Source organism: Lonchura striata, chromosome 36 (assembly GCF_050655825.1).
Source record: "Lonchura striata isolate lonStrDom1 chromosome 36, ASM5065582v1, whole genome shotgun sequence".
Taxonomy (NCBI): domain Eukaryota; kingdom Metazoa; phylum Chordata; class Aves; order Passeriformes; family Estrildidae; genus Lonchura; species Lonchura striata.
In genome coordinates this window covers 12,557,557-12,627,146 of record NC_140738.1, presented here as the reverse complement: position 1 = coordinate 12,627,146, position 69,590 = coordinate 12,557,557, and the positions used below count along the sequence as shown (strand labels likewise).

The window sequence follows — 69,590 nt, the reverse complement described above, 5'->3', positions numbered from 1 at the left end:
AAGGATGAAGATGCAGAGGACTAGGAGGACTTCCTCGTCCTCGTCCTCCTCGTCCTCCTCCTCGTCCTCCTCCTCCTCCTCTTCCTCCTCCTCCTCGTCCTCCTCCTCGTCCTCCTCCTCCTCCTCGTCCTCCTCCTCGTCCTCCTCCTCCTCGACCTCCTCGTCCTCCTTGTCCTCTGCATCTTCATCCTTTTCCTGATATTCATCCTTCTTCTCCTCGTTCTCGTCCTCATCCTTCTACTCCTCCTCCTCCTCGTTGTCCTCCTCCTCCTCATCCTCATCATTCTCCTTGTCCTTGTTTTCTCTCTTCCTCTTCCTATTCCTCCTCCTCATCTTCCACCTCTTCTTCGTCGTCGTCGTCGTCGTCCTCCTCGTCCTCCTCCTCCTCCTCCTTCTCATCATCCTCCTCGTCCTCGTCCTCCTCATCCCCCTGGTCCTCTTCATCCTCCTCCTCGTCCTCGTCCTCGTCCTCGTCCTCCTCCTCCTCATCGTCCTTCTCATTGTCCTCCTCCACATCCTCATTCTCATCCTATCTATCCTCCTATTCATCCTCCTCCTCCTCATCTTTGTCGTCCTCCTCCTTTTTGTCCTCCTCCACATCCTCATTCTCATCCTCTTTATCCTCATATTCCTCCTCCTCCTCCTCGTCTTCTTCGTCCTCCTCCTCCTTGTCCTCCTTGTCCTCCTCGTCCTCCTTGTCCTGCTCATCCTCGTCCTTTTCCTCATCCTTGTCCTCCTCCTCCTCCTCCTCCTCCTTATCCTCCGCATCCTTATCCTCCTCATCCTCCTCATTGTCCTCCTCATCCTCATTCTCCTCCTTCTCCTCCTCCTCATCTTCCTCCTCTTCCTCCTTCTCGTCCTTCCCATCCTGTTCATCCTCATCCTCCTCGTCCTTCTCCTCCTGGTCATCCTCATCCTTGTCCTCCTCCACTTTATTCTCCTCCTAGTCCTCCTCCTCCTCCTGTTCAAATTCCTTCTCCACCTCCTCCTCCTCCTCCTCCTCCTCGTCCTCCTTGTCCTCTGCATCTTCATCCTTTCCCTCATCCTCATCCTCCTCCTCCTCGTCCTCGTCCTCCTCGTCCTCGTCCTCCTCCTCGTCCTCCTCCTCCTCGTCCTCCTCCTCCTCCTGCTCTTCCTCGTCCTCCTCCTCCTCGTCCTCCTCCCTGTCCTCCTACTCCTCTTTGTCCTCCTCCTCCTCCTCCTCCTCCTCCTCCTCCTCTGCCTCATCCTCCTCCTCCTCGTCCTCCTCCTCCTCGTCCTCGTCCTCCTTTTCCTCCTCCTCGTCCTCCTCCTCCTCGTCCTCCTCGTCCTCCTCATCCTCTTCCTCATCCTCCTCCTCCTCGTCCTCCTCCTCCTCGTCCTCCTCCTCCTCCTTCTCTTCCCCGTCCTCCTCCTCCTCGTCCTCCTCCTTGTCCTCCACCTCCTCCTCTTTGTCCTCCTCCTCCTCCTCCTCCTCCTCCTCCTCCTCCTCGTCCTTGTCCTTCTCCTCCTCCTCCTCCTCCTCCTCCTCCTCCTCGTCCTCCTCCTCCTCGTCCTCCTCCTCCTCCTCATCTTCGTCCTCCTCCTCCTCTTCCTCATCCTCCTCCTCCTCGTCCTCCTCCTCCTCGTCCTCCTCCTCATCCTCGTCCTCCTCCTCCTCGTCCTCCTCGTCCTCGTCGTCCTCCTCGTCCTCCTCGTCCTCCTCATCCTCCTCCTCGTCCTCCTCTTCCTGGTCCTCATCGTCCTCCTCCTCGTCCACCTCCTCCTCGTCCTCCTCGTCCTCGTCCTCCTCCTTGTCCTCCTCCTCCTCGTCCTCCTCCTCCTCGTCCTCCTCCTCCTCGTCCTCCTCCTCGTCCTCCTTGTCCTCGTCCTCCTCCTCGTCCTCCTCCTCCTCGTCCTCCTCCTCCTCGTCCTCCTCCTCGTTCTCGTCCTCCTTTTCCTCCTCCTTGTCCTCCTCCTCCTCATCCTCCTCCTCCTCGTCGTCCTCTTCCTCGTCCTCCTCCTCGTCCTCGTCCTCCTCATCCTCCTCCTCCTGCTCTTCCTCGTCCTCCTCCTCCTCGTCCTACTTCTTGTCCTCCTCCTCTTTGTCCTCCTCCTCCTCCTCCTCCTCCTCCTCCTCCTTGTCCTCCTCCTCCTCGTCCTCCTCCTACTCGTCCTCCTCCTCCTCCTCCTCCTCCTCCTCCTCCTCCTCATCCTCCGGCTCCTCGTCCTCCTCCTTGTCCTCCTCCTCCTCCTCCTCCTCCTCCTCCTCCTCCTCCTCCTCCTCCTCGTCCTCCTCCTCGTCCTCCTCCTCCTCTTTGTTCTCCTCCTCCTCCTCCTTGTCCTCCTCCTCCTCCTCCTCCTCCTTCTCCTCCTCCTCCTCCTCCTCCTCCTCCTCCTCGTCCTCCTCCTCCTCATCTTCGTCCTCCTCCTCCTCGTCCTCATCCTCCTCCTCGTCCTCCTCCTCGTCCTCCTCGTCCTCGTCCTCCTCCTCGTCCTCCTCCTCCTCGTCCTCCTCCTCCTCGTCCTCGTCCTCCTCGCCCTCATCCTGGTCCTCGTCCTCCTCGTCCTCGTCCTCCTCCTCCTCCTCCTCCTCCTTGTCCTCCTCCTCCTCATCCTCCTCCTCCTCGTCCTCCACCTCCTCGTCCTCCTCCTCCTCCTCCTCGTCCTCCTCGTCCTCCTCATACTCCTCCTCGTCCTCCTCCTCCTCGTCCTCCTCCTCCTCATCCTTGTCCTGCTCCTACTCATTCTCGTCCTATGGCTCCTCATCCTCCTCCTCGTCCTCCTCCTCCTCGTCCTCCTCCTTGTCCTCCTCCTCCTCGTCCTCCTCCTCGTCCTCCGCGTCCTCGTCCTCCTCCTCGTGCACCTCCTCCTCTTCCTCCTCCTCCTCCTCGTCCTCGTCCTCCTTTTCCTCCTCCTCGTCCTCCTCCTCCTCGTCCTCCTCCTCCTCGTCCTCGTCCTCCTCGTCCTCGTCCTCCTCCTCCTCGTCCTCGTCCTCCTCCTCCTCGTCCTCCTCCTCGTCCTTCTCCTCATCGTCCTCCTCCTCCTCATCCTCGTCCTCCTCGTCCTCATCCTCGTCCTTTTCCTCCTCGTCCTCCTCGTCCTCCTCATCCTCCTGCTCGTCCTCTTCTTCCTAGGCCTCCTCCTCCTCATCCTCGTCCTCGTCGTCCTCCTCGTCCTCCTCCTTGTCCTCCTCCCCCTCGTCCTCCTCCTTGTCCTCCTCCTCCTCGTCCTCGTCCTCCTTTTCCTCCTCCTCGTCGTCCTCCTCCTCCTCGTCCTCCTCCTCATCCTGCTCTTCCTCGTCCTCCTCCTCCTCATCCTCCTCCTCGTCCTCCTCCTCCTCGTCAAACTCCACGTCCTCCTCCTCCTCTTCGTCGTCCTCCTCCTCCTCTTCCTCGTCCTCCTCCTCCTCCTCCTCCACCTCCTCCTCCTCGTCCTCCTCCTCCTCCTCGTCCTCGTCCTCCCCGTCTTCGTCCTCCTCCTCCTCTTCCTCGTCCTCCTCCTCCTCCTCCTCCACCTCCTCCTCCTCGTCCTCCTCCTCCTCCTCGTCCTCCTCCTCCTCGTCATCCTCCTCCTCGTCCTCGTCCTCCTCCTCCTCCTCCTCGTCCTCGTCCTCCTTTTCCTCCTCCTCGTCCTCTTCCTCCTTGTCCTCGTGCTCCTACTCCTCGTCCTCCTCCTCCTCGTCCACCTCCTCCTCCTCGTCTTCGTCCTCATCCCCCTCTTCCTCGTCCTCCTCCTCCTCCTCCTCCTCCTCCTGCTCCTCCTCGTCCTCCTCCTCGTCCTCATCCTCCTCCTCCTCGTCCTCCTCCTCCTCGACCTCCTCCTCCTCGTCATCCTCCTCCTCCTCCTCCTCGTCCTCGTCCTCCTCCTCCTCCTCCTCCTCGTACTCGTCCTCCTCCTCCTCGTCCTCGTCCTCCCCCTCCTCGTCCTCGTCCTCATCCTCGTCCTCCTCCACTTCATCCTCATCCTCCTCCTCCTCATCCTCCTTGTCCTCGTCCTCCTCCTCCTCCTCGTCCTTCTCCTCCTCCTCCTCATCCTCGTCATCCTCCTCCTCCTCATCATCCTCCTCCTCCTCCTACTCCTCCTCCTCCACCTCGTCCTTATCCTTCTTCCTCGTCCTGCTCCTCCTCCTCGTCCTCCTCATCCTCCTCCTCGTCCTCCTCCTCCTCGTCCTCCTCGTCATCCTCCTCGTCCTCGTCCTCCTCGTCCTCGTCCTCCTCCTCGTCCTCCTTGTCCTCCTCCTCCTCGTCCTTGTCCTCCTCCTCCTCATCCTCCTCGTCCTCTTCCTCGTCCTCGTCCTCCTCGTCCTCCTCCTCCACGTCCTCCTTCTCTTCCTCCTCCTCCCCCTCATCCTCCTCCTCCTCGTCCTCCTCTTCGTCCTCATCCTCCTCCTACTCCACCTCCTCCTCCTGGTCCTTGTCCTCGTCTTAGTCTTCCTCCTCCTCCTCCTCCTCGTCCTCCCCATCCTCCTACTCCTCATCCTCCTCCTCCTCCTCCTCCTCCTCCTCGTCCTCCTCCTCGTCCTCGTCCTCCTCCTCCTCCACCTCTTCATCAGACTTCTCCTCCTCATCCTCCTCCTCCTCATCTTCATCCTTGCCCACGTCCTTCTCCTCCTCTCCCTCGTCCTCCTCGACCTCCTCCTCCTCGACCTCCTCCTCTTTGAACTCTTCCAACACCTCCTCGTCCTCCTCGTCCTCCACCTCCTCCTCGTCCTCCTCCTCCTAATCCTCGTCCTCCTCGTCCTCATCCTCCGCCTCGTCCTCCTCCTCCTCGTCCTCATCCTCCTTTTCCTCCTCCTCGTCCTCCTCCTCCTCATCCTCGTCCTCCTCATCCTCATCCTCGTCCTACTCCTCCTTGTCCTCCTCATCCTCCTCGTGCTCCTCATCCTCGTCCTCGTCCTCCTCTTCCTGGTCCCCCTCCTCCTCATCCTCCTCCTCCTCCTCGTCCTCCTCCTCCTCGTCCTCGTCCTCCTCGTCCTCGTCCTCCTCCTCGTCCTCCTCCTCCTCGTCCTCCTCCTCCTCCTGCTCTTCCTCGTCCTCCTCCTCCTCGTCCTCCTCCCTGTCCTCCTACTCCTCTTTGTCCTCCTCCTCCTCCTCCTCCTCCTCCTCCTCCTCTGCCTCATCCTCCTCCTCCTCGTCCTCCTCCTCCTCGTCCTCGTCCTCCTTTTCCTCCTCCTCGTCCTCCTCCTCCTCGTCCTCCTCGTCCTCCTCGTCCTCCTCATCCTCTTCCTCATCCTCCTCCTCCTCGTCCTCCTCCTCCTCGTCCTCCTCTTCCTCCTTCTCTTCCTCGTCCTCCTCCTCCTCGTCCTCCTCCTTGTCCTCCTCCTCCTCTTTGTCCTCCTCCTCCTCCTCCTCCTCCTCCTCCTCCTCGTCCTTGTCCTTCTCCTCCTCTTTGTCCTCCTCCTCCTCCTCCTCCTCGTCTTCCTCCTCCTCGTCCTCCTCCTCCTCGTCCTCCTCCTCCTCCTCATCTTCATCCTCCTCCTCCTTTTCCTCATCCTCCTCCTCCTCGTCCTCCTCCTCCTCGTCCTCCTCCTCATCCTCGTCCTCCTCCTCCTCGTCCTCCTCGTCCTCCTCATCCTCCTCCTCGTCCTCCTCTTCCTGGTCCTCATCCTCCTCCTCCTCGTCCACCTCCTCCTCGTCCTCCTCCTCCTCGTCCTCCTCCTCGTCCTCCTCGTCCTCGTCCTCCTCCTTGTCCTCCTCCTCCTCGTCCTCCTCCTCCTCGTCCTCCTCCTCGTCCTCCTTGTCCTCGTCCTCCTCCTCGTCCTCCTCCTCCTCTTCCTCCTCCTCCTCGTCCTCCTCCTCGTCCTCCTCCTCCTCCTCGTCCTCCTCCTCGTCCTCCTCCTCCTCGACCTCCTCGTCTTCCTTGTCCTCTGCATCTTCATCCTTTTCCTGATATTCATCCTTCTTCTCCTCGTTCTCGTCCTCATCCTTCTAATCCTCCTCCTCCTCGTTGTCCTCCTCCTCCTCATCCTCATCATTCTCCTTGTCCTTGTTTTCTCTCTTCCTCTTCCTATTCCTCCTCCTCATCTTCCACCTCTTCTTCGTCGTCGTCGTCGTCGTCCTCCTCGTCCTCCTCCTCCTCCTCCTTCTCATCATCCTCCTCGTCCTCGTCCTCCTCATCCCCCTGGTCCTCTTCATCCTCCTCCTCGTCCTCGTCCTCGTCCTCGTCCTCCTCCTCCTCATCGTCCTTCTCATTGTACTCCTCTACATCCTCATTCTCATCCTATCTATCCTCCTATTCATCCTCCTCATCTTTGTCGTCCTCCTCCTTTTTGTCCTCCTCCACATCCTCATTCTCATCCTCTTTATCCTCATATTCCTCCTCCTCCTCCTCGTCTTCTTCGTCCTCCTCCTCCTTGTCCTCCTTGTCCTCCTCGTCCTCCTTGTCCTGCTCATCCTCGTCCTTTTCCTCATCCTTGTCCTCCTCCTCCTCCTCCTCCTCCTTATCCTCCGCATCCTTATCCTCCTCATCCTCCTCATTGTCCTCCTCATCCTCATTCTCCTCCTTCTCCTCCTCCTCATCTTCCTCCTCTTCCTCCTTCTCGTCCTTCCCATCCTATACATCCTCATCCTCCTCCTCCTTCTCCTCCTGGTCATCCTCATCCTTGTCCTCCTCCACTTTATTCTCCTCCTAGTCCTCCTCCTCCTCCTGTTCAAATTCCGTCTCCACCTCCTCCTCCTCCTCCTCCTCCTAGTCCTCCTTGTCCTCTGCATCTTCATCCTTTCCCTCATCCTCATCCTCCTCCTCCTCGTCCTCGTCCTCCTCGTCCTCCTCCTCCTCCTGCTCTTCCTCGTCCTCCTCCTCCTCGTCCTCCTCCCTGTCCTCCTACTCCTCTTTGTCCTCCTCCTCCTCCTCCTCCTCCTCCTCCTCCTCTGCCTCATCCTCCTCCTCCTCGTCCTCCTCCTCCTCGTCCTCGTCCTCCTTTTCCTCCTCCTCGTCCTCCTCCTCCTCGTCCTCCTCGTCCTCCTCGTCCTCCTCATCCTCTTCCTCATCCTCCTCCTCCTCGTCCTCCTCCTCCTCGTCCTCCTCCTCCTCCTTCTCTTCCCCGTCCTCCTCCTCCTCGTCCTCCTCCTTGTCCTCCACCTCCTCCTCTTTGTCCTCCTCCTCCTCCTCCTCCTCCTCCTCCTCCTCCTTGTCCTTCTCCTCCTCCTCCTCCTCCTCCTCCTCCTCCTCGTCCTCCTCCTCCTCGTCCTCCTCCTCCTCCTCATCTTTGTCCTCCTCCTCCTCTTCCTCATCCTCCTCCTCCTCGTCCTCCTCCTCCTCGTCCTCCTCCTCATCCTCGTCCTCCTCCTCCTCGTCCTCCTCGTCCTCCTCGTCCTCCTCGTCCTCCTCGTCCTCCTCATCCTCCTCCTCGTCCTCCTCTTCCTGGTCCTCATCCTCCTCCTCCTCGTCCACCTCCTCCTCGTCCTCCTCCTCCTCGTCCTCCTCCTCGTCCTCCTCGTCCTCGTCCTCCTCCTCGTCCTCCTCCTCCTCGTCCTCCTCCTCCTCGTCCTCCTCCTCGTCCTCCTTGTCCTCGTCCTCCTCCTCGTCCTCCTCCTCCTCGTCCTCCTCCTTGTCCTCCTCCTCCTCGTCCTCCTCCTCCTCGTCCTCCTCCTCGTTCTCGTACTCCTTTTCCTCCTCCTTGTCCTCCTCCTCCTCATCCTCCTCCTCCTCGTCGTCCTCTTCCTCGTCCTCCTCCTCGTCCTCGTCCTCCTCATCCTCCTCCTCCTGCTCTTCCTCGTCCTCCTCCTCCTCGTCCTACTTCTTGTCCTCCTCCTCTTAGTCCTCCTCCTCCTCCTCCTCCTCCTCCTCCTCCTCCTCGTCCTCCTCCTCCTCGTCCTCCTCCTACTCGTCCTCCTCCTCCTCCTCCTCCTCCTCATCCTCCTGCTCCTCGTCCTCCTCCTTGTCCTCCTCCTCCTCCTCCTCCTCCTCCTCCTCCTCCTCCTCCTCCTCCTCCTCCTCCTCGTCCTCCTCCTCGTCCTCCTCCTCCTCTTTGTCCTCCTCCTCCTCCTCCTCCTCCTCATCCTCCTGCTCCTCGTCCTCCTCCTTGTCCTCCTCCTCCTCCTCCTCCTCCTCCTCCTCCTCCTCCTCCTCCTCGTCCTCCTCCTCGTCCTCCTCCTCCTCTTTGTCCTCCTCCTCCTCCTCCTTGTCCTCCTCCTCCTCCTCCTCCTCCTCCTCCTCCTCCTCCTCCTCCTCCTCCTCCTCCTCCTCCTCGTCCTCCTCCTCCTCATCTTCGTCCTCCTCCTCCTCCTCCTCCTCCTCCTCCTCCTCCTCGTCCTCCTCCTCGTCCTCCTCCTCCTCTTTGTCCTCCTCCTCCTCCTCCTTGTCCTCCTCCTCCTCCTCCTCCTCCTCCTCCTCCTCCTCCTCCTCCTCCTCCTCCTCCTCCTCCTCCTCCTCCTCGTCCTCCTCCTCCTCATCTTCGTCCTCCTCCTCCTCGTCCTCATCCTCCTCCTCGTCCTCCTCCTCGTCCTCCTCGTCCTCGTCCTCCTCCTCGTCCTCCTCCTCCTCGTCCTCCTCCTCCTCGTCCTCGTCCTCCTCGCCCTCATCCTGGTCCTCGTCCTCCTCCTCGTCGTCCTCCTCCTCATCTACCTCCTCCTCCTCCTCCTCCTCCTCATCCTCCTCCTCCTTCTACTTCTGCTCCTCGTCCTCGTCCTCCTCCTCCTCCTCCTCCTCCTTGTCCTCCTCCTCCTCATCCTCCTCCTCCTCGTCCTCCACCTTCTCCTCCTCCTCCTCCTCCTCCTCGTCCTCCTCGTCCTCCTCATACTCCTCCTCGTCCTCCTCCTCCTCGTCCTCCTCCTCCTCATCCTTGTCCTGCTCCTACTCATCCTCGTCCTATGGCTCCTCATCCTCCTCCTCGTCCTCCTCCTCCTCGTCCTCCTCCTTGTCCTCCTCCTCCTCGTCCTCCTCCTCGTCCTCCTCCTCGTCCTCCGCGTCCTCGTCCTCCTCCTCGTGCACCTCCTCCTCTTCCTCCTCCTCCTCCTCGTCCTCGTCCTCCTTTTCCTCCTCCTCGTCCTCCTCCTCCTCGTCCTCCTCTTCCTCGTCCTCGTCCTCCTCGTCCTCGTCCTCCTCCTCCTCGTCCTCGTCCTCCTCCTCCTCGTCCTCCTCCTCGTCCTTCTCCTCATCGTCCTCCTCCTCCTCATCCTCGTCCTCCTCGTCCTCATCCTCGTCCTTTTCCTCCTCGTCCTCCTCGTCCTCCTCATCCTCCTGCTCGTCCTCTTCTTCCTAGGCCTCCTCCTCCTCATCCTCGTCCTCGTCGTCCTCCTCGTCCTCCTCCTTGTCCTCCTCCCCCTCGTCCTCCTCCTTGTCCTCCTCCTCCTCGTCCTCGTCCTCCTTTTCCTCCTCCTCGTCGTCCTCCTCCTCCTCGTCCTCCTCCTCATCCTGCTCTTCCTCGTCCTCCTCCTCCTCTTCCTCGTCCTCGTCCTCCTCCTCCTCCTCCTCCTCCTCGTCCTCCTCCTCCTCGTCCTCCTCCTCTTCTTCTTCGTCCTCCTCGTCCTCGTCCTCGTCCTCCTCCTCCTCCTCGTCCTCCTCCTCCTCGTCCTCCTCCTCCTCCTCCTTGTCCTCCTCGTCCTCGTCCTCGTCCTCCTCCTCCTCGTCCTCCTCCTCCTCCTCCTCCTCCTCGTCCTCCTCCTCCTCGTCCTCCTCTGCCTCATCCTCATCCTCCTCGTCCTCTTCCTCATCCTCGTCCTGCTCGTCCTCCTCATCCTCCTCCTCGTCCTCCTCTTCCTGGTCCTCCTCCTCCTCATCCTCGTCCTCCTCCTCCTCCTCGTCCACCTCCTCCTCATCCTCCTCCTCCTCGTCCTCCTCCTCCTCGTCCTCCTCCTCCTCGTCCTCCTCTTTGTCCTCCTCCTCCTCGTCCTCCTCCTCCTTGTCCTCCTCCTCGTCCTCGTCCTCTTTTTCCTCCTCCTCGTCCTCTTCCTCCTCATCCTCGTGCTCCTCGTCCTCGTCCTCCTCCTCGTCCTAGTCCTCCTCGTCCTCGTCCTCGTCCTCGTCCTCGTCCTCGTCCTCGTCCTCCTCGTCATCCTCCTCCTCCTCCTCCTCGTCCTCGTCTTCCTCCTCCTCATCCTCGTCCTCCTCCTCCTCATCCTCATCCTCCTCGTCCTCTTCCTCATCCTCGTCCTCCACGTCCTCCTCGTCCTCCTCGTCCTCGTCCTCCTCCTCCTCCTCCTACCGCTCCTCCTCCTCCTCCTCCTCCTCTGAGTGTGGTTCTCAGGATTCAATGACTCCAGGCTTCCAGGAACATGGAACTCTGGGATTCCATGGCTCTGTGACCACATGGATGGATTCATGACTGTCTCCAAGGCCATGAGGGAACGTTGGTGCCAGCGGGAGGGGCTGCAGTGCAGGGGCACCAACAGCTGAGAGGTGACTGCAGCTGCTGCTGCTGCTGCTGCTGCTGCTGCTGCTGCAGCTGCTCCTTGTGGGGGTGCTGCTGGCAGGGGCAGGGCCCTGGTTTGGCTGAGCGTTGCCATCTCAGCCTGCGAGCTCCTGGGAGCTCAGGACAGAGCCAGGACTGACCCAGGTTGGCACTGCACTTGAGGACAGACACAGAGAATGGAAAGTGCCCACAGAGTGGTTCCAAACAGGTCTGTGGGAAGGAGGAGGGAGGGAGGATGAATCCCCTGCCCAAGGCTGCCAAGGGAAGGCTTTGGGAGGGAAAGCAAGCCTTGACCTGACACTAAGTCCTTCAAGGGCTCAGTTGCCCACGCTGAGCAGGATTTCATTGCGCAGAACTGACAGGGCCAGATCCAGGGATGGGGAGGACATTGAGAGGGGCTTCAGGTGAGCAAATTCTGCAGTGCTGACAAAGAGAGAGTCTACAGCCAGGTGAGGGAGGCAGGTGGAAAAGGCTTTGTGCCGTCCCTGCTCAAAAGGGATCCTCAGCACAGCCCTGAAGATCTGCACATAGGAGAAAACAATGAACACAAAACAACAAAATAAAAAACTGCTAGTAACCACAAGAAGCCCAAGTTCCCTGAGGTGTGAATTGGAGCAGGAGAGCTTGAGGATCTGTGGGATATCACAGAAGAATTGGCCCAGGGCATTGCCATGGCACAGGGGCAGGGAAAATGTATTGACTGTGTGCAGCAGAGCATTGAGAAAGCCACTGGCCCAGGCAGCTGCTGCCATGTGGGCACAAGCTCTGCTGCCCAGGAGGGTCTCGTAGTGCAGGGGTTTGCAGATGGACACATAGCGGTCGTAGCACATGATGGTCGGCAGGAAATACTCTGCTGAAATGAAGAACATGAAGAAAAAGAGCTGTGCAGCACATCCTGAGTAGGAGATGTTCCTGATGTCCCAGAGGGAATTGTGCATGGCTTTGGGGACAGTGGTGCAGATGGAGCCCAGGTCGCTGAGGGCCAGGTTGAGCAGGAAGAAGAACATGGGCGTGTGCAGGTGGTGGCCGCAGGCTACGGCGCTGATGATGAGGCCGTTGCCCAGGAGGGCAGCCAGGGAGATGCCCAGGAAGAGGCAGAAGTGCAGGAGCTGCAGCTGCCGCGTGTCTGCCAGTGCCAGCAGGAGGAAGTGGCTGATGGAGCTGCTGTTGGACATTTGCTGTGGCTGCACATGGGCACCTGTTCATGGAGAAAGGACAGTGAAGAGTTAGAGGAGATGCCTGTAATTAAAGTTAACGCCATTTCCCATACACCCTCCTCTGTAACACAGATGTGTACACTTCTGTATTTGAGAGTTTTGTGGTTTTCTTTTTATGCTGCCTCCATGTTTCTCCTGGTATTCCTGGATATCAGAACCCTCAGCATATCTCCATCCCATTGATGACTACAGTGAGTTTTCTGAGGAAAGATGATGAGTGGAGACTGAGAGGAGATGAATATTCATTCTGTTTGGAGCTTCTCTTGGCTTTCATTTTTCTCACATGAAGGATGGTCACACTCCCATGTTTCTCTTACAAACCCTCAGGTACAGGTAAGAGCAGATGGATCCACCGCAGCCCAGTTCCACATTTGTAGCCAAGGACTCACTTTGCTCATTTCACCAACCCAGCAGCATTTTCAGTGTCACAACACCTCTACCTTTCCCCATAAATCTCATAAATCAGAGATGCTCTAGGACAGCTTTGCACTCTGCATTGAAGCTCCCAGCTTGGACTGAAATCTCAGGGACACTTCCAAGTGTCCCTCTGATGGCACTGGATGAAGGGAGGTGCAGCTCCTTCCCTGGCTGCACTGCCAGCACTGCCCAGAGCCGGGCACTGGGGACAGCTGTGTCACCCTGAGCCAGCTGTGCCCCTGCCAGAGCCCCCAGTGCCGGGCAGCTGCTCCCAGCCCTGTGCTCTGCAGAGGGAACTGGGCCCGGGACTGCAGAGCTGCCCCACGGCTCTGCTGCAGCTCTGCCTGCACAGGAGGGGCTGCACGCCTTGGAGCCCCGGCCCTGAGGGCAGAGGCTTGGCTGGGGCACAGGAGGGAGGGGGCTTGTGCAGAGGGAGGGGCTGCACTGGAGGGGATCCTCTGGACATCTCTAAACTCTCCCTGCCTCAGCATTTCTGGGTTTTCTTTTCTCTCCTTCCCTGATCTTCTGTCTGCTTCCTGGAGATTTTCCTCCTGCAGGTGTTTCCCTGTGCCTCATCTCTCCCTGCCAGCATTCCCACACCCCAAATATCTGTGCACTCTCCTTGGCCTGACAGAACCCTGCCTGTTTGCAGGGCACTGGCTGGGGGCATGTTCTGTTTGCAGCTTGGAGAAAGGACAGCTCAGACTGAGCCTGATGGCTCCAGCAAAGGTGCTGCTGGTGCTGTCCATGTGCAGAGTGGCTGAAAGCACATTAGGGATCTCCTGTGAACCTACTGATCACTCAAAGTTACAGTTCAGACATCTCATGCACTTGTCAATATTCATAATCAACCTTTAATATTTATCCTTCTTTCCCTGCCACTCTTCAATAGTACACAGCTGACTACAAATTCTTAGGAAATTTCCACATTTTTATCAAAATCCTTGTCTTGGAAATATTCTATGATTAATCAGAAGCCCTCAGTATGTCAGAGCTTCATGAGCATTTCACCTCCCCTGCACCAGAAATACTCAGTACTCACAGGATCTGTGGGCATTGGCATGTTCCAGCTTTAGGAGATCTCTCCAGGAGCTGCAGCTGCATTGTCCTGCAGCCGGAGGTTCCTGTGCCAAGGGCTGGCAGTGATTCTGCCCCAGGCACTTCTCAGCCCCTTCCCAGCCCTGACTGATTGAAGCTCTCTGTGCCTCTGTGCTGTGCCCAGGCTGGCTGCAGGCAGTGCCCCAGCCCTGCTGGGCTGGGAGAAGAGCTGCTCAACAACAGAAATGTGCTTTTGAAGCTCTGCTTGGTTACCAAGATCACCCTCTGTGCCAGGAGCCCGGCCCAGCTCAGCAGTACAGACACAGCACAAGGACTTTAATGACCGTCTCAGGGGCTGCTGTTGTTTTCATTAGTCTCATTCCCAGAGAGTGTGCTCAAAAAACTTCTCAAGAACTCAAAGTGTGATTGAAACACTGAAGTTTCTTGAAGTTTTAATGGGTCCCACTGAGGGACACGACTGAGAAAGTGTCCCCAAATAGAGCATAATGCTGGAGCAGAGATGACAGCAAGGGACAAGCAAGGGGAAGGTGTCTCTGGTGCTGAGCAAACCTCGATGTGTTTCAGGAATGCAAAGGGCCCAGGCCTGAGCCCCAGCCCCTGGCAAGGCAGATCCTGTCCCTCCCTCATTGCTCAGGGCTCTTCCCGGGATGGGCACTGGCATGTGGGGATGTGCAGTGCCAAGGGCAGGACCATGGGGCGGCCCCTGCCAGGCTGCTGAGCAGGGACAAGGAGGCACTGAGGCCCCAGGGCTGCAAGGGTCACTTGTCCCCTCGTGGCCTCAGGCCCAGGGCCAGCAGCCATGGCCAAAGGGCTGCACAGGTTGGCTCTGTCAGGGCCTTGCAGCTGCTGCACATCCCTGAGCCCTCTGCAGCCCAGGCTGTCCCACGGTGTCCCTGCCCTGCGCCTCTGTCCCTGCAGGCTGTCGTCACCCCCGGCTGCCCCACCTCGCTGGCCCTTCCTCTGCTGGCAGCTCTGCCTCCTGCTGCCCCTGCCTGGCCACACAAAGCCTTGGGCTGCTCCAGGTTCCTGCTGGGGATGTGTTGCACCACAGCCCTGCCCTGGGAGGGAAATTCCTTTCTCCTCCTGTGTCCAGTCTGGACTTCCCCAGCTGCATTTGTGGCATAATTTCTCTCCCTGCCTGATTCCCACTATGGAGAAAAGCTCCACCATTTCGGAATCCACCTTTCAAGCCCTGCCAGGCCACTCCTGATCTGTCCTCAGTCTCTTCACAACTGAGCCCAGGCACATCAGCCTCCATACATGGGTTATGTTCCTGAGGCCTGCAAAACCCAGCTAGGGAGATCTCTGGGTCCTGTCCAAGGTGTTTGCAAAGGAAAACATTCTGCTCATATCACCAGAGGCCAAGGCCAGGCAGAACTGTCTGTCCTGGCAGCTTTTGTCTGGGAGCAATCCTAGGATAGATGGAATTTTGGCAGCCAAATTCCAGTTCCTGCCATGGCCCCTGGACAAGAGGGTCAGTTCTTTTCTGCAGGAAGAAAGGAACAGAGCCCCAGTGCTTCTGAGGCAACTGAGATGTGACCATCAGAGGCCAAGGCCAGCCAGAGATGGCAGGTTTTTTTCTGGCAGATACCCTTGCATACAGGAAATTTTTTAGGGGAAGTACCAATTTTGTCCATGGGTGTCTGAAAAAAGGGACAGTTCTTTTCCATAGCAAGGAAAGCACGGAGCCCCAGTGGTTCATGGGCAGATGAGAAGCAGCCCTTGATATTCCAAGATCAGCCAGACCTGTCAAGTGGTCCCTGGGAGGCCAAGCCTGCCAGACCTGTTCCCTGTTCCCCTCATTCCATGGAGCCTGGTCCCTTGTTTCCAGAAGGCCCTGAGGTGTCACAATGCCCCCTTGGTGACACCAGGCCCTGAAGGGTCGGAATGGTCTCCACGGTTCCACAAGGCCCCACAGAGTCATGGTGGTCTCTGGGTTCCATGGAGCCCCACGGTGTCACCGTGGCCCCAAAGTGTCACAATGGACTCCATGGTTCCACCAGGTCCTCACTGTGCCACCATGGTCTCCACAGGAAGGGAACAACCCAGCCCCAGTGCTGCAGGGGAAGATGAGCCACAGTCACCAGAGGCCAAGGGCAGCCAGATCAGATGGTGCTGGCAGATTTTGTCCTTGGATATAGGGAATTTTAGAGGTGGAATGCCAGTTTCAGACCTGGCTGCCTGGAGGTGAAGGACGGTTCTTTTCCATAGGAAGGCAAGGATGGAACACCGGTGTTTCAGGGGCAGATGAAAGGTGACCATCAGAGGCCAAGGGCAGCCAGACCTCTCTGTTCTGGTATTTTTTTTGTCTGAAAGAAACCCTTGGATATAGGGAATTTGGGAGGTGGAACCCCAATTTCGGCCATTTCTGCATTGTTAAGAATGATGATTCTTTTCCATAGGAAGGAAAGCCCAGAGCCCTAGTGTTGCAGGGGCAGAAGCAGAGAGAGAAGGCTCCTGGGAGGCCGGGCCATTCAGACCTGTTTGTCCTGGCAGCTTTTGTCACTGAGAAATCCTTGGACCTAGGGAATTCTGGAGGAGGATTCCAAACTTTGGCCACGGGCATCTGGTCAAGATGGATGGTTTTTCCCATAGGAAAGAGAAGCGTGGAGCCCAGGTGTTTTGGAAGAAGATGAGAGGTGGTCACCATAGGCCAAGAGAGCCAGACTTGTCTCTCCTGGACCTTTCATCTGGGGGAAATCCTTGGATATTCAGAATTTTGAAGGTGGAATCTCAGTTCTGGCCATGGGCACCTGGGCAGGAAGAAGAGTTCTTTTCATCAGAAAGGAAAGCACAAAGCCCCAGTGTTTCAAAGGCAGATAAGAATCAGCTCTTTGGAAACCAAGGCCAGCCAGACTTGTCTCTCCTGGAAGCTTTCACCTCGGAGAAATCCATGGATATAGGGAATCCTGGAGGCGGATTCCCAACTTTGGCCATGGGTGCCTGGATGTGAAAGGTGCTTTTTTCCCATAAGAAAGAAAAGCACAGGGTCCCAGTGTTTCGCAGGCAGATGAGAGGTGGCCCCTGGGTGGCCAAGCCAGCCAGGTCTGTCTGTCCTGGCAGGTTTCATCTGGGAACAATCTTTGCATAGAAGCAAACTAAGAAGAGGAATCCAAATTTTGGCCATGGGCACCTGGAAGAGAAGGACAGTTCTTTCCACAGGAAGGAGAGCACCGAGCCGCAGTGCTCCAGGGGCAGATGAGCAGCAGCCCTGGACATGCCAAGGTCAGCTGGACCTGTCAGGTGGCCCCCAGGTGGCCCAGCCAGCCAGGCCTTGATGCCTTGAGAAGCCACCTAGAGCAGAGGCTGGACAGTGTTACAGGAGTAAAGTGGGGATTTATTAAAAAGGCCTTCAAAGGATTCACCTGGGCAGTACAAGGGCCTGGCTGAGGGTACACCCAGGATGGACGCCCGGTCACATGTTTACACACTTTTGTAAGATTTGGTTCATTTCCATATTGGGGTTAATTGTCCAATTATACCTTCAGGTTATGCAGCCCCGCCCTCCCAGTCTGCTCTCCTCAATTCGATGCTGTTTTCAATTTTTGGGCCCGAAGCTGCAGCGGTGTCTATGGTTCTCGGGCAGGAAAAGGATTGTTTTGTCTGACTACACTGTAAAAGAACTTGCTGACACTCTGCATGAAGTTCAGAGTTACAGACTGATACAGCACAGAATTGGGAAAATATGGAAGCTAAAACTTAAGGCATCAGCCTGTCCCATGTTCCCTTGGTTCCATGGGGACCCACAGTGTTAAAATGGCTCCTCCATGACACTCTGGGCTCCACAGTGTCACCCTGGGCCCTTGGATCCATGGGAGCTTCCCAATGGTCTCCTCTGATTCCACGAGGTCCCAACAGTGTCACAACTGACCCATGGCTCGATGATGTTCCCCAGTGTCACCAGGGTGTCCTTGGACCTGCCTTGTCGCAACTGACCCATGGCTCCATGAGGCTCCATGAGGTTCCCCAGTGTCACCGTGGTCGCTGTCAGAGGCTGGATAAGATCAATGTCCCCAGACACCTTGGGCTGAGCTGTCAATCAGTCACACAGATGGGACAGCGCTGACCCAGCTCTGAACACCTGAGATATCAGAAGTCCCAGCTGGGGGGAGGCCCATGAAGGCCCAGGGGCTTAAAACCAAGGAGCACAAGGTCAGCCCCTGGTATGGACTCTGCCTTCTCCTGGGGTTTGTGTCTCACCCACACTGGAGCCCCGGGAGCTGGGAGCCACATGTGTGTCGTTCTGTGGAGCTTCTGTCTTCCTGTCTCTCTCTCTCTTTCCTCTCCTTCTAATGCTCTTTATATGGAACAGTTTTGGGTACCTGAACAACTGCAGTGTTTAGGGGTTTCCAGGCTAAATGGGCTGAGGGAATGAAGTTACAGCTGTGACAAGTGATTTAAGTTGGATTGGATTTGTATTAAATACTTTTCCAAAGTTCCTTGTTCTTTTGTACTTTGCCAGTAAAATTTTGGGGGTCCCGAATGGGCGCTGAGGGCACTTGCGGGTCCCGGAGGGTCTGGGGGACACTGATGGGACAGATGGGGGCGGTACCGGGGTTCTGTGGAGCGCTGGGCATGACGGGCGTTGTAGTCCCGGCTTTAATGGGGCTCTATGGGGCCGCAGAGCATGACGGGAGTTGTAGGCAAAAGAAAAGATGGCGCAGGCCTTAGGCCCCGCCCCCAACGCCGTGATCCCACGCGCTGATTGGTTGGAATCGTGATAGGCGGGAGGCTCGGCCAATGGGAGGCAGTGCGGGTAGGAACAGCCATTCAACCCTTCCAGTCCCTCCCAGCACAGCCCAGTTCATCCCCAGCACAGCCCAGTACAGCCCCAGTGCCCCTCCAGTCCCTCCCAGTACATCCCAGTCCCTCCCAATACACCTGAGTTCATTCCCAGGCCCTCCCAGTTCCCCCCAGTGCCATCCATATCCCGCTCCAGTGTCCCCCAGTCTTCCCCACAGCATTCCTGCCCATTGCGGGGCAGTGGCGCAGACGGAATGTCCTGCGGCCCAAACCTCCTGCTCCTGCCACACAGTGCCAGCCTTCTCCCCTCCTCCTCTCCCTGCACGGCACAAATTTCAGCTCGGAGGAGGCTTCCCCAGAGAGGGCTCCAGCTCCTGTCTCAGCCCGAGTGTCCCTGCAGAGGAACAGGGCATCTTTCAGGCACTTCCACAAGTTCAGGGTTCCCATTTCATGGGGAATCTGGGATGAAAATGGCCTTTTTCTGAAAGACAAATGCAGAGGAGATGGATTAGAAATTATTTGGGAAAAGTGACCCTTCTTCCAGACAAAGCTCACCAAGTCATTGCCTGCATTTCTCCTTTTCAGGTTCTTACAGTCATCTCCTGAAAGGTCCAGATTGTTCTGGTGCTTTTCATGAACTGATTGAACTCTTGATATATATCAGTGCATGAGATGTGGAAGCTTCTAAAATGAACACAGAAACAAACTCCCTCTGTCAGCCCATTTTCATCTTCTACATCACTTTCAAGCTGTCCATAGGGGTGTTGGAATGATTATCACACAGCTCTCCATTTCTGGCTGCAGGCTCTGGAGATTCTTTCTCTGCATTCAGTCAGGCTTGCATTCCCTGACAATTCCTTGTAGCCCATCATGGTTTCTTAGGGTAGAACAATAATAGTGAAAATCTCACCAATGGCACAACTGCCCAGCCCACAAGGAAAAGAAAGAACAAATTGTAAAGTTCTTCAACTATTTGTCCCGCTTTTCTGCAAGAGTCGAGCTGCACACACGGTGTGGAAAGGCAAGAAAAGCTGCTGCTGGTGGCACATCTTGTGACAGAAGCTGCTCAAAGCTTCCTCGTTCTCCAGCCAAGGTTCTTGGAAACAGCAAACAGGACTGTGGAGAAGATTCTAGGAAAACTGAAACAGCTTTTAAGAAATGAAATGAAAATGGAAAGAAACAATCCAAGATGTTTTTCTCTGTTTATTTTTATGCTACCCTTTTCTATCTTTCACTACTTCTCCTTCCCACTAATTGCAAGTGGATCTCACTTCTATGATCCACAACGTGGCAAGTTTTAGACAGTGTAAAATACCATGAGCTACACAAAGTTTGCCTTCCCCTGTTTTGGTTTGTTTTTTGGTTGTTTTTTTTTTTTGGATATCAGTGCTGGGGACTAAGTGCAGTTCTTGGGTCAGGTACAAATTCAGCATTGAGGGAATGTGCTCCAAGAGTGTTTGACCCTCAGCAGGGACAATGAACAGCCGTGACCGAGGGGATTCCTGTGCCCCTGGGCAGGAGTCCAGGCTCTGGGTCTGGGCTGGACATGGCAAAGTTCCCATGTTTGGACAGGCTCAGGGGCTGCCCTGGGGAGCGCGGGGCTGGGCGCGGGGGCGAGCGGGCAGCGGATACACGGACACGGGACACACGGACACAGGGACACACGGATATGGACACACGGACACGGGGACACACGGACACAGGGACACACGGACACGGGGAAACACGGACATGGACACACGGACACGGGGACACACGGACACGGGGACACACGGATATGGAGCTTCAGCTGCAGCGGCAGCAGCGGCAGCAAAAGCAGCGAAAGCATCTAGCACTTGGGCGAGCTGGTGAGCGAGCAGGGCCAGCGGCAGAAGCCGGGCCGTGCCGGGCGGGGCTGAGCCGGGGCCCGGCAGGGTGGGAGCTCCCAGGACGCCTGGAGGGAGAGCAGGCGTGGGGCCAGCGCAGGGCGCAGAGCATCCCGGGCTGGCTGAGGGGCTCCCGACCCCCGGCACGGCATCAGCCCCACTGACGGCATCGTGCTCCTCCCGCAGCCCCACAGCACCAGCGCAGCCCTGGAGATCGCGCTGCTGGACAAGGTCTCCTCTGGCTGTGCTGGTGTCATTCAGCTCCTGCAGTGGCTTCAGTTCCCCGACAGCTTTGTGCTGGTGCTGGAGCATCCTGAGCGGTGCCAGGACCTGTCGGGTTTCCTGGCGGAGCGGGGGTTCCTGCCGGAGGAGGAGGCGCGGGGGCTGCTCCTCCAGGTGCTGGAGGCTGCAGCATCCCCCTGATGAACTGTGTCTGTGTTCCACAGGAACCCTGTCCTACAGCCCACCAGAGGGGATCCACCAGCAATGCTACCACGGCGAGGCAGCGACGATCTGGTCCCTGGGCCTCCTGCTGCACCACCTGGTCAGGGGGACGCTCCTGTTCAGGAGGGGCCAGGAGATATCTGGGGGCAGATCTTGTTCCCACCATGGCTCTCTCAAGGTGGATCCTCATCTCTGGCCTCAGGGGCAATACCAGTGCTGGGAGACAGCAGCAACTTGTGAGCGTCCTGCTCTGGCAGCTGCTGAGGAGGTGGCACATGTCCTGCTCTCCTGCTCTCCTCCAAACAGAGAATCCATGGGGAAGTTTAGGCCCAGCTCTGGGCACACCCAGCATGGCCTGGGGACAGGAACAGGGGGCAACTTCTCCAGCTGACTGGTGATTGCTGGTTTCTCTCCCCAGAGTGCCTGGATGTCATTAAGAGGTGTTTGTCCATGCAGCCCTTGGATAGGCCATCCTTAGGAGAGATTTTCCGTGATCCTTGGGTGCAGGGTGTTCCTCTGCCCTAGAAGATGGGAGAGATCCATGTGCACAGTTGGATCCAGGGGCCTGGCAGGTAACAGCTCCACACATCGCTTGGCAAGCAATGGCAAAGCCAACCAGACAGGTTTTGTCCTGCCTGTAGCTCTGAGCAGGGGTCAGCAGAAGTGAACACGCAGCTCTTGGGCTGGAGCTGAGCTGGAGACCTGGTGTGGCAAGCACTGGGGCCCACCATCCCCCTGGTTTTGCTTGCCATGGTTCGTGGATGGCTGGGGCCCTGGGCAGAGCCCTGACAGCCTGGTCTGGCCCAGGGAAGGAGAAGGAGCCCCTGGAGAAGCTGTCCCAGGTGGGGCTGCTGCTGCTGGGGACAGTGAGGATGATGTCAAGGATGACAACCTCTTGCTCCACCTGACCACCGGCAGGCTGAAGATGGTGGACTTTGATTCTGACACCTCCTCCAAAGCCAGGTTCCACAGGGAGTTTGCAGATGAGTCCACACACGGGGGAATGCTCCCAGATTTGGGCATTGCACAGCCTGGCTGGGAACCAAAGGTTCCCCCTTTGCTGGGGCGGATGCAGCTGATCCTTCAGTCGGCTGCCAGGCTGCTTTTGGAAGGGCTGGGGACATGGGCTGGGGTGGATATGAAATGGGAGTGAGCTCCTGGCCCTGCCAGCAGCCCCCAGCACCCACTGTGCCCCGGGCTGGGGCTGGGCTGGGACAGCCAGCCTGACACAAACAAACCCCCATGGTGGGAGCAGAGGTGGGACTCCAGACCCTGTGCAGGGGCTGCTTTGCTTTGCAGGCAAAGGAGGGCTTGGGCTGCTCCACTGCCCTTGTTTGCTTTGGGATCACCATGGGGGCCGTGCAAGGGAAGGGAGAAAGCCTGGGATTCCCTCACCCTTGGTGGGTTTTTCCCTGGCATGCAGGGGTTGGGCCTTCCTTAGGGCCCAGACAGAGATAAGATTTTTGACCTTTTTTCTTGTTCCCCTTTTTGTCTGTAATCTATTTTCAATAATTTGATGTTTGTTTTTCTAGAGGAAGCATTCCAGGTGGAGATCCGGTCTGGATCAGGACGTGCTGGGGAGCAGCTGTGGCGTGGATGGGCCGTGCCCTTGGAGAAGGCTGAGGGCATCGTTTGGGAGCAGCTTTTCTTCCAGCCGGGGATGGCGTGAGGTGGGTCCTGTCTGCTGGGGATGGTGGGATCAGAGCTCTGGGGAGATGGCAGCGAGCACAGGAGCGTCCTGCTCTGGGCAGCTGCTGAGGGCTGGAGGTGCCGTGGCTGGCTGCAGGCTGGGCACATGTCCTGCCCTCCTGCTCTGCTCCCAAAGGCAGCAGTGATGGGCAGCTCTGGGCACATCTCTGGCACGGCCAGCATGTCCTGGGCACCGCGGGCGGCTGGGACAAGGGGACAGGAGCCTTCAGCTGACGGGGCTTTCTGGTTTCTCTCCTTGCAGCCGGGCTCTGCGGGTGCTGAGGCTGCTCTGGGCTCTGCCAGGGCCCTGCTGGAGCTCAGCACGGGGCTGCAATTAGCCAAAGGAGAAATGGGGTGCCCTGCAGCACAGACTTGCTTGAGCATTTTAGCAACACAGCTCAAGAAAACATGCAGCCACCCAAAAAATAAACTTGTTCAATAACTTCTGAAATGAAATCAATCTGGGATGACCCCAAATGACTTTTTGCAGCTTGCTCAAGGAGCAGCTCAGCCCTTCTCTGAACTGTTCTCTCTTCTCCCTGCCTTTTACTTCCCAAATGCTCCCTCTTTTCCCGCAGTGAGTTCCCAGCCCATTCCAGTCTCCATCACACTGTTGCCTTCCCTGGTGCCCCTCACCATGAGGAAGGCCAAGCCCCAGGCTTAGGGACTCATCCTGTCACTGTCTGAGGAGCAGCAATGTCTCAAGAGGTCTGGTGGGATTTTAGTGTCATTCAGAGCTGCTCTCCAGCCCCCAGCTCTCCTCACTGCTGAGTTCCCGCTCCCTTTTCCTCATCCTTGCAGCAGGATGAGCTCTGTGAATACCCTTGAGCCTCCCCACTCTTCCCAACCCATGCACCCACCTCAGCTAGGCTGAAGCTGCAGCTTCTCTGTCTCCTCTGGCACACCAGTGCAGTCCCCTGTGCGAGGAGCCCAGCCCCAGAGCACAGCACTCAGCAGTGCAGTCGGGGCTGGAGCAGCTGCCCTGCAGCCCTGCCTTGGCTCTTTGTGGCAGGGAATGCTCCCTGTTTGCAGCTGTCCCTGCAGGATGGCCCCAGGGCAGAGCCCAGCCGGGCTCCCACTGCAGCCCCTGAAGCTTGGGGCAGACAGTGGTTCCAGAGCTGAGGTTCACGGGGAGCTCCCGGAGCTGTGCCTCGCACTCTGTTGTCGTGTGTCACCGTGCAGGCTGGCTTGTACGGGGTGAACCGCTCTCACAGAGATCCCCACAGCTCCAGCCCCTGCCCATCTGCTCTGTGGGCAGCACAAGGGCTTCAGCAGAGCCACCAAAGGCCAAGGGGCTTCTGGCCATTTTCCCTGCAACCCTGCAAGCCTGAGCAGCTTGCTGAGCCCAGGAACCCTTTTCTCCCTCTTCCCCTCAGCCCTGCAGAGCCTGGACAGCAAAAGAAAGATCCTGGGAGTCTGTCTATAGCAACACATCCTATATTAACATGCTAAAGAAAAACAAAAAGAAAGAAAAGAACAATCTTAATGAAACAAAACATTCCTGCTGGCTCAGGTGGCCCCAGCAGACAGAGCCTCTGGAATCAGCTCTGTGCAGAGCTCCAGCAGCGCAGCCAGCCGAGCCTCGACAGACGAGGCCGTCTCCTCCATGCCCTGCAGAGCCGATCACGCAGGCTGTCAAAGATGGAATATGGAGCTCTCTCTGCTTCTTGGAGGATGTACGATGTTTGAACTGCCAGGCTTGCGACGTCGACACTGATGTCATTTTCCAAGCCTTCAAGGGCTGAAAGAGAGAGGAACAGAGCCATGGTCAGTTCCCACATCTGAGGGGACCCGAGGGGACTCTGTGCCAGGGCCATCCCAGCCGGCTCTGGCCATGGCCAGCAGGGAGCAGGGACCAGCTGGATCAGCCCGAAGCTGCTGGCCACGAATCCCCCAGGTGCCCTGAAAGCTCTGTGTGCTCTGCCCACGCCGGCCCTGGTCCGCACAGGGAGCAGAGCCCTCCGCAGCCGGGGCAGGGCTCGCAGCTCCCCCGGCAGCCCCCGCTGGCAGCCCGCTGCCCTTGGTCACCCTCAGAGAGGAGCTGGAGCTCTTCCTTCCTCCCCCTCAGGTGCCGCCCGGCCGTCCCTGGGAACACAGAGCCTGTCAGGCCCAGGGCACAGCTCCCTGCCAGCGGCGCCGCCAGCCCTGTGCCCACACGCCCTCCTGGCCCGGCTCGTGGCTCACCCATGAACCTGACGGCCGCCTCTCGCAGGGGCTCCTGTGGGCTCTGCAGGTAGGGCAGGGCCCGGCGCAGGTGCTCGGCCATGCTGCTGCTGTCCTCTGCCAGCTGGAGAGAGCGGCAGGAGGGAAGGGTTGGCCCCGCAGCCCCCCGGGCCGGGGCTCCATGGGCACCCGGCTGGGGCCGCAGGAGCCTGGAGCAGAGCCCGCGCGGCCTCGGGCTGCAGCAGCGGGCAGGGGCACAGCTGCCAGCCCGCACACCGAGCACCGCGCTCAGGGGCTGCTCCAGGCTGGGGCTGCGGCTTCCCGGCCCTCCTTACCAGGCACTCGGGGAACTGCCACAGCTTCTGGTTCTTCACCAGCTGTTCAAGGTCCCTCCTCCTGAGGAACTCGGCCGCACAGAGCAGCGTTTCCTGAGAAGCCTGGAGAGCAGCAGAGACGCGGAGATGGCCCCAGAGCCAAGGGCACAGGACCCTGTCCCTGTGCCAAGGCCAGCAGGAGCTGCAGCCTGCGAGGTGCCAGGGCAGGGCCAGCCCAGCCCCTGCCAGGGGCCAGCGGCAGTTGCCGAGTCCTCACCTCTGCCACTCGCTGGTTCTCATCGTGGCAGTGGAAGAAGAGTGGCACCAGGCTCTGGCGCACGTGTGCCTTCAGGGCCTTTTTTTCCTCTTCTGGAAAAACATCCAGCATCTCCTTGAAGATAAACATGGAGCACAACTGCACCTCGCTGTCCTCCTGTATGAAAGGAAGGAAGAAAGGCCTCAGTGTCAGCTGCTTCAGGCCCACCTGGGCACAGCCTCTGAGTGCACAGGGCACAAAGTGTGCGGGCAGCACCCGCTGGCCGTGGCTGGAGGCTCAGAGCCTTACGTTGTCAAAGACAGGCAGGAGCGCCTCAGCCAGCTGCAGAGCGAGGGTGATGGTTTCTGGTACACCATTGCACAGGAACAAACCCCTGAGGAGAACCGTGGTCATCCTGAGCATGGTGCTGTCATCTTCCTTCAGGAGCTCCACGAGCCTTTCATGCAGGCTCCACATCCTTATGGCCATCTACTTGTGGAACACAAGTGTGTGAAACACCATCCTGCTGCCACGGGGCCCAGGGGCCCAAGGCCTGTGCCAAAGCCCTGGGGCAGCTGCAGCAGGAGGCAGGAGAGCTGGCAGCAGCTGCCCCAGTGCCCCAAGGCCAGCCAAGCCCCAGGGACTGCCTTCCCCAGCCCCACGCTGGCAGCACGGCTTCAGCCCCTGCGCTCTTCTCACCGAGACACTGGTGGTGCCGAGCGCCACGAGGCCTCGGAGTGCCAAGCGACGCCTCCCCCTGCACTCGCCCTGCAGGTGCTTGGACAAGAACTGCAGGACGCTGTCACGACACTCACTCACATTCAGGTGCTCCAGGATCTGAAAGGCACAGGCCGGTGACGGGGGAGCGGCCGGCGGGAGCCCAGAACCGCCCAGGGCCGGGCCCAGGCAGCAGCACAGGGCGCGGGCTCCGTCCCAGGCACTGCGGCCAAGAGAGGGCAGAGAGCCGGGAGGCAGCTCAGCGAGGCAGTGCCGGCCTTCAGGCTCACCTCCACAAGGAACGCCAGGGCGGCCAAATCCCGGCACGGCGTGTCCTTGCTGAGCAGCCCGAGCAGGTGGAACGCAATCCTGGAACACGCGGCTTCGGATGCGCGGTGCATTTCTCTGACAGGAGGAAACACGAGTCAAAGCCCTCAGCCAGCGGGGGCAAACCTCTCCCAGGACTGCCTCACAGAGCTCTGGCCTTTCTCCACCACCCTGCAAGGGGCAGCTGAGCCCTCTGGGAGGTTGCTGCTCTTGGGCACGCTCCTCTCCCAGCCTTTTGCAGCCTCCTTGGCCGTCCCTTGGTGACAAGGCCTTCTGGCCCACGGCCACGGGGACTGTGTGGGGCACCTCGGGCACAGGGCACACATGCCGGGGACAGCTGGGGAGCAGGGGGTCTCACCTGGCCAGCACGCCCACAGCACAGTGGTGGGTGTCAGCACAGAGCAGTGTGTCCCATCCACGCTTGTCTTCCATGGCCACCACCACGTCCTCATAGTGCAGTCGGGAGAGCAGAGCCTTCAGGGTCTGCTCTGCAAAGCTGTGCACAGAGCAAAGCCCAGGTCACGCTGGGAGCACTGGCCCTGCCCTGGGCACATTGCAGGGACAGGAGGACTGGCATGGAGCACCTGCTGGGGCTGGTGGCAAGGCCGTGTTGCTGCTGGCATCCCTTCCAGAAGGTATTGACCTCCTCTGGCACATCCAGAGTGCTGAAGAGCACTTGGAAGAGCAGATGCACAAAGAGGCCGGGGAAATGCACGGTGACTACATGTGGCACACAGGGCAGCTGGAGGATCTTCCACATCACCACGGTTGCCTGCAAAGGACAGAGCAGCCTGAGACAGCGCTCAGTGCCGAGGTGTCCGTGTGGCAGGGCCTGAGCACGGGAGGGAGAGGCCCGGAGAGACGCAGGGGGAGCACCGGGCCTGGTGGCCCTGGAGCTGCCCCGAGGCCAGGTTTCAGCCCAGCGCCTGAGGCAGGGAGACGCCGTGGGGGAGGGAGGATGGAGAGCTGCTGGAAAGGTGGCCTTGGGGCCAGCAAAGGCAGAAACTCACAGCCAGGGCAAGGACAGCCGTGTGGTCCCCATCGGAGGTGCATGTGCTGTGCTCTGGCCAGCTCCCCAGCACATCCAGGAGTACGAGCATGGCCGGCTCTGCAGTCCTGAGTGAGCACATGATGCTCTTCCACATGGCCAGAGCAGCTCTGTGGGGTCAGAGCTCTGTCTCAGAGGAGTCTGGGACACAGCAGCATGGCCTGGGCAGCAGCGGGGAGCTGAGCTGCTCTGCCAGCCCTGCCTCTGCCCACTGCCCCTCACTGGCAGCACGCAGGCAGCCCAGCCCTGTGGGCACTGGCCCCTGAGGGGCAGGGGGAAAGCATGGCAGCACGCTGGGGGCTGGCAGGGGCCAGGGCTGGCAAAGGGAGCAGCCAGAGGGCCCTGGAATTCTCTGTGTCAGACACCTGGGAAAGGCTGCAAATGGGGAAGGGCTGCTGAGCCCTGAGCCCTCTGGGCAGGTGGGCCCCGTACCTGTCACACAATGGGGCCACACGCAGGAGAGCCATCACCACGTCAGAGGGCTGTGCCTCTGTCAGATCCAGAAGGGGCCTGTACAGATTGTACTCAGGAAACTCATTGGCCACAAGCCACTGGTGGATGAACCTCACCATGGCCGGCACCTGGAGAAGGCAGGGGAGACTTGGAAAGCTGCTGGAGGAAGGAATGTGCCCAGCTGCCCCAGAGAAGTGTTTCCCTTGCCACCACACTGCCATGGCCTCAAAGGCTCCCAGGGAGCTGCAGGCGTGGCTTGGGAGGCCAAGCAATTGCTGGGAGGAGAATAGCCAGGCCACAGGCTGCTTACTTGCTTTGGGCTGGAAGGACCCTCCTCCACAAGCATATCCAGCAGGGCAGCGCTGGTCTTGGTTTTGAAGATGGGAGAGTACGCTCTGAGCACGGTGCCCATGGCGCTGCTCTCTTCCTCCCGAATCCTCTTCATGAATTTGCAAACCATCTGCAGCAGAAGGGCAAGAAACCCGGGATGCTGCATGGAGTGCTCCGAGCACAGTGCTGGGCTGAGCAGTGCCAGCAGGCCCAGCCCAGGTGGGGATGGCTGCAGGTACCTGCGCTGTTCTGCGGAAGCGGCCACGGGTGTGTTCCTGCTCTCGTGTGCGCTGCACGGCTGCACCTGGCAAAGAGCGAGCGCAGCCCGAGCTGAGGGGCTGCGGGAGAGGCCGGAGAACACAGCCCAGCCCTGCGCTGCCCAGGCAGGGACAGCCCCGCGCCGGCCCAGGGCACGGCTGTGGGGTGTCTGCCCGGCCCCTATTCCATCCTGTCCATGGGCATGGCCCCAGGGGATGGGATGGCATGGCATGGCATGGCATGGCATGGGGACAAGCTGGCTGCAGGTACCAGCCCTGTGGCCCAGCTCTGCCACTCACCCTTCTGCCGTGGCTGGAACTGCTCCACCTCTTCAGGCTGCTCTGCTGGGGCAGCTCCAGGGCCTTCTTTCTCCTCCTTCCCCCACTCCAGCTTGGGCATGCTCGCAGGTCTGAGCTCTACGTCGCTGCCTGGATTCATGGCTGCTTGCAGAAGGTGAAAAGGAAAAGGTCCGAGTCAGCAAGTGCTGCAGTCGTGCCTTGAGGGCACCTGCAAGAGTGAAGTCTTGGCAAGGCTACAGGACAGCAAGTCCTGCACTCTGCTCTTGGGGCTCCAGCCACAAGGACAGGAGACTCCTGTCAAGGATGGTGCAAATGCCACAGTCTGCCCTTGAGGGCAGCTGCAGAAGAGATGCCTCGGGAAGGCCAGGGGTCACCAAGTGCTCTGGTCTGCCCACGAGCTCACCTGCAGGAGTAATACCTTGGGAAAGCTCTGGGTCAGCAAGGAACGAGTGGCTGTGCGAGGGCTCCTCACAGCACCGCTCTCTCGTGTCCTCTCTCGTCGTGTGCACCGAGCACTGTGGAGTGTAACTGTAACTTGTAACTGCCAACACCTCTGCCAGAGCGTGTCACCAAGGGCCCTTGGAATCCCTGTCCCATTCCATTCCACGGTGACCATGCTGCACCGTGTCACCAAGGGCCCTTGGAATCCCTGTCCCGTTCCATTCCACGGTGACCATGCTGCACCGTGTCACCAAGGGCCCTTGCACGCACTGCCACCTGCCCTGGGGCCACCCCCAGCCCCCCAGAGTGGCCCAGGGTGGAAGGAATGCCTTGCCCCAGGTGTGTCAGACAGCCCAACAGGATCTTTAGGAAGGGCTCAGCCCATCAGCAAATGCTGCCCTGCTCTGCGGGCTCAGAGCAGCAGGAGCCCCCACAGCTGCTGACGCAGCTGCGGCGGGAAGGGCACGGGGCCTCCACAGAAGCTGGCACGGCCTCCTTGGGACACGTCCCACATGGTGGCCATCCTAAGCACGGCCGTGGGACACAGACCAGGAACGTGTGGGCCAGGGCAGGAATGCTGCTCTGAGCCCTGGGGCCCGGGCAGCGCTGACAGCAGCAGGTGAGGCACAGTCCCTGCCCAAGCAGAGTTCCCCCGAGCCCTGGCAGCAGCGGTGCCCGTCTCCTGCCCAGAAACCTGTGCCCCAAAAGGGCTTCTCTGCCAGAGGGCAGCCAAAGCTGGTGTGCACTGGGGGCTGTGCTCCGTACTGCAGGGGCTGTTGGTAGCAGCACCTGGAGCAACTGGTGGCAACACTTGGTGCGTGTCAGATGTTGCTCCTTCCCAGAATGATTTTTTCATGGAGGGGATTAGCAGCAGCACAGAAACACCAACAGCTACTGAACTTCACAGGACAAAGAGACTCCACCGAAACACTGCCATGTTTCCTTGTGCTTTTGTGTCTTTCTTGCACTCTGAAAGAAAAAGAATTGGCCCAAACCCTGCTGTTCAAATCTCCAGCTGCTGTGTGTCTTCCTGTGGCAGCTCACTGCAAACACAACTGGCTGCCTGCTCAGCTGGGCAATGGACGGCCACAAACAGGGAGAGCCCTGGTGAACATCTCTTTGGTCTCGTGGGGCAGCGAGGGCACAGGAGACAAAGACTGCTCCTCCCGAGTTCATGGGGCAACAGAGAGATTTTATTTCCCAAGTTCCCCCTTACACAGGGCATTTGAAAGACCAGGCCTGGAAGCTCTCATTGGTTTGAGCTCCACGCCCCTTCAGGTTCTGGCCCGTGAGGTGCCTGCAGTTTTGGGAGATATTTGATTGGTCAAGACCCCTGTCAATCATGGTAACACCTCACCCTCCTTTTCTTTATAAAATTCTGTGTATTGTTCTCTGTCACCCATCTGCAAGGGCCCTTTGCCAACATGGTGACAGAGGACAGCGTGCATCTAATTTACACTGGAGCTGCAGCATTCCCCTCCAGGAACTGTTAGGGGAGAACTCAGGCCACAGGCATAATGCTTCTTGGTTACAAATTGAACTTATCTCTAAAAGCAGAAAGCTATTTAACCCTGAGCCCATTTAACCCTTAGAGAAAAACCCAATTTTAAGAAACAACCTTTCAGCACTTGATCCCTTGGAAAAAAACCGAATTCCCACAAAAGAGTCTGTAAACAGAAAAACTGTTTGCAAACATGAGAAATAATTTGTAAACAGATCAAGTCCTTATATGAACTGTCCGTGAGGCAGGTGATCATTTGTAATGCTGTCTGTGGTTTCCAGTGTCCATATTTTAGGCAGCTGTATTGTACTGTTGTAGGATTTATTGTAAAACATGAGAACAGACTCAGAGGGGAGGAGGGTGTACCCTCCATCCAACCCCTTTCCCCTTTTTTCTTTGTCTAAGAAATAATAATAAGAATAGAACATGGATTTTGAATACTATTAACTTATGCAAAGTTTCATCCAGGTTTACTGATAATATTTTTTTACCAGCCAGGTTCAGGGCAAAGAACTTAATTGTGAGATGTTTTGATCAGGGCAAGGAACTTGGTTGGGAGACATTTTCTGTATTTATATTTTATCTAGTGCAAACCATATACTTTTTCCCCTTTGTTAGAAGTTAGAAATTTTGTTATTGACTTTAATAAAAGCTGACTTTTCACTTTTAAAATGATGACAAGTGGCAGAATGTCAGTGAAAATCTCTGCAACTGCAATTTGCTTATGATAAATTGATGTTCTATGTGTACTTCAGTGGATATTCTTTGAATCATACCAGTTTATCTTGAAGCAATGCAAGAATAATTACTAGAATATTAAGAAAAGACATGTTAATACACATACTAGGACTTCTTTAAGACAGTGATTTACTAAAATATGAATATCGATCTAATATCGATATACAACTGATACAGACAAAAACTCTCTAAGAGTTTAAAGTTAGAAAGTGTATGTTTATTGAGACAGACGGACAGTACATGGGATAATTCCCTAATGCACACTGCAAAAATCACAGGTGTTACAAACCTTTTTTATTTACAGAAGTCTTGAATACACAAAATATGAATGCATATTCATATCCCTGTCACTTCCTCTGATCCGCTTCACATGCTAATTGGAAAAAAGGCAATTAAGCATGTGTGGTTCTGTTCCCTGAAATGAGTCAGGGGTCCATTTTGGGGAGGGGTCTCCAAAATGAGGAAGTAAAATAAGTCTTCCTCATTCTGACCTTTCTGCCTTTCCCATGCATACATGAGAAATGAATCCTTGCCGTTTTCCTGTGCTTAAAGGATTCCTAAAGTATGGGAAGTCTGCAACTGTTTTTGTGTCCCTGAAATCTGTTTATCACATTCTGTTTATCATGATAAGCACAGCTACCCAAACATAAAGCTGGCAAGCAATGAGTTAATAGATCCTGGATATCTTATCTAAGATCCAACTACTGTTAACTATAAACAAAGCCGATTTATCTACTTCCACTAAGTCATCAACATCCAATTTAACTATCATCTTAACTTTCCTGAAATTCTTAATTCTTCAAAATTAATGTCTCACCGGGAATGGGGAGAAAGAATGGGAATGGGGACAGAGAATGGGAATGGGGACAGGGAATGGGGAATGGGAATGGAGACAGGGACTGGGAGTGGTGACAGAGACAGGGAATGGGGACAGGGACCAGGAATGGGGACAGGGAATAGGACTGGGACAGGGACAGGGAATACAGTACAGGGATCAAGAATGGGGTCCGGATTGGGATGGGAACAGGATGGGAACGGGACAGGGGGGACACGGGAACAGGCAGGGGCCAGGGGAGTATGGAAGGGGAGTAAGGAGTTGGGCAGCCGCTGCAGGTGGACGAGGCGTTGGGATGGGGCACATGGGCACAGTTCCAGGGCAGGGGATCCTTGACCAGCTGCCCAGAACCTCCACCAGGGTCTCCCAGGACAACTGGAGCCGCTCAGCCTGGGGTGCCCAAAGCCCTGAGAAACTCCCAGGTCCCTCCCAGGAACCCCCAAGTCCTTCAAGCCCAGCATCCCCCACATCCCCTGCAAGACCCCCCCATGTCCCCATCCTTGTCTTAGCTCAACATCTTTATTTTTACCTGCTTTTAAGAGTTTTGAAAGGGCAAAGAGAAATGAAAAGAAAATCCAGGCCATGGGGAGCCAGGAGGATGTGGATCCCCCCAGCCGGGTGTCTTCCCAACATGGATCAGCAGCACCACGGGTCACCAGGGCTCTGCCCACTGGGGCTCACTGGGGATCATCCAGCACGGATCCTCCCGAGGGGGATGGAGCTGGAGCAGCGCACGGAGCTCTTCCCACACTGGGGCACTCGCAGGGCTGCCCTTCGTGGTGCCTCTGCGGGTTTTGGGTCAAGGCTGAGCTGTGTGATGAGCTCTTCCCACACCTGGGACACTCGTAGGGCCTGGGACATCACCAGGAGCAGGGTTGGGATGTGCCCTGGTGCCTGGGACATCACCAGGAGCGGGGCTGGGATGTGCCCTGGCACCTGGGACATCACCAGGAGCGGGGCTGGGATGTGCTCTGGTGCCTGGGACATCACCAGGAGCGGGGCTGGCTCTGATGCTCTCTGGTGCCTGGGACATGACAAGGGGCGGTGCTGGCTGGGGTTTGTTTGGTGCCTGTGCAATCCCAAGGGCAGTGTCACAGCGGGGCAGCTCTCAGTGTCCCCAGCAGGTCACAGTGTCCAGGGCAGCCCGTGCCAGCGGTCACTGTGCACACGGGGCAGGCTGGGCTGGACAGGGGACGGGGCAGAAACGCTGCCCCGGGGCTGGGGTCTCCCCCTGCCTCTGGGGCCCAGCCCCTGCTGGGAGCGCCTTGGGCAGGGCACGGGGCTGCTGCTGGGCCAGGGGGACAGGCCATGCCCCCTGTCCCCTGCTGCTGGGCCAGGGGGACAGGCCGTGCCCCCTGTCCCCTGCTGCTGGGCCAGGGGGACAGGCTGTGCCCCCTGTCAGCTGCCCAGGACCCTCTGATGCCTGTCCCTCGTCCCTGTGGCTCCTGTCCCCACCACTCCCCACCACCTTCACTCCCTCTGTCAAAACCCCACTGTACCCCTTCACAGTGACCTCTGGAAAGAAAGAATGAATGAAGGAAAGGAAGTGTTGGCTGTTCACCCTGGCTGGATGTCAGGCACCCACCAAAGCTGCTCTCTCACTCCCCTCCAGAGATGGACAGGAGGGAGAAAACAGAATGAAGGCTTCATGGGTAGAGCTAAGGACTGCGACAGATCACTCAGCAAATGCCATTATGGGCAAACCATTTTCAAAATTGGAGATAATAATGGAATTTATTGCTATCTGGATCAGGGCAGGATAGTGAGAAGTAAAACAAAGCTTTAAAAACACCTTCTGCCCTTCCCTCCCTCCTTCCCATCTCTACCTCCCCCCGCAGTGGGTGCAGGGAGACAGGGAATGGGGGCTCTGGTCAGTTCATCCCCTGTTGTTTCTCCTGCTGCTTGGGGAGAGGAGTCATTCCCCTGCTGTGCCAGGGGTCCCTCCTGGAGACACTTCTCCATGAACTTCTCCACGGTGAGTTCATCCCACGGACAGCAGTTCTCCACAAGCTGCTGCAGCGTGGCTCGCTCCTCCATGGGCTCACAAGTCCTGGCAGGGCCCTGCTCCAGCGTGGGCTCCTCTCCAGGGGTTTGCAGGTCCCTGCCAGGTCCCTGCTCCAGCACAGGTTTCTCATGGGGTCGCAGCCTCCGCTCAGGCATCCCCCTGCTCCAGCACGGGCTCCTCCAGGCGCTGCAGGTGCATCTCTGCCCTCCGTGCCCTCCACGGGCTGCAGGGCCCAGCTGCCTCCCCAGGGAATGACCAGGGAATCTCAGGGCAATCAGCTCCAGCAGCTGGAGCAGCTCCTGCCCCTCCTGCCCTGCCCTGCCCTGGGGGTGTGCAGAGCTGTTCCCCTCACAGGTCCTCACCCTGCTCCTCCCTGCTCACAGTCACAACTCCAGGATCACCCATTTCCTTAAATCTCTTATCCCAAAGGCGTTACCACCATTTCTAACTGGGCCAGCCTTGGCCAGCAGCCAGTCTGTCCTGGAGCCAGCTGGAATTGACTCTGTGCGACATGGAGGAGCAGCTGCTCTCACAGAAGCTGCTCCTAGATCCCCTGCCTTACCAAAACCTGGCCATGCAAACCTGGTTTAAGTATGGTAGGGTTTTTATTACCACTATTAATTCTTATTATTTCTATTACCTCTATTTTTGATATTAATGGTACAGTTATTATTATTACTAGTATTTTTAGTCTTTTGGACTCTATATTAATAGTGGCTAGATTAGAACTGGAAACAAAGGTACTTCATTGCAAGTAACGGTTAGAGTTTTGTCAGCCTCTTGCCCTGCCCTGTTCTGTGTCATTGCTGTGTCTGTGTCTGAAGCTGCTGCTGCCAGGCCTCCCTATTTCTCTGGTTTGGGAAATTCCATGGCATTGCTCACATGTCAGAAAGAGAAAGCTCATTCCATTCAAACACATGCCCTTAGCTCTTCGAGTCCCATTGTTGGAAGCTTGTTTTCTAACATTGTTGACTTACTCAGCTTCTGTTAATATTTGTGATTTTATAACAAAATGTTCTTGGGTGTGATTGTGCAAGATTCTCTAATCAGCTTCCAGTTTGCTCTTGGGTTTCTTACCGGTGTGTCCGAGCTGAAGGCAGCATTTTGGGTGGAAGGCTTCAGTGGGAGGTGGGATTGCCTCGGCAGCAGCTGGTTTTGCAATGTGAGCAGCGCTGACAGAGATTCCGTGCGCTGAATATTCCGCCTGGTTGGAGCCGCAGTGCCCGGCTGGAGGGAGCCGCGCCGGGCGCTGCGGGTTGTGCCGGGCCGGGCAGCGGCCGCAGCCCCGGCAGGGCCCGGCCGTGGACACGGAGCCTTTGCTGGGCAGGGCTCGGCCCTGCGGCGCCGGGCAGGCGGTGCCGCTCCCGCCGGGAGCCTGCGGGAGCCGGGACAGCGAGAGAGCCCGGGCCGAGCATCAGCCCCGGGGCACGGCCCGGGAGGGGCACAGCCCGGGGGTCCCGCAGAGCCTCCCTGCTCCAGAGCCGCGCCTGCCGCAGCGGGGCAGCTGCGGCACCTGCGGGGCACGGAGGAGCCGCAGGCGGCGTTCCGAGCGCTCCTTCGGGGCAGGATTTTGTCCCGCTGCGGGGAATTCCCGCGGGCCGGGCGGGCCGGGGCCGCTGCCGAGCGCCGCCGCCTTTCCCGGGAGCCGCCGGGCAGAGCTCTCTGCTCGGGGCTGGGAAAAGCACCTTCACTGCCCTGGGAACATTTAAAATGTTTAATACAGGACAAGAGGAGACAAGGCCATAGAGCAAAGGTTGTTAGGGCCGGGTGCATCTCGGCACTGAGCCAAGAGCACACGCTTATCTCCGGAGATACCCCTTGAATACCTTTTCCCTTACACCAGCCGGTTGCATATTCATAGTCCCTTATGCATAGTAAACTTTTTCCCAAGCTAGTTTACATATTCCAAGAACTCTTCAGCATGGCTCCTCCTCGGTTCCACCTTTTTAGGGCATGTGTATTCCTTGGTTGTGGTTTTGGTCCTTTTTTATCATCATCTTCAGTTTTGGCCCCGGCCCACACTGCCTTCAGACGTGAGTGTTGATGGTTGGCAGATCTGTACAGGTGTCCTCATCCTGTGCTCACTGGATGTTATCCCATCCAAGCAGGCATTTTAACACAAGCATGCTTCTATCAGCTATGGCACTACTATGTCTGAGCGTAATCAATGAACAACAGAAATAAAAACTATATAACAAAGTTATTGTAACACCACACATATAAAATCCAATGGAATATTTGCAAAAAGCCAATATTATAATATGTATCTATAACAGAGCCAAGGGCCGGGTGCCCGCTCGGTGGCCCCGGGACAGCAGAATTTTGGGGTCCCGGTGCTGGCTGCCGGCAGAGCCCCGGCGCTGGGCCGGGGATGCGTGGGACCCTCCCGCGGTGGGGTTGGGCTGCCCGGGGCAGGCGCTGCATCGTCAGCCCGGAGCCACCGGGGATCGCCCGGTACCGGCGGGGCGGGGCTGGGAGCGGAGAAGGGCGGCACCGGAGCTGGGGGACCCTCTGCAGCCTGCGGGGTCGGACAGACCGATAAGGGGGTCCCCGGGAGCCTGGAACGTTGTGAAAAACGCCAATCACTTGGTTTTTAAAATTTTAAACGTTTAATAATAATAAAATGGTTATAAAAATAGTAACACAATTAGACTAATCCAATTTAGAGTTAGGACAATTACAAGACAATAAAAAGCAAAAAATTATAGACGTCCAGATGCTCTTGGACTCTTAAGCCAGGACAAGCATGCCTTGTGAACAAAGGAATAACCTTAAAAGCAATAGCCTATTGCATATTCATGTATCTCATACATGATGCATAAATTCCTTGCAAATTAGGAACTTTTCTGGATTTTGTCAACTTCTTTCCCTTAATCCTGGTGCTTCCATAAAGATGGAGACAAGATGGAAGAATGTTTGTCTTTTCTGATAAGGAGGTTGTAACTCTTTATGTGCCCCAAGTCACCGCCATCCCTGTGTGAAGAGTTTATTGATTATCTCATCTCTTGCTTGAGCAAGTAAAAAAATCCTACATTGCAGAGTTTCTATTTTAATATTATGTTATTACCTAAAACTCTATTTAACACACTACTTAAGAGAATTAATACAGCATAACTTTCTAACATTACACATATAATATTCATTGTAACATTTGTGAAAAGCCAATCATAAAATAAGCATTCTTCACAGAAAGTGTTGAAATGGTAAAACCAGTCAAAACCCCTTAGGAACTGGAAGGAAAACCAGAGGCAGTGGCAGCTAACACCTCAGAAACCCGTGGCTTTTGCTCCTCTCTTCGACCTGAGAGCTTCCTGGGCAGGGGCGACTCTTCCAACTGCATCAGCGTGGCCATGGCTGGGAAGGGCAGCGAGCAGATGGGTTTAGCTTCTCCTGCCAGCCCCTGAAGTGCCAGCTGTCATTTGTGTGCGCTGAGGATTCCCTTCAGGCTCGGAGCTGGCGCAGCTGCTCCTGGGCGCTGCTCGCCCGCGGGCGCAGCGGTGCTGCAGCCGCTGTCCCGCACACAGGGAGGGCTCTGGAGCCTCCCAGGGCACCAAGGAGCGGAGCAGGGAACGTGCCGGGATCTGCTGCAGGATCGTGGGGCTGTGGGGGATCCTTCGGTCTCTTGGATGGGGCAGGGAGGGGGCAAATGGAATCAAGGTGAGACAGGGATCGGGCAGCCCCACGCCAGGCAGCGTTTTCTCCTCTGAGAGCTCCTCTGAGCTGAGCGAGCTGGTGAATCCTGCAGAGCAAATGAGACCCGGGAGCAAGGGAAGGGCTGGCTGGGAAGGAGTCAGATAAAACCAGTGGGTATTTCCCTTTCCAAGGGGCTCCTGGGGAGACAGAGGAGACAAGAAGGATTCCCCATCTCATGACATTCCCTTTTTTCCTTCAGTAGCCCTATTGCAGTCACTGCATACAAGAGTTTAGTTGATCCCTTTGATGCCAGGGAGAACCCAGAACTTGAACCTCGCTGGATCCAGCCCTGTCTGCCTATCACCGAGCAGAGGGAAAAGATAAAGAACCTGGGTGGGGGTTGAGCCAAAATGGCATTTTGCCACTTCTGATCTGCTCCCAGCTTTTGCAGCAGGGCACCAACCCCATCGCTGCAAACCACTCCCTTTTGCAAGGCACACGTGGACCTCGCTGGTAGCTCAGGGCTCCTGAAGGGGCTGCTGCAGTTGGCAACTGGAGCTGTTGTTGAACTTTTCACATTGCTTACCCCCACCATCCAAATGCCATCAACTGTCTGAGGAAGGACACAAAAATATTACCCTGGAGGGGCCAAAAACTTGGAAAAGGATGAAAGAAATGTTCTGATGATGACAATGACAATGACAAAAAAACACAATTTATTTTTGACAGCAAATGAGTACCCACAGCCCTCCAGCCCTCCCAGACTGGCAGCCGAATGGGGCCGTTTCCATGGCATGAGGAGCTGGCAGTCTGCAGAGAGAAACCAGAGAGCCACGGTCAGTCACAGAAGGCTCCTGTGCCCCTGTCCCACCACGGCCTGTGCCTGGGCCAGGCTGCTGTGTGCTCAGAGCCCAAACCTCCTGACCCATTCTCCGTTTTTAGAGAAGGGCAGAGTGGTAAGCCACATTCCATCTCCTCTGCTGAAGCACAGCCCAGCAGCCTCCTCAGCAGCTGGAAGGGCGGGATGCCCGTGTGCCTGGTTTCCTGGCTCCCCGACAGATCAGGGGTTAAACGTTGGGTGTCTCCTGGATTGTCCCCGGAAAGAGCCCATCTCTGCACCGAGCTACCTTTTTTCATTTCTAAATTAGGTCTTTCTTTCTCTGCCATCTGTGGTTTCTCCAGCCCCGGCTGCAGCCACTGGCCATATAAAACTTTAAGAATCTTTTTCTACAAGCACAACTGACTTGATGTATATTTTACATAAGCACAAATTATTCCATAACATATATTACAATGGGGCTGCAGAGATCCGCCTGCAGGTCCATGGGGATGCAGAGATCCCCTGCAGGTCCATGGGGATGCAGAGATCCCCTGCAGGTCCATGGGGATGCAGAGATCCCCTGCAGCCCCTGCAGGAGCCGGGCTGGAGCTCGGCGATGCCTGAGAGGAGGCTGTGAGCCCGCGGGCAGAGGGGCCCCGCTGGAGCAGCCTGTCCTGGCAGGACTGAGCCCGTGGCACAGTGACCCACGCTGCAGCACTCGGAGGGGGCTGTGCCCAGGGGATGGACTCCGCTCCGAGAAGTTCCTGGAGAAGTCTCGGCCGGGAGAGAGCGCAGGGTGCAGCAGGGAACGACTCCTGTCCCTGAGCAGAGGGAGAAGCCCCGGGGGATGAGCTGAGCATGGCCCCATTCCCTGTCTCCTGCCCTGCCGGGGGAGGAGGTGCAGCTGGGAGCAGGGAGGCGTGGGGAAAGCTGCATTTAAGGCTCTGCACTGACTTCTCCTTCTCCTGCTCCCAGTCTTTGGAGTTTTCTGCCAGAAATCTCTCCCCTGCCCCACCCACCCACAGGGCTTCGGGCAGGTTTCCCTTTTCGGGGGAAATCAAAGCGAAGCTCTGATGCATAACGAGGGGCAGGAGAAGTGAGGCTCCTGGGCTTCCCGCAGAGGCGGAGGCACGGGAGGCGCAGGGCCGGGAAAGCCGTGGCGGGAGGCGCGGAGAAGTTTGTTTGTGTGGGCAGCTCAATCCCGGCTCGGCCCGGGCCCGTGCCGGGGCTGTTCCTCATCTCCGGCTTTCCCCTCACGCAGCCCGGGGGCGCCGAGAGCGCGGGGCGAGGCGGGGCCGTGCGCAGAGCCCGCCCCGAGCTCGCTGCCATTGGCCGCCGGTGCCGTCAGTCGCGGTTGCGGCGCGCTGATTGGTGGGAGCGGGGCGCGGCGCGGCCCCGGCGGCGGGCTGAGGGCGGCCGTGGCCGCGCAGCGCCGCCATTGGCCGAGCGGCTGTGCGGGCCCGGCAGCGGCGGCAGCGGCCGGAGCGCGGTGAGGCGGCGGCGGCGGAGCTCGGAGGCGGCCCCGGCGCAGGTGGGAGCCGCGCTGGGCTCTGCGGGGGCTCGGGGCTGGCTGCGGGCGGAGGGGGCGGCAGGGGGCTCCGGCGGCTCGCCGGTGCCGTGTCCGGCCCGTGCCGGCCCCGGGCCGAGGGCGCTGCGGGAGCGGCTGCCCGCGGTCTCCTTCCCGCCGGGGCCGGGCAGGAGCCGCTGCCGGAGCAGCGCTGGCTCGGCCCGGCTGCTGTGGGTAGGACAGAGGGGCTGCCCCGCGGCCGGGAGCGGGCGGGGAAATTCCCGTCGCCGGAGGTTCGTGTGCCCGGAGGAGAGCGAGGAGTCCTGTCAAAGTGACTTTATTGCCGAGCAGGGGCAGAGGCCGTGGGGCATTTGCCGTGCGCTCTCTGCCGTGGCTGTAGTCCGCAGCCTCCTTTTTATCCTCATTTTCCCGGCCGCATCTCCCTCTGCCTTTGCCCACCGACTGAGTTCCTTGGAAGGTTCCGACTTCCCGAGGCGCCTGCTGCCTGTCCTCGTTAATGTGCACCCTCCTTTTGTATAACAGCCGATATTCATGGCTCTGTTAAGTCTTTGTTCTTCTCCTCGAAGTCCGGGAATGTAGCGGGACTTTGAGCAGCTCTCTGGGTCAATTTGTAACATTTATTGGAACTGATGGTTTCTCCCCTTATCTACAAGTGCCCGGCCCTATCTCCAGGCAGATTCACTCCTTGACTCTGTTTTGTCCTTCCCGGGTCCTCTTTGGTTTTGGGATTATTCTCGGTGCCCTCATTCCCTGTCCTTTTGTAGCCGTTTGTGGATCAGGAGGCCTGGCTGCCACCTGCATGCCCTGGCTCAGCTGCTGGATGAGCTGCACTGCCAAGGTGTGGAGCATGGTAAAAAGATGAGAGTTGCTGCAGCACAGAAGAGGAGAAGCAGCATTCCTTTAACCCCTGGTGTGCTGGGGAGCCAGGTACATTGTCCCCACTTTGCCCCAGCAGTGTTAATTTGCATTTCTAAAGCTCCTGTCCAGGCTACCTGTTTAAACATTAAGGGGTCACCTTTAAATCTCTTCTAGTGATGCATCCTAAAGGTGAACTTCGAAAAACCCAGATCAAAATTTTTCTATCTTTTACAGCTACGCAAAAACATAGAGAAAAAATCCCAAGATAATTCAGTTTTTTTCTAATTCCCCTCGGAAGGAAAACTCATTCTCACATCCTTTACCCAAACCTAACCAGCTATATAGAAGTATGAGTAATAAAAAAATACTCTAATGCTCTAAACTTTGCACTGAAACTTCAGGAAAAAGAAAAACTTCACTATTCTTTTTAGTGTTAGAGTCAAGGCATTCCTTGATTCTGGCCAGGATGTGCAACAAAAATCATTCCATTCTCACATAACCCGGGTGTGCCAAGAAAATAGTTCCATTACATGTGGGTTTTACTCGATTTTTCCCAAACTTGTGTAGTCTGAAGCAATCTAAATCCACTGGTTTAATGTTTTGTAGTTTCAACTTGTGCAGTTTTTAGTATTTGGTTTCCTCTTGGACCCGGATTTCTTTGCTTGTGCTGTTAATGAGGTGGGATGTGCTGGATTTCCTTCTCAGCCTTTTGCAGACCAGGTGTCTGCAGCCCTGCCGGGGGCAGTGTCTGGTGTAGGTGTTGGTTGCTGTTTGCTGCTGGGGTTGATGTTTTGCTGCTGGTCGTTATCTTTGTGGGTATCTTTTGGGCCATTCCCAGTGTGTTGAGATGTTAAACTCATCTCCACTGAGTGGTGTAACATCCCTTAACAAAACCTTTAACATTTCTTTCCCCAAGGCCAAGGCAAAGCAAGCCTGAGTAGAGAAATCAAAGGTTAACAATGTTCAAGTCTGTGAGCTGGTCTATTTTCCATGGATGCAGTGGCAGGCAGGGCAGTGTGTGAGTGTGAGTGAGAGCCAGAGTGGAATTGTCCCGGTGTGTCCCCAGCAGCTGTGGCAGTGCAGGCCCAGCGAGCACTGAAGCTGCAGCAGTGGCAGCAAGGGCTGGCCCCGGTGGCTGGAGCTGCCCAGGGAGGGTGGCCAGGCCGAGGATTTCAGCAGAGGAGGTGTGGGCAGGCCCAGGGCCTTGCCCCGCTGTGGAGCCCTGGCTGCTGCTGCGCTGCCTTCAGTGCAGGCTCAGGGGGGCCTCCCATCCTCCTGCTGCAGGCGGGAAGTGCAAATCTCCGGGGCTGCAGAGACCTGGAGCCCAGGCTGAGGGGTCCCCCTGTGTTCAGCTGTGCTGGCGGCTGTTTCTCGCCTCGGGGCCCTTGGCATGGGCCACGCCACTTGGCCACCAGTGGTGCTGCTTTGCACTCCTTAGGCAGAGCCCATGTCCTGCTTGGATGTTGGCAACAGCAAAGTGCCAAGGCAGGCTCTGTGCCAGCCCAGCTTCCTGGGAGAGATTGCACCAGAGACAGGATTCTGGCCACAGACTGCTTTAAATGTGCATCCCTTATCTCCACCCTGCACTAGGTGGAGAATTCCCAGGGTAAGGAATTCCCAAGATCAATTCCATGGGAGATTGAATATCTGCCCTGGGTCTGGCTCTTCTTCTTGTCCAAGCCAATGGCAAAAGCCGTACCCATGGCATCCTGGTTTTTATCCCCAGCTTCCAAAGGTGTTTCCTTAGTTCCCTATTCATTCTTTGTACCCATCCTGAGCTCTGGGGGTGCCAGGGATTCTGGAGGTCCCATTGTATTCCTAAAGCTGAAATAACCCCCTGAAGGATTTTTCCTGTAAAATGAGTTCTACTGTCTGATTCTATTGCTTCCACAATCCATTTTATTGGAATTATTTATTTTAGAAATACCTTAATAAGTGATCCAGTGGTTGCTGAAGAAGTCAGAATTGATTTTGCCCCCTTTTAGCTGACATGGTGTTACCAGAAGCTATTGAAGCCTTCCTGCTCAGGGCATTTCAGTGCCAGGCTCTTACAAGCACACACAGCTCTGTGGGTTTGTCCTGCGCTTTGTCTAATTCCCCTTCCTTCCTGTGAAAAACACCATTCACTTTCGTTAAAATTTTAGAACTTTATTAGTAAGAAAATAGTCATAAAAATTAGGACAATAAGAGACAATAAATGTAAACAATTATGGAGTCCGGTTGCCTGGCACTTCACCAAATAGCACACCTTGCTTATGAAGGATTACCCCTTAAAATCAATGGCCTATTGCATATTCATATATCTCATACATGATTCAAACATTTCTTTCAAACCAGGGTGTTTCTGCTTAATTTTAGATTCCCCCCCATGTTGTAAATCAGCCTTCTTAGTTCCTGGAAGTCTGAGCTTTTCTGGAAAGGAGGCAATGATTCTTTTCTGGGGTTCCAATTGTCTGTTGCTGTGATCTCTATCCAGCATCAATAATGCAAAGAATTTCTTTATTATCTTTTCCATTCCTTGAGCTAGTTACAAAAAGTATCTTATGTCACATAGTTTCTATTTTAATCTCATGCTATAGGCTAAAAACTGTATGTAGCACACTACTTAAAAGAGATTAATACAGCACTACTTAAAAGAGATTACTAAAGCATAACTTTCCAACATAACACATATAGGATTCATTTTAATATTTGCAATGAGCCAATCATATAATATGCATTTTTCATTCTTCCCTCCCTTGGAATAGGGTGTTGCTTCTAGACAACACTTGTGCTGGTTGCTTCAAAGTACTTTGAAGAGGCTCCATATCTAATTTTCCCCATTTCCCTGAGGCTGCCCACACTTGTGGGTTCACTTCAGCATAGGCCTTGCCAGACATATGACACAAAGGTACAACAGAAGTAGCCTCTGTGTCAGCTTTTATAATGTTAATTTGCATTCCCAGTTTAGCGATCAAATCCCTTCCCTGTAAACTATAGTCACAATTAGGAGCAAGTAAAAATTCTTGCATTTCAAACCCTTTCCCACATATGCTAGAAGTGGTTGAATAAAGCCACTCCTCTTTGCTACTTCTCCCCTGAATACTCAAAGACATTTTTAGCAGTTGTCCCGTTTAGGTGTAAGATTCAGAGTGTATGGAGAGGCCCCTGTGTCCATCAGGAGAGGCCTCCTCTGGATGCAGACCCAGCCTGAATGTTCTCCAGGGCTCCAGTGTGGTGGGACCCCGGTGGGATGGGAGCTCAGAGAGCCCTGCCAATCCATGTCCATGCAGGGGTGGACTTGCTCCTGCTGAGGGTGCTGCTGTCTGTGCTTGCAGTGTCCTTGTGGGCTGCAGCTGGAGCCCTGACTCCTTCCCAGGGGCTGTTTGGGTGGGCTCTGCCCTGGCCAGGAGGGCAATGCCTCTGCCAGGTGCTTGTGGCCGACCCCGTCATGCCCTGGGTGCTGGGGCCCCCTTGGGCCCTGGGGTTGATCCCTCAGGGCTGTGGGAACTCTGCCATGGCCTTTGCCTTCAGCTTGGCCTTTTGCTCATCCCTTCTTGCCTTCAGCTGCTGTGCCCTTGTGCCCAAGTGCTGCAGGGCTTCTTGTGCCACTCCTGCAGCCCCGGTCACTGCCTGTGGGTGCTCATCCTCTGAGAGCTGCTGAGCTTTCTGCAAAACCTTTCCTTTCTGCAGGGACCCAAACGAAATCCTGAACAGCAAATCCTGATCCTTCATGTGCACTCTGCATTTCCCAGCTGTTCCTTTGTGTTCCCCGTTGTGCTCAGGGTCCCTGCCCAGCCCGTGTGGCAGAGCCGGTGCCTGTCCTGCCGCAGTGTCCAAAGGCGGCCCCCCCGGCGGGCAGGGCCGGCAGCTCCCCGGGGCCGGGCAGCGGCCGGGGCGTCCCGCAGCCTCCTGGGGGCCGGGGGCCACTGCCGGCCCTGCCCGGGGCTGGTGGGGTCAGGCAGCGCCCGGCGCTGAGCCCCGGCTGCCCCACAGCCCCGGCCCGGCCCCGCAGCTCCCCACAGGCCCCAGCCCGTGCTCCCGGTGCCGCACCTCTGCGCCCGGTGCTGCCGCTGCCACCGCAGAGAAACCCCTGCCATCCTGACCTCCTGCTTTTCCTGTCTTGGGCAACTGGGAATTGAAAGTATCAGCTGGGAAATTCTGAGGAAAAAACAAAAAACGGTGCTCGAAAACAAGCCAATCCTGAGTATTTTTCTGTTCCTCCTCTTTGCCATCATCCTTTTTCTTACCACACAGATTCCTCCTGCTGCTTCTTGCCTGAACCATATTGCTGCACACTCCTCTTCACCCGATCCCTTCCCAGCACATGAACACCATACATCACCTGTTGTCCAAATCCCTTCTCCACTTCCCTCATTGCCCCACTGGGTGTCCATGTCCTTAATTACCTCTGGGGGAATTTGCAAACTACCTCAACATTCTCCCAGGGGACCCTTCAGAGACATTTTGGGATCATCATCCCTTTGGCCAGGCCTCCTCCCTGGCTTTCCCTTTTCTCCCCTCCATGGGTGCCCTGCCATGTTCACTCCCCGAGGATCCCAGGGCACTCACTGATGAGATTTTCAGTGCTCTCTCCCTGCTGACTCTTCACAGACCCCCTGATGTGTCACTCGTCTGTCTCCTGGTCACTCCCGGGTCCCCAATCAATCCCCGGTGCCGCCGCCAGCCAAGGGAGCCGATCACCCAAAGTGGGTGAGGCACCTTCAGCTGCACTCCCTGCCCTCCACCCTGGAGGATGGAAGGAATTCGGGATGAGCCCCAGGGTGTGTGGAAAAATTGACATCAGCAGAGGATTCTGTCCACAGAGCAGACAGAGGAATCCTGTAAAAGTAATTTCTTTCCTAATAAAAGGGAGAGGCCATTGGACATTCCCCATGGGATCTCTCCAATTGTTGGAAGACACAGTCTCCTTTTCATCCTAATTTTCCCAGCTGCATCTCCCTTTCCCTTTCTGTGTTGGCTGAAATACTTGAGAGCTACAGACTTGTCAATCCACCTACTGCTTACCCCTTTCATATGCACCCCACTTTTGTATAGCAGATGATATTCATGGCTCTGTTAAGGCTTTGTTGTTCTTCTCCAAGTTAATGAATTTAGCAAGACCTTGGCTGAGCAGCAGTCTGTGTCATCAAATAACATTTTCGGAAACCAATGGATTCTCCTGTCACACCCTTATGTACAATTCTCTGGCCCTGTCTCCGAGTAGATTCACAGCATCTGTTTGTAAAGACACTTTCCTGTGGTTCCTTCCATGGGGTCCCCCGTTTGTGGGACATCCCCCCTGGAGCAGGGTGTCCCCTCTGTGCTGCAGCCCCAGGGCTCGGGCAGAGCTCAGCCAATCAGAGCCCGCGGCGCTGATGACTCACCAGTTGCCAGGCAGACTCGCAGCTCCCCGCGTTCCCCACCTGGACCCACCTGCGCCCCCCCTCGGCCCCATGGCCCCGCGAGGGGAATTTGGGGAGGTGGGAGTGGGGCAGCGCCAAGGCCGGGCCCCCCCGCGCTGTCCTGGCGGGAGCGGCTGCAGTGGGGACCGAGTGCGGGCGGGAGCGGCCGAGAGCCCAGCGCTGCCCCAGCCCGACCTGCCCCAGCTCCATCCCTGCCCCTGCGCTGGGATGCTGTGGGGCTGGGGGGAAGAGGGAGCCGGCAGTGGGTGCTGGGCCTGGGGGCAGGAGGAGAAGGGAAGGAGAAGGAGGTTTGAGAAACAGAATGGTCAAAAGATGCAGGTGGCAGGAGAAGATGGGATTGTGCAGGAGAAGGAGGAATAGCAGGAGCAAGAGGAGTGTGTGGAAGAGCAGAGACACAGGAGGAGGAGGAGGAGCAGAAAGAGGAAGCAGCAGAAGGTTCCACCCCTCCCTGTGTCTGCAGCCTCCCCCCAGACCAGGAATGCTGCTCCCTCCACATGCAGCAGGTGACTGTGGAAGTGGATCCACGATTTTCATGGGGTGAATCTTGGTGTTTCTGAGCTTGCTTGGGATAAATGATTGTGCTTTGGTTTTATGTGGCAGCTGTATATTTATATCCTGGAGGAGGTTTTTCCTGAGTTGTGATGTTTAGGGAGTTTTTGATTTGTGTCTTGGAAGTTTGCGGTATTTTTGGGCTGAATCTTGGTGTTTTGGAGGTTCTTACAGACACAAGATTCCCAATGATTTCCTGAGATGAACTTGGGCAAGGTGGAACCTCCAGTCCAAGGTGCTCTCCTCTTGTTTTTTCCCCAAACCAGGATTTGTCATACCCAGGGTGTGGCTGAATGGAGGAGGAGGAAAAGCCCCGGAGATGCTGCAGGAGGAGGAGCTGCAAACCCAGCCCAGGGAGCTGTGGGGAAGAAAGAGCCCCCCTGAGCCAGGAAGGCGGGCGGAGATCCAGGCGGAGCTCGGAGCTGGTGGAGAAGCCTCATGGCAGGGAGAAGCCCCACAAGTGCTTGGAATGTAGGAAGGGTTTCAGCTGGAGATCCAACCTGATCGAGCACCAGAGGATCCACACTGGGGAGAGGCCCTACGAGTGTGGGGAGTGTGGGAAGAAGTTTCAGACCAGATCCCATCTCCTCAGTCATGAGCGGATTCACACAGAGGAGAGGCCCTTCCACTGCTCCGACTGCGGGAAGGGTTTCAAGCAAAACTCCAACCTCACCGTGCACCGGCGCATCCACACCGGGGAGAGGCCCGAGTGTGGGAAGTGTGGGAAGGGCTTCAAAGACATGTCTGGCCTGATCCAGCACCAGGTGATCCACACTGGGGAACGGCCCTATGAGTGCTTGGAATGTGGGAAGAGCTTTGGGTGGAGCTCTGCCCTGAGAAGACACCAGCGCATCCACACTGGGGAGAGGCCCTACGAGTGTCCCCAGTGTGGGAAGAGGTTTCACACCAGCTCTGATGTCCTCAAACATGAGCGGATTCACACAGAGGAGAGGCCCTACCGCTGCCCCGACTGTGGGAAGGGCTTCAAGGAAAACTCCAATCTCACTGTGCAGCGGCGCATCCACACTGGGGAGAGGCCCTACAAGTGTGGGGAGTGTGGGAAGAGTTTCTCCAGGAGCTCAGACTTGACCCAGCACCAACGGAGGCACCACTAAGGGAAGCCCTGTGAGTGCCCCGAGTGAGGGAAGAGCTTGGAGTGAGGGAAGAGAGTGAGGGAAGAGCTTGGTGTGCTGCTGCAGCTCCATCCCCCATGGGAGGATCTGGGCTGGATGATCCCCAGTGACCCCCGCTGGGCAGAGCCCTGGTGCCCCCATATGGGGAATAAAACAGAGAGTAAAGCAATGGAGCTGATAAAGGGGCCCGATATCTGAGGCCTGACTGAGCAAAAACTGTGGGAGACACAGACACAGTTTCAGTCTCCCTGGGCAAGAAATGACCAGAAAAAATGGTGCGAGTGTTTGTGATAAGATAAATGTTCCCAGGTTACTGGACGTCACCAAGAATGTGTAACCAATGGGAAATTGTTACCAAAAATAGAGCCCTCTATAAGCCCCATACAAGTAAATCCCTGTATAAACACCTGCTACACTCAGTAAAATTGGCTTTGGTCTAAACTCGTATGTCCCCGTCTCTCCATGGTGGATAACCCTGTTGTGGGTGATCCCCGTTGGGTGGGGGAAGGTGCTGGAGGGATTTCTTTCCCTTCTCCTGGTGCTGCCGTGGTTTGGTTGGTAATAAATTCCCTCCCTGTGCCCAGGCCGGGTCTGTTGTCCCCGTGCCGGTGCTCGGGGCGGGATCTCTCCCGTTCCTTCTCTGCACTGCCGGGCCTCTCCTCAGCCAATGAGAGAACGCGGTGGAGAAGAGTCAGCCAATCAGCGAGAGCGGGGCTGATGACTCACCAGTTGCCGGGCAGACCCGCAGCAGGCAGTGTTCCCCACCTGGACCCGCCCTCCCTGCCCAGGGCCGGCCCCGCCGTGGGGTCCCCCCAAGTCCCTCCCCAGTGCCCCCAGGAACTGGGCTGGGTTTAACTGGGAAGCTTTACTGGGAACACTGGGAGCAGGCGGGCAGGGGCAGAGTGACAGCAGGGCTGGGGGACACTCAATCCCCCCAAAATCAGCGTGGGGATAGAGCGGGGCGTCCCGGCAAGGCCCGAGGCCACGGGGATGGGCTGCGGCCGCCGGCGGCTCAGGAGCTCTGTGGGCAGAGAAAAGGGGGTGACACCGGGCTGGGGGCCCAGCGTAGCACACACATTCCAGAGGAGGGGGGACATGACTCACGGGACCCCCCAGACTCTCTTGCACAGGTAGAACCCGATCCCCAGTGCCAGGAAGACAGAACCCAACTCAGGAGTCTCCAGTTCCTGTCAGCATCTTGCTGCGGCAGCATCCAGCAGCATCTCTGGGTGGTCCGCAGGGGTCAGGATCTCCCAAAAACTCTCACAGACACCCAGGCCCCTCCAAGCACCCTCCAGGTCACTCCCAGCCCACTTAGGATCCCCTGAAACCTCCCTCTTGATCCCTTCGTAACCTCCCCAGGACCCACCAAAGCCCCTCCTGTCCCTCTCAGGATCCCACAGCCTCCTTACAGTCACCCCCACTGCCCCAGGACCTCCAAATCCTCTCCCAGTCTCTTCCCAGTGCCCACCAGGACCCTCAGAACCCCATCCCACCCTCCCCAGTATCCTTCAAACCTCTTCTTAGCCCTTCCAAACCCCCAACCTCGTCTCCCAGTTGAAACCAGGCTCTCTCCATCTCCCTCCCAGGTGCTCCCAGCACATCCCAGTGGCTCTCCCAGCACCCCCAGTTCCTCCCCCGTACCCCAGTTCTGGCTCACAGGGTGTTCCAGACTGAGGTGAGCCCACCCTGGGTTGGGGTTTCCAGCAGCACGAGGAGCTGGTGGGTCCAGTCCCCGTTGGGGACCACGTCGGTGGCCACCACAGAGAGCTCCTGCTGGCCCTGGAACCACCTCAGCTGGATGGGAGCAGGCGGCCGGGGCCGGGCCGGGAGCTCGAGGGCAGCAGAGAGATGGACACGCTGGGGGGCAGTGGGAGAGAGTGGGTGTAATAAATAAAAAGGTCGTTGTTCATCAAAATGAGTGTTAAAGGAGACAAGAATTTGAACTGAGTAGGGAATGCAACTAGCATAGAAGACTGTGTAACTAATTATATACAAGTTAACTTTTAGGCCAAGGACAATCTGCAAGGAAGATGAGGAGCCTTCATTCCTATGACCACCAAGGCAGAAAAAAAGACCCCCAGCAACCAATTGCACCAGCACAGAGTGCATCAAGAGAAAATACGTCAACTGGAAATAAAAAAGGGACGTATAAAAACAAAAAGGTCAAAGGGGGAAGGTGCTCCGTGGCAGAGCAGAGGCTCCCTGGCAGCCCAGCGCTGTTCTTTTGCTTAATACCACTTGCTTAATTAATTCTTGTTAATTGATTTATCTGTAATTAGCCTCCCCAGTTGAATTTGTCCGTAACAAATTTGGTGCCGTGACTCGGATAAGGGCGACCGGGTGGGAATTCCTAATCAGGGAGGCGCCCCGCTGCCTCTGCAGCGGCCCTGGTGCAGGCTTTTCCTTCCCAGGCCCTTACCGACGAACCCAAATTCGGTATTGAGCACAAGGGATACCAGTAACCCCGTAATCTTTGTGCACGAAGCCGGGCGAAGACGCAGGACAGCGTGAGTATAAAAGTGGGGATCCGCTGGGTTGGGCTGGGATCCCAGGACATAACGCGTGAGATGTCCTTGTAGGACGAGGCACGGGCAGAGCTCTGAGTAGTGCGGTTTGCAGAGCCCGCGAGGGGCTGGGCACCAACAGGGGCCGCGAGTGTGTGTGTGCCTGAAGGTGTCCTGGGAGATGGGACAGAGGAAAAGCAAGCCCTCTGCTTCCATGGGGACGGGGACCCCGGTAACGCTTCCCCAGATCCCCCCTGACAGTCCGTTAGGTCTAATGATAAAATCTTGGGATGAATATCCTTCAAGGAAAGGGAAGGCTAGGGCAAAAATGATACATTATTGTATAAAAGAATGGGGAGGAAAACAAATCTGTAGTGATAATTTATTTTGGCCACTGTTTGGAAACTTCAAGGTCTGGATTTACCAGGCATTAAACATTTATGTAAACTCTAGAGAACCTTTTGATATTGAAGAGAGCAAGTTTGCTGCTCTCTGGATAGTGGGGGAAGCAAGAGCAAAACTTTTTGCCTTAAGCACCCAGGGAGGGAAAAAGAAAAATAAAAAGCCTGAGGAAGTTCCAATTGCACCCCTTCTACCATACATACCTCCCCCTCCTCCACCCCGACCAGCACCACCCGCAGTCTACCCCGATTTAGATCAAGGGGGAGATTTTGAGAACCAAGAGGTAGAAATCCCAGAGCCGATCCCTGAGGAAAATCGCTGAGTTACTCGTAGTCTAACAAGGGGGGAAAGAGAAAGGGAAGGGCAAGCTCTATATCCATGAAGGGAAGTAGCTTTGGGAATGATCCCTAACCCCAGTGCTGGTCAGCAGGGACAACCAACCCAAATTCTGAGAATAGTTATGTGGAGGTACCTCTCAACTCAGGAGATGTGAGGGAGTTCAAGAAAGAAATGGGAGCATATGGGCCAGATCTTAAAGGAATTTTCTGACCCTAAAGCCTGGGACTTCCCATGTGAACAAATTCAGAATCCAGCTGAGGTGGCAATGTACCTGAAAGAGGAATGCCATGATAAGTCTGAGGAGAAAAATATTGCAGCAAGCTGGGCCCTGGCATGTGCTTATCACACCCTGCTAGATACTGTAGGGCAGCAGACAGAGGAAGGGGGGCAGGGAGATAAATCAGCAGCGATCCCAGTCACTCAGGCTGCAGCCAACAGCCCCGGCTCGAAGCCAGCAGCTAAACCAGACAGTGAGCCTAAGCCAGCAGCTAAACCAGACAGGGAGCCTAAGCCAGCAGCTAAACCAGACTGTGAGCCTGAGCCAGCAGCTAAACCAGACTGTGAGCCTCAACCAGTGGCTGTTGCTATGAGCACAATGGGCCAGTGATGCCTCAGGCCATCAGGGCAGAGATGCCACCTACAAGTGGGCACAAGACCGAGGGGTGGATCTAACCATGGACAGTATTTCTCAGGTGATCCATGACTGTGAGACCTGTGCTGCCATCAAACAGGCCAAGCGGGTGAAGCCCCTGTGGTATGGTGGGCAGGGGTCCAAGTACAAGTATGGGGAGGCCTGGCAGATTGACCACATCACACTGCCCCAGACACGCCAAGGCAAGCGCTACGTGCTCACCATGGTGGAAGCCACCACTGGATGGTTGGAAACGTACCCTGTGTCTCATGCTACAGCCTGTAACACCATCCTGGGCCTTGAGAAGCAGGTCCTTTGGAGGCATGGTACCCCTGAGAGGATTGAGTCAGACCATGGGACTCATTTCAAGAACAGCCTTATCAACACCTGGGCTAGGGAACATGGTATTGAGTGGGTGTACCACATCCCCTACCATGCACCAGCTGCAGGCAGAGTGGAGAGGTACAATGGACTGTTAAAAACCACCTTAAAAGCATTGGGTGGGGGATCTTTCAAAAATTTGGAGCAGCATTTAGCAAAGGTCACCTGGTTAGTTAACAGCTGAGGTTCCACCAATCGAGCAGGTCCTGCCCAGTCTGAGGCCCTGAATATAGTAGATGGAGATAAAGTCCCAGTGGCACATGCCAGAGGTTTGTTAGGGAAATCAGTGTGGATCAATTCTGCCTTGAGTACAGACAAACCCATTTGTGGGATTGTCTTTGCTCAGGGACCAGGTTGTACATGGTGGATAATGCAGAGAGATGGAGCAACACGATGTGTACCTCAGGGGGATCTGATTGTGGGGTGAGACTCATTTGCAAATATCTCTGTTTGCTGGATGTTGCTGCCAGTGTCTGTGCATGAAAACACACAGACATGAGACAGAAAGAAATGTGTAAGTGTCAAAGGTTTGAGCAAGTGAAATAGAAGGAAATGTGTAAGTGTTGAAGGTTTGAGTAATTGAGATGGAAGGAAATGTGTATGAGTAAGTGAAAGATGGAAGTTTTAACTTGATGAAGTTTTTACATGATGTTGAAGATATGGAGATAAGGGGTGGAATGTCCCAGGGTGAGGTTCTGGTGTTTGTATCTCCAATCGTGGGTTCTGTTCATGTTTGATATTCTGTTCTGTGCTTTCAGAACTGACTCTGAAAGTGAAGGTTTGTTTTGCCTTGTTATCAGCCGGCTCACCTCCCCCCATGCTCTGCTGTCTAGAAGAGGCCAGTGCTGGCTGGCTTTTGCTTTACTTGGCTTGCTTGGCTTGCTTCTGCTTTTGCCTTTGCTTCCTAGTTAGTTTAGCTGAGCAGTCCAGTTCTTTCCCTGGACTGTTTCTTTTCCTTTCCTCTTCCTGAATACCATCCAACCTGCTCCGGACTGGGATCTGGGAAACACCGAGGAGCACCAGGAGCCTGCGCTCTGTGATCCGCAGCAGCCATCCCCAGTGCCCAGAGCAATCCCCAGCGCCCAGACCCGGGCGACCACTCCCAGGAGAGACTTTCTGGATTTGTCATCTCTGCAGAGTGGTGAAAGAGTTTTGTTGTCATCTGTTGTTGTTCATTTTTTTAGTGCTGGGAAGGGTTTTGTTTGTTAAATAAACAGGTTCTTTTCCACTTCTCTCAGAGAAAATTCTTCCCGAATCAGGTGGGTGGGGAGGGGCCATGGGGGTTTCTTTTCTGGGGGCTCCTTCCAGAGGTTTCTCTCCCAAATTTGCCCCAAACTAGGACAAATATTTTGCTTCCCATTTCATGGCTGGAGAGAGGGAAAAAAAAAAAAACAAACTCATTCTAATCATATTTTGCTTCCAATTACTTTGTGTTAGTATGGAGCAGTTACTGGCTTTGTTGTTTGAATTCATAGTGTCTTTTTAGAGTGGAGGCCTGTATGTGTTTCTGGTCCCTAGGGTTTTTTATAGATCTTAATCCCTCTATGGTCCCTAGGTTTATTTTCTTATCCAGGAATAGCTCCAGTATTGTCCCTAATACGTAGTTTTTGCAGTAGAAGGCCACTGACCAGAATATCCATCAGGTTGGGCTTGGGTGTAATGGCTTTCAGGGGTTTATGAAGGTGCTGAAGTCTGTTCCAGGAATGCATGGCTCATGGTCATGGTTGTGCAGCCAGTTTGTTAGAGGGGAAGCAGGGGATGAGGCTTTTCAGATGTTGCTTTCCTTCTTCTCCTCTGAATCTCTCAACTCCCTATTAGAGAATGTTCCGTTTCCCCTGACTGTTAAAGAGACCATCTTCCTGGTGTTTAATCTGGTAAGCTTTCGCTCTACAGTCTGCAGTCTCTCTAGAATGAGGGCTGAGATTTCTAGAGGGGCTGAAGAGACTCCTGACCCAGGAGTAGACCCAGGTGTGAGAAATCCTGAGTGGTGTGGGAAATGGGGGGGACGGGAATTGGCACATAGACCGTTGTCATGGTTTGACACTGGCACAATGCCAGTGCCCCCATGAAAATGTGATCCCTCCCTTGAATGCTGTGAAGTGGAATCTAGAATAGAGCAAAGCAGGCCCAAGCTTAATAACAGAAAAAAAACTTTATTAAACTACTACTACAAAAGAAAAGAGAAAACTAAAGAAGGAGAAAAAAAACACACAAAGATCAAATGAAAACCTTGCAAAACATTCCTCTCCCCACCACCCAACTCCAACAAACCACAGTGAGACACAATCTGGACCCCAATCAGGTTTCCACCCTCCAAAAAATCGACACTCAGTCCATCAAGGGAACAGAGTCTCTCCTGTGCCACAGACCCCCCAAGAAACACAGCTCCACATCCTGTGTTTCCATGTCACACATGGCACCGCCCGGAGAAAAAGTCTGCCATGGTGACCCTTCTCCTTGCCATGCACAGTGCTCTCACCACAATGCATGGATGGTCACTGCCTTTAGGATTTTTCCTTTCAAGGATGCCCTGCCAAGAGGGGAGAAAACAACAGTTCAGTTTTTCATTGTTTGGGACCACAGTCCCCCCCATTTTCCCCTGGGGCCGAGGGCTCAAGAACAGAGATCTTCTTCTTTTCTCTTTCCTTTCCAGGGCAAGGGGGTGCCACCACAAACCCCCTAACCTTTTCTCTGTTCACTCCAATTTTGTCTTTTTCCCAGCCGAAGCAGGTCTCTTGACTCACTGGCATCCTCCCAAAACACAGTCCCTCTTGAAGGAGAAGATTGGTTCAGGTTGTGGCTAACACGGAAAAGTCCAGCCAAAAGCCACTCCTTGTCCCCCTCCCCTCTAGAATTCCTCCTTCCAACATCCCAGGGTCCAAGGTGTCCCTCTTCCTCTCTTTCAAACCGAGGAGGGGAAAGGAAAATTCACAAAGCTTTCATTTTCTCAAGAAAGGGTTAAAAGTCCGAACTCCCAGGGATGGCTCGATGCCCGGACATCCAGCAACTCCCACACAACTGGGCACCTTGGAGCTCCCCCCGCTCCTCCTTCCTTGTGGTGGAATTGCTGACAGGACAGGATCGCCGCCGTCTCTTTCTCTCTCCCCCTCCGGAGAGAAACCGGGGGGGGGAAATGGAGACATCCCAGATTTCTTCCACCCTTCCATCTGCAGGGGCCAGCCCGGTTCCAGTCCTTCCACCACCCTTGGGGCCTACCTTTCAGGCCATGGGGGCTTCCCCTCCCCCACCCAGCTTGTGGCTGGGCAGGGGAGGTTTGCACTGCACGCTGACCGGAACCAAAGAGAGTGAGTTCACCTGGGAATTCTGCTTTCAACCCCTCTGTGTTCTCAGAGGTGTGTCTACTTTCAATTGGTCAATATCTAAATTGACCTCTTCCTTCCGGAAAAAAATTCTCTTTCCGTGTCAAACCACGACACTTCCTGATCCACTGCCCCAGACAAGAGAGAAATCAAGGCAGAGCCATGGTTTGTCAGGACTTGTTTGATCCGAATGAGCCCCATGATGCATTTGGAGCTGAGCCCTGGAATCTCACAGCCTGAGAGGAGATTGCACAAACCTTTACAGGAGTAAAAGTCAAGAGGAAACACCCAAGGTGTCTCAAGGCATTAATGGGACCCACTGAGGTCCATCCCCAACACAGAGTCTTCGTGGATTCCTTGGAAAGAGAACTGGAGACCAGGATGGCACAAAAACCTCTCAGAAACTGAAAATGGCACAAAAACCTCTCCGTTTTGAAAGGACAATCCAAAGTACCCTAAGAACCTTGAGGATCTCAAAGCATTAATGAGCCCCACTGAGTGTCAGTACAAAGCTCTCATGGGACTCCTTAAAGCAGATAATTGGGGCCATGATTGCATAAACCTCTCAGAGACTCCAAGGCAAAAGCCAAACCCAAAGTCCTTTGAAAAGCCTGCAGTCTCTGGGAGCATGAAGGAGCCCCCAGGGCCATTCCTGACCAAGGCTCCCCAGGGACTCCTTCCAGCAGATCCTTGAGGCCACTGGGATGTGGGCATGGGGGGGATGCTGAGGGCAGGACCAGGGGCTGACAGTGCCCAGCCTGGCTGGGGCTGTGCCAGGAGGCCCCAGGGCCTCAGGACAAGGTGTCTCCTCACAGCCCTTGGTGGCACAGACCCTGCTGTGCCCCAGGGCACCAAGACTTGGCTTCTCTTTGTCCCCACCTGCCATCAGTGCCTCCAGTTCTCTGCTCTGCCTGGGGCCTGGGGACACTTTCTCAGTCATGTCTCTCGGTGGGACCCATTAAAAGTCCCAGAAACTTTGGAGTTGGATTCTGACTTGGAGTTCTGCAGAGGTTTCTGCAGCTCCCTCTCAGGGCCTGATGTTCAGGGCCTGAGCACAAAGCCCCAGAGGTTCATTAAAGTCCTTGTGCTGTGTCTGTGCTGCTGAGCTGGGCCGGGCTCCTGGCACAGAGGGTGATCCTGGTAACCAAGCAGAGCTTCAAAAGCACATTTCTCTTGCTGAGCAGCTCTTCTCCCAGCCCAGCAGGGCTGGGGCACTGCCTGCAGCCAGCCCGGGCACAGCACAGAGGCACAGAGAGCTTCAATCAGTCAGGGCTGGGAAGGGGCTGAGAAGTGCCTGGGGCAGAATCACTGCCAGCCCTTGGCACAGGAACCTCTGGCTGCAGGACAATGCAGCTGCAGCTCCTGGAGAGATCTCCTAAAGCTGGAACATCCCAATGCCCACAGACCCTGTGAGTGCATTCTCTGCTCATCTCTGTGCAGAGCAGCCAGGGGTGCCCAGGGCTGTCCTGCAGAGCAGGGTCCTGCAGCCCAGGGCGCTGTGCTGGGCCAGGGACTCTGCTGCCTGCCAGGGACAGCTCTCAGCCGGCCCTGGAGCTGCTCCCAGCGCTGGCCAGGAGCTGTGGGGGGAAGGAGCCACCCTGAGCAGGGCAGGTGCTGCTGCTGAGAGGGGCTGGCTGGGGCAGGGCTGCTCCCAGCTCCAGACCAGCCTGGGCACAGCTCCGGGGGACACTTCCCAAAGAAGGTAAGCCTGGGATTGCTGTAAAGGTCAGGAGCTTTCCTGAGAGTGTTTTCAATTTTCTGCTTGGAGAAAGATGATGAAGTTGTGATGATGATAAAAATATTTTTGCTTTTTATATATTTTTCATATATTCATAGTTCTGTAAATTACTGTTACGTAGTTTTAAAATTATAATCCTTAACTAACTCTATTAAGCTCTTAAATAACTTTTTAACTACTATTATATATTTAATGTATTTATGATCCTTAATTAACTCTAGTATGTTTCCTTACCTTATCTTAGATTTTAGAACTATAACCTGTCTAAATACATTTTTAAAGTGCTATATAATTTTTTTATCAGAGAAAGAACCCACAAGAAGAGTATTTTGGGGTTTGAATGTGAGCAGTGATAAGAAAAACTGGGACAAATAAGGCCCTGGACTTATTCCAGTGGGTTGAGCCAGGGGTGTATAACTGGGTACTGAATCTGCCATTGGATGTTCCTGTTAAATATCCTAAATAATCAACATTAACAAATTGTTGAAATCAGGGGCTGGGTGTGCCTCATCCCCACTGGGACACCTGGAAACTTCCAATAAAGGTCTGTTTTTTACTTTACTGTTCTAACACTGTTGCAAGGGTTCTTTTTTTTTCTCTTTTGATTATAGACAACAGGGGGATGAGAGAAGCAGAACAGGAATTGTAATCCCAGAATCACAGAACATTCTGAGTTGAAAAGGAAACACAGGATTGTTATAAACGAGCACAATAGGCTGTCAAATCCAATTAAAAGGATTTATTAATAGCAGAAAGCGAAAGCAAACCAGCGCGCGCTGGGCGGCAGTCGTTCCAACTACCGCGCCTAGCTCTCCGTTTCCCCCCCACTTATTGGGTTGTCTCTTCCGGGTGTGTGACGCTCTGGTGACGCTCCAGTGTCTCTTCTGCGCAGGCGCACCCTGTTGTTAGGTGGTTGTTCTCTGCCTCTTGATGGCGCCAGTGGTCTTCTTTAAGGTTGTCTCTGCGACCTGGAAATTCCCTCAAAAACAAGAAATGTTATCTCGAGGCACGTTTACATGTTTTGCCAAGTCTGTAACGGAACTATCCTTGAAACATATCTATTTGCTTAGGTGTTTGGGTGCCTAGCAGCAGCTTTTTCAAAACAGTTCTAACTCCCTAAAAACTTCGTAACGAAGTCGACCTTGAAAGATAGTCACTGGAATGCATGAGATAGACACTGGAATGCCTGACAAGATGAGAACATGTTCAGACAAGTAAAAGCTCTAATTAAAACTCTATTCTGTGAATATGAGAGACTCTATATGAACAAAAAGGCCTTATTTTCCTAACAATATCCCCCCTTTTTATTTTAACCTCCTTTTTGTTCATTAAAGCGTTCTAATTCTCTCTTGCTCAACTCTAAATACTCTTCAGTCTCTACTTCGCTAAGTGGCTCATACTTTGGCTTTACTATCATTAAATGTGCAGCTTCTAACCTATTTTTCACTAGTGTAATAAGTTTGCTAAGAATACATGGTCCAAAAGTAAGTATTAGAATTAGTAAAATTACTGGTCCTGCAAGGGTGGATAATAGAGTGGTCAGCCAGGGAGAATATGTAAACCAGGATTCATACCAACTTTGCTGGGATTCTCTTTCTCTTTTTCGTTGTTCTATTTGTTTGCGTAACTCAGCCATCGTGTCTTTCACAATACCTGTGTGATCTACATAAGCGCAACATTCTTCTTGTAAAGCAACACATAGTCCCCCTTGCTGTAAGAACAACAAATCTAATCCCCTTCGGTTTTGGAGGACTACCTCAGAAAGGGATTTTACTGATTTAACTAGTTCACTTATGGCTTTATCTATTCTACTTAGATCTTCATCTACAGATGTGCGCAGAGCTTTCATACCTTGGGTTTGACTTACCAGGGAGGCGACCCCTGTTCCGACTCCCGCTCCTCCTATGCTGAGTAAGATTGCTACCGTTAGTGCTGTAAGTGGTTCTCTCTTAACCAAGTAGTGTTCAGGGGTTTGTTGATGTTCTAACACGTATTCTTTTGGGTGGTATACGATTCTGGGGATTATTAGAACTTGAATGCAGAAGTCTGAATTATTAAAGGCTTTTACCGATAGGCAGGGTGTAACTCCAAGTTGTTGACATACCCATTTAGTATTGACTGCTGGCATAAGCCAATCAAAGGGCTTGTCTGTTCTGCTAATGCTCATTGTTGTGTTGCAGAGGTGTTGCATATCTGCAGGAACTTTTCCTACGCATCTTCCTTGCCCACTAACTTGGGACAAGGTAATGCCTGGAACATTATCTCCTTCTTTTTTCCAGAGACACTCCTTTGGATTTGTACCATTTATTTCCCTTGCTTTGGATGTAATCCCAATAGCTTCATAAAAGGGTGGATTTATCATATAGCAAAGCCAACATCCTTTAGTTAGGTTAGGATGGGTATGATTTAGAACCCCAAAAGTAGCTTGCATGATTTTCCATAAAGTTGTATACTTCTGCACTAATAACTGAGGTTCTTGATTACCTTTGTCTATAACATTATCTCTGGCTTTATTACTTTCTTTTAAGTCATTGCTTATTACTGGGTTTGGGCCTATAGGGCTAGGGTCGTGCGGCGCTACTTCCTTTTTTATTTGAATCAGATTTCCCGGATCATGTCCTTCTATCCAATGCCTAACTCCCCATGTTTTGCCTATTAACCACCCAGAATCGCTTGGTTGAGTGACATTTAGGTAAAGAAAGGTGCAGTTCCCAAGTAAGTTTTTCCCAGTCCAAGGCCACTCTCGTGGTCGTTTACATCCTACTGGTCCATGTCCTACCTTTAAATATTTGTCTAATCCCCCAGCCGGAGCCCACGCTGATGCTATTGTTTCACAGCCCCAATAGGCACAATAATAATGTTTGGGGTAATTACAGTATTGCTTCCCTGGGTTTGAAGCGGGGCACATATAGAAGCTTGTTAAGTTTAACAGTCGCCCGCATTTTAAATTCCGAGTTAAATCACAGATTCCAACTTTGAAGCTCGGTGCTCCAGGTCCCGTTATTGTTTGTAAAATATGACGGGTATCGTGATCCTCCCATCTGCTTAAGGTCCATTTAAAGGGTTCATGTGAATTAGCTGTAGCACTCTGAAGGGGAAACCATACAAACATAAAAACCCATAGGATTGAGTGATACGCACTGCAGGGGAGGATGTTACTTATCATGCTCAGTTTTACATTCCCATTTTCCCCCATTCCGTTGTCACCATTCTCATACTCATGATGATTTACGTTCTCTTTCAAGGTTTGGGAGGGCCCCTCATCCCCACTATCTACCTCTCTGTCTCGCCTGTCAACTTGGTTGCTACAAGTTACAGGGCAAGCCATCTTCCCGACAGCAGAGATATTCTTCAGGGGTGGGATTGTTCCCTCTCTCCCACTTTGATCTCCGGGAGATCCAATTTTTTGTATTCAACTGTGGAGTGTCGCACCTGAGTTTTTTAACTAATTTGCGACACTTAACCTGGACTATATCCGTGAGAAACGGACCCAGGGGCTCGTTGGAATGGTAACAGTGGAATTCAGGGTTTATTCCCTTTACGAAAACCTCCCACCACTCAGGGGATCCTTTAGTCAATTCTCGAGTGGCAACCTTGTAATTTAGTACTTCAGATGTCAATTTGCGCTGCTCCAGCCAGCAGCGTTGACATACACTTTTTGGAGCTCTCCCCTTTCTGCAGTGAGCCCACCACAATCCTTTACAGATTTTGCAGGAAAAACAGGCAAAAGGGTAACAACGACAATCTAACCAACTACACCTTACTCTAATACTTTGATGTTCAGCGTGGCCCTCCCCTTCCCAAGGTCTCTGTTCTTTTTCAAGTCGGATGAACCGATAGAAGGGCTGCTGGGCTGAATCCTCTAGACGTTTACAGTATCCTGGAGGTTTTGTTTCTCCAACTAGTTGTACTTGCAGTTCCCAGTTATCTCCAACCCAAATGTCTTTAGAGCTGATAGAGCTCATGAAAATTATTTGTAAGTTCTCTTTACTGTTAGCTTTAAATCCCCCGGCTTCCCGTCAATTTTCCAGCTCGCTTCTTTGGAAGCTGTATGAAATCGAGTTGGATCCACTGGCCCCTTTATTCTACTAGCATGAGTCCATCCCTTCTCTGCTGTACGGACTGCGGAGTCAGTGGTGATTAAAACCAGGTACGGTCCGTCCCACTTTGGGGTGATCGAATCTTCCTTCCAGCTCCGGATGAGGACCCAGTCGCCGGGTTGTACCTGGTGTAACACAAGATCTAGGGGTGGTCTTTGGGCCCACATCCCTTTTTCCCATAACTGTTTTTTATATTTCATTAAAATGGTTAAGTATTTATTAATACTTTGATCAGTAATATTAGGATTGGTTTGAACTTTTTCTAGGGAATAGGGCATCCCATATAGCATTTCAAATGGGGATAGTCCTACATCAGCTCGTGGCTGAGTTCGAACATTTAATAATGCCAACGGCAAACATTTTATCCAGGATAATTTAGTTTCTAGTGTTAATTTGGTGAGTTGTTTCTTAATTTCCCCATTCATTCTTTCTACCCTTCCCGAACTCTGTGGATGCCAGGGAGTATGTTGTTCCCATTTTGTGCCCAGAGCTTCTGCTAGCATCTGTGTTATTTTTGAAGTGAAATGGGGGCCTTTATCAGAGTCTATCGTTTCTGGGACCCCATATCTAGGTATTATTTCTTCTAGCAAGGCTTTTGTTACTGTCCGAGCTGTTTCTCTGGCAGTGGGGATTGCTTCTACATAATGTGTTAAATGGTCCACTATAACCAGAAGATATTTTAGTCTCCCTATCTTGGGGAGCTCAGTAAAGTCTACTTGTAAATTTGAAAAGGGCCTCTTTGCCACTGGCCTCCCACCCAGGGGTAGCTTCCTTAGGTTTCTTCTGTTTACTCGTAGACAGGTTGGACAGCTTCTAGTAATCCCTTTCGCTAAGTCATGTAGGCCCACTGTCATATAATGGGTGGCAAAGTGATCCACCAGTCCTTGAGCGCCCCAGTGTGTTCTCTGGTGTAATTTACTGAGCATCCGCTGGGCTATGGCTCTAGGTAAAACCTCCCTCCCATCCTTTAACAGCCATTTCCCTGATTCCTCTTTTATTCCCAATTTTGTAAGCTTCTCCTGTTCTTCTATTGTAAATATAAGCTTATCCTGGGTAGTAGACCCAGGGTTCTTTGGGGTATCTACAAGGTCCTTCCTAATTTCCTCACTTAAGGTTAATGTTTTGATAATTGCAGCTTTCTTTGCCTCATAGTCTGCCGCATTGTTACCCCTACTCCGGTAATCCATTCCCCGTTGATGCCCTTTTAAATGGACCACTGCTATCCTAGTAGGGCCTCTCAAGGCCCTCAGGAGGGCTATTATTAGTTTCTGATGGATTAAGTCCTTTCCCTGTGAATTTACGAGGCCTCTCTCTTCCCATAATTTTCCAAAAGTGTGCACCACCCCGTATCCATATTTAGAATCTGTATAGATGGTCCCCTCTTTTCCTTTTAATAGTTCCAAGGCTCTTAGGATAGCGTATATCTCGCAGGCTTGGGCTGACCATGTTTTGTCTAGGGGTCCAGATTCGATTACCTTTAAATCAGCCCCCCCCACTATGGCATATCCTGATCTCCTTTGCCCCTCAACTACTCTGGATGATCCATCAACAAACAATTTTTCTCCAGTCTCTAATTCTTCTTCCTCCAGGTCAGGTCTAATTTTGGTTTGTTCTTCTATAGTAATTACACAATCATGTATCAGTGATTCAGTTTCGGGCTCTCCGAAGAGGAAGGAGGCTGGATTTTGTAATGAGGTGGTTTCTAAAGTGAAATTAGGGGTTTCTAATAGAATCCCTTCATATTTTAGGAGTCTGGCGTCGGAGATCCATTTGTCTGCTTTTTGTTGCATTACACTCCGTATGTTATGTGGAGTTAATACCTTCAGAGTGGCATTAAAGGTGATCTTCCTTGCTTCTTCTACTAACTCCGCACAGCCTGCAATTATTTGTAAACAGCCCGGCCATCCCCTGCTTACAGGGTCTAAGATTTTAGACAGATATGCAATAGGTTTCTTTTTCCCCGCCCAGTCCTGGGTAAGTACTCCATAAGTTACTCCATCTGTGATATTAACAAATAAAAAGAAGGGCCTCTTTAAATCTGGGAGGCTTAGGACTGGAGCATGGACCAGAGTTTCTTTTAATTCTTGGAATTTAGATTTTTCCTCCTCTGTCCACTTGAGGTGCCCGTCTTGGGTAAGTTTTTGATACAGAAATCTTGCCTTCCCACTATAGTTCTCAATCCACTGCCTACAATATCCTGTAAGTCCTAATACCTGACGAATTTGCCGTTTACTTTGCGGTAGGGGCAGAGATAGGATTGCTTGTACTCTATCTGGATCAATTCTCTTTTCTCCCTTTTTCAAATAATGTCCCAGGTACCTAACTTCTTCTTCCACAAATTGTAGTTTTGCTTTAGAGACTTTTAATCCTTTTAGTCCTAGGAAATTCAATAGTTTAATACTTTCCTTCCGGACTTTGTCTTCTTCTTTACCTGCTATTAACAAATCATCCACATACTGAACTAGCTTTACCTCTGGGTCTGTTTTATAGTCTTGCAAAATTTGTTCCAGGGCTTGCCCGAATAAATTAGGTGATTCCGTAAAGCCTTGTGGAAGTACCGCCCACCTGAGTTGCTGTCGCCTCCCCGTGTCAGGATCTTCCCATTCAAAGGCAAAATAATCTCGACTGGATTCGTCCAGAGGGCAGGCCCAAAAGGCATCCTTCAGGTCTATTACACTATACCACTCATTTTCAGGTCCCAGTTTGCTTAAAAGAGTATAAGGATTTGCCACTACTGGGAATCGGGCTACAGTTCGCTTATTAATTTCCCTAAGGTCGTGCACCAGTCGATAAGATCCGTCTGCCTTTTTTACCGGGAGTATAGGGGTGTTAAAAGGCGACATACAAGGCTCTAGCAGTCCTTGGTTTAACAGCCTTTCAACCTCAGGTTTTAACCCTCTCCTCCCTTCTAGTGAAATTGGATACTGTTTTATTCTTACCGGGATTTCAGGATTTCTGATTTTCACTGTAAATGGGGTTATATTTAATTTGCCCACAGTCCCTGGATTATACCACACTTCGGGGTTTATTTTCTCTTCATCTTCTAAACGGAGGGAACAAAGTCTGATCTTTAATTCCTTCTCTACCACCTCAATTTGAACTCCCAATTCAACAATCAAGTCTCTCCCTAACAAATTGTAATCCGCTTCAGGAACTAATAGGAAGTCACCCAACCCCACTTTAGTTCCCGATTCCACCACCACCCCTTTAATAATTTGTACTTCAAAAGGTTCCCCCTTAGCCCCTATTACCGTGGCTGTCTGTTTTGACAAATTACAGCCCTGAGGCAGAAATTGAATAGTAGATCTTTCTGCCCCTGTATCGACCAGGAAATCTATTTCCTGGCCTTGGGGACCCACCTTCAATTTTATCAAGGGCTCTTTCTGATGTTTCCTGGTCCCCATAAAATAGAGCCCCTGACTCCCCTATTCGATTTTGAACTCCTCCTCGTCCCTTAGCCTCCTCCTGCATTCCCTCTTGAAATGTCCCTTCTTACCGCAATAATAGCATACCCTCTCTCCTACCTTTCCCTTGTCACCCCCCCCTTTCCGAGTAATTCTCTTTTGTTCTTCCTCTACCCGCCTGCTTTCCCTCACTGCAGCAACCATCATTTTCACCTGTCTCTTCTGACTTTCATCCTCTCTGCGGACATAAACCTTCTGCGCCTCTCGCAATAATTCTGCTAAATCCCTATCCTGCCAATCATCCATTTTCTGTATCTTCCTCCTGATATCATCCCAAGATTTAGAGACAAACTGGACTTTGAGAATTGCCTGTCCCATTGGGTTATTCGGGTCTAATCCCGAGTACAGCTGGAAACTTTTCCTTAACCTCTCTAACCATTCAGTGGGGGTTTCATCCTTCTTTTGTCGGTCGTTAAATGCTTTATTTATATTCTGGCCCCTAGGAACGGACTCTCTTATGCCATCAATTAATATGGTCCGAAAGTCCCGCATGTTAGCTCTATGGGCCTCATCCTGGTTATTCCAATTAGGATTCTGGAGAGGCCATTTGGTATCGGCCGGCTGCTGGGCATGCGCGGGTAGGGCATCCCAGGCTCGCATTCCAGCAACTCTTATCATGTTCTTTTCCTCGGCCGTGAATAAAATGTTAAGTATAGCTTGTAATTCCTCCCAAGTATATATATTAGGACCTAGAAATTGATCCACCCGCTCTGCCACGCCCAAGGGGTCTTCTAGCAAATTTCCCATCTCCTTCTTAAAGTCTCTAACATCCCCCGAACTTAAAGGCACCGAAATAAATCCAATCCCCGGCTGTGGTCCCCCCATCGGCATTTCCCTTAAGGGAAATAGTTTGCCCTGCGTCTTACTTCGGGTAAGAGGACCACGCGAGCCTGAGGGTTGATCAGAGTCTGAGTCTGATTCTTCCTCATCCGATTGTGGAGGAGGAGGGGGTGCATTTGGTGCAGGGGGAATGTAGGGCGGGGGTGCAATGATTACTTCTTCCGCTCGCCCCTTCTTTTTCTTTCCCCCTGAAGCCTCCGAGAGTTTAAACACGAGCACCTCCGGCTTTTCTATCCAGACTTGGGCATAGGCACTCTCCTCAAGGTTAGAAGGTTGTTTAGCGTGTACCCAACCATTCAACAGTTGCTTTACCCAGTCCTCTGAGGACCCAAAGATGGGCCAAAACACTCCTTTAGAAATCTCTTGTCCTCCCCATACTTCTATGCAATAGTGTATCATCTTTGCCTTATCCTTCCCAGGTGCCCCTGGAAAGTGCTCCCAATTTGTTAGCATAAACCCTAAGGGACTCTCCTTAGGAATTGGGGGAAGTTTTACCCCCACCGGGGAGGGGGATTTATCCTTGCTTCTCCCCTGCCCCATGTCCTCCGGAGTACCTTCAGTCACTCACGACAGCACAATCGCTTCCCCTGGTTCGTGGCCCAGGCCCTCGCGGGCTCTGGAAAACGCACTACTGAGGGTCCACACTCGCTTGGAGAATCCGGCTGCCAGTCCTCCTCTCACACACACACACACTCGCCGTACTCCGGGATCCCGAACCCCGCCCGAACGGATCCCCTTTATACTTACGCGTCCTGCGTCTTCGTCCGGACTTTTGTGCACAAAAATTACGGGGTACCCTGGGCCCGCTTCCCTTTCTTTGCTTTCGCTCTCTAGGCTTTTAGGTTCGTCGGTCGGGATGAGGGTAAAAACCCCGGTCTGAGTCCGCTCAAGGGAGTGGAATCGTGGCGCCCCTCTCAGAGAGAGGTTCCCCAGATCCCGATCCGAGTCACGGCACCAAATTGTTATAAACGAGCACAATAGGCTGTCAAATCCAATTAAAAGGATTTATTAATAGCAGAAAGCGAAAGCAAACCAGCGCGCGCTGGGCGGCAGTCGTTCCAACTACCGTGCCTAGCTCTCCGTTTCCCCCCCACTTATTGGGTTGTCTCTTCCGGGTGTGTGACGCTCTGGTGACGCTCCAGTGTCTCTTCTGCGCAGGCGCACCCTGTTGTTAGGTGGTTGTTCTCTGCCTCTTGATGGCGCCAGTGGTCTTCTTTAAGGTTGTCTCTGCGACCTGGAAATTCCCTCAAAAACAAGAAATGTTATCTCGAGGCACGTTTACATGTTTTGCCAAGTCTGTAACGGAACTATCCTTGAAACATATCTATTTGCTTAGGTGTTTGGGTGCCTAGCAGCAGCTTTTTCAAAACAGTTCTAACTCCCTAAAAACTTCGTAACGAAGTCGACCTTGAAAGATAGTCACTGGAATGCATGAGATAGACACTGGAATGCCTGACAAGATGAGAACATGTTCAGACAAGTAAAAGCTCTAATTAAAACTCTATTCTGTGAATATGAGAGACTCTATATGAACAAAAAGGCCTTATTTTCCTAACAGGATCATCAAAGGCATGTTTGAACATTTACTGAGACTCCTTGCCCAGCTGCACACAGAGCCTGCCCCAGCCAGGGCCCTGCACATAGGCAGGTTTCTGTAGGGCCGGGCCCAGGGCACACAGGGTGGGATGGGCTCTGTGAGCGCTGGCAGGGACAAGGCACCTCTCAGGAGGGGATGTCCAGGCCCAGGGAGATGCTCAGGGAAGTAGAGGGGGCTGAACAGAGCAGTTCTGGGGGAACAAGCCCATCCAGCCCCTCACCTTCCCTCAGCCACGGGGAATCCTTTGCCTCTCACATCTCTCATTGGCAAACTCTGAGTGCAGAAGGAATGCTGGAGATTTATGACCTCCAGGAGCCAGGAATGATGAGTGGGTAGGAAAACAATTCCTAAAACCAACTCCTGCCATCTATTTCCTTTAGAAATAAAGTGAAATTCCTTTAGGAGTCTGAATGTAGATGCTACCAAACCTTTCTGCATCAGGAGTGATTCACCTGAAAAATCCTGAATATCCAGCCTTGTCCCTGTGCCACATGGCCACAAACCCAGGGCAGCAGGGCAGGGATGGCTCCTTGAGAGCCCCCATGCACAGCCCTTGCTGCTCCTGCCACACTCAGCCAGCAAAACTGGAGTTCAGGCAGGGACCTGGGTGAAGGTTTTCCCAGAGCAGGAACAAGGCAGGGTGAGTCCCAGCAGGACAGGCTGCAGGGAATGGCCCAGGTTTGGCTCCAAGCAGCTTCTCCTGACTTGTCCCTGTCCTTTCTCCATGAACAGGTGCCCATGTGCAGCCACAGCAAATGTCCAACAGCAGCTCCATCAGCCACTTCCTCCTGCTGGCACTGGCAGACACGCGGCAGCTGCAGCTCCTGCACTTCTGCCTCTTCCTGGGCATCTCCCTGGCTGCCCTCCTGGGCAACGGCCTCATCATCAGCGCCGTAGCCTGCGGCCACCACCTGCACACGCCCATGTTCTTCTTCCTGCTCAACCTGGCCCTCAGCGACCTGGGCTCCATCTGCACCACTGTCCCCAAAGCCATGCACAATTCCCTCTGGGACACCAGCACCATCTCCTACACAGGATGTGCTGCTCAGCTCTTTTTCCTTCTGTTCTTCCTTGGAACAGAGCTTTCCCTCCTGACCATCATGTGCTATGACCGCTACGTGTCCATCTGCAAACCCCTGCACTACGGGACCCTCCTGGGCAGCAGAGCTTGTGCCCACATGGCAGCAGCTGCCTGGGCCAGTGCCTTTCTCAATGCTCTGCTGCACACGGCCAATACATTTTCCCTGCCCATGTGCCATGGCAATGCCCTGGGCCAGTTCTTCTGTGAAATCCCCCAGATCCTCAAGCTCTCCTGCTCCAAATCCTATCTCAGGGAACTTGGGCTCATTGGTGTTAGTGCCTGTTTGGTATTTGGTTGTTTTGTGTTCATTGTTTTCTCCTATGTGCAGATCTTCAGGGCTGTGCTGAGGATCCCCTCTGAGCAGGGACGGCACAAAGCCTTTTCCACCTGCCTCCCTCACCTGGCCGTGGTCTCCCTGTTTGTCAGTACTATAATGTTTGCTCACCTGAAGCCCCCCTCCATCTCCTCCCCATCCCTGGACCTTTCAGTGTCAGTTCTGTACTCGGTGGTGCCTCCAGCCCTGAACCCCCTCATCTACAGCCTGAGGAACCAGGAGCTCAAGGCTGCAGTGTGGACACTGATGACTGGATGCTTTCAGGAACATTAAAATGCTGGCCAAATTCTGGTAGTCACTTGTTACAAAAGTCATCTTTGACACTTCTTGTTGAATTAGTTGTGGGGATTTTTTTTCCTTTGTTTTAGTTTTTTTCATATTATCCACAATAAATGTAATTTTTGTGCCATTTGTCATTTTGTGTGTCTCCACCTTCCCTGTGGCCACAGATTGTGTCAATGAGGAGCTGTTCTCTTGGTGGCTTTAAAAGAAATAAAGAATCTCGCAGCAGAGTTTTCTGCAGAGATGCTCTTTTATTGCCTTCTCTGGAGCTGCAGCAGCAATGTCTATGTGCAGAGCTGGAGCAGATCAGTGCTGGCACAGCAGCTCTGCTCCTGCTGGCCACACCATTCCTGATCCAGGCCAGCAGCCATTGGCCTTCTTGGCCACCTGGGCACTCTGCTGGCTCATGTCCAGCCTGCTGTCCATCAGTCCCTGCAGGTCCCTTTCTGCCTGGCTGCTGTCCAGCCCCTCTGTCCCAGCCTGTAGCACTGCAGGGGTTGTTGTGGCCAAAGTGCAGGACCTGGCACTTGGACTTGTTAAACATCACCTTGTTGGATTTGGGCCCTCGATCCAGCCTGTCCAGGTCTCTGTGCAGAGCCCTCCTGTACTCCTGCAGGTCAACACTCACATCCCACTTTCTGAACATATACAAAATTGTCCTTGGTTCCATGGATATCCTCAGTGTCACAATGTCCCGTTGGTTACACCAGGCCCTGCACTGTCACACTGGTCTCCTTGGTTCCATGGGCCCCAAAATGTGACAATGGACTCCTTGGTTCCATGGGGCTCCACAGTGTCACAATGTTCTCGTTGGTACCACAGTTTCACAGTGGCCCCTTGGTTCCATGGGGCCCCAGGGTGTCACAAAGGCCCCATGGTCACACGAGGTCCCACACTGTCACAATGCTCTCTGTGGTTCCACAAGTCCTTCAGTGTCACAATGGACTTCTTGTTTCCATGAGGCCACACAGTGTCACAAGGGCCTTCCAGATTCCCTGAGTCCCCAGAGTTCACAGTGGCCCCTTGGTTCCACAAGGTCCTGCAGTGTCACAATGTCCCCTTGGTTCCACGAGGCCCCACAGTGTCACCATGGCCTCTGTGGTTCCACCAGGACCCAGTGTCACGGGGACTCCCTGGTTCCATTTGGCCCCAGAGCACCACAATGGAGCCCTGGTTCTATGGGGCTGCACAGTGTCACCATGGTCCTCTTAGTTCCA

At 54.4% G+C, this 69,590-nt stretch overlaps 1 protein-coding gene across 1 annotated transcript; it reads left to right on the top strand.

The window, feature by feature from the left end:
- Positions 1–39,328: 39,328 nt before the first annotated feature.
- On the top strand, positions 39,329–58,907 carry LOC146764185 (uncharacterized). The gene is made up of 3 exons (XM_085565416.1): positions 39,329–39,415; positions 46,507–47,122; positions 58,856–58,907. Exons 2-3 carry the CDS (start codon positions 46,518–46,520, stop codon positions 58,905–58,907), a joined length of 657 nt encoding a protein of 218 aa, XP_085421542.1. The 5' UTR covers positions 39,329–39,415; positions 46,507–46,517.
- The last annotated feature ends 10,683 nt before the right edge of the window (positions 58,908–69,590 follow it).

Excerpts from the sequence above, each read along its gene's own strand:
- LOC146764185 (XM_085565416.1), top strand. The coding sequence starts at position 46,518 with ATGGAGGAGGAGGAAAAGCCCCGGAGATGCTGCAGGAGGAGGAGCTGC. Across the intron at positions 47,123-58,855 it reads TGTCCCCAGTGTGGGAAGAG|AGGTGTTGCATATCTGCAGG; the intron begins GTTTCACACCAG and ends GTTGTGTTGCAG.